Source organism: Ictalurus furcatus, chromosome 7, assembly GCF_023375685.1.
Source record: "Ictalurus furcatus strain D&B chromosome 7, Billie_1.0, whole genome shotgun sequence".
In the NCBI taxonomy this organism is placed as follows: domain Eukaryota; kingdom Metazoa; phylum Chordata; class Actinopteri; order Siluriformes; family Ictaluridae; genus Ictalurus; species Ictalurus furcatus.
Genome location: NC_071261.1, coordinates 3,527,511 through 3,584,483, shown reverse-complemented (window position 1 = coordinate 3,584,483; position 56,973 = coordinate 3,527,511). Strand labels below are relative to the sequence as shown.

Below are 56,973 nucleotides of genomic sequence, written 5' to 3'. Positions count from 1 at the left end.
ATATAAGGGCCTCCCTAGCATGAGCCGCTTGCGAAGTAACCGCTCAGCAGCCTCGTCTCTGTTTGATTACCAAGCCGGTTTCATTATAAGTGTTTTCCCTGGTGCTTGATTTCACGCTCGTCCCTCACTACGCTTTTGCCTACGTCCCTGATATACAGCTTACCTGCTCGGTCCCGAGTCGATTCTCGTCCTGTGTTCAGTCACACGCCATCTCTCCGCTCACCCGCGCTTGTCTCCGTCAGCGCTTCGTAACAGATTACTTCGCCATACTATGGAGGCAGCGGGCGCCTCGGATTGGGAACGTCTCGTCCTGGAACAAAACCGCGCGCTAGCGGTGTACTGGGATGAGATATCCGCGTTGCGTGCCGAAGTCTCGTGACTGAGCGTTTCCGCATCCACCAACGCCACGCCCCCGGCCCTCGCGTCACCACCGCCGACCGCCCCAGCGCATGTTCAGCCGACACCAGCTGCGCACATTCCAGCGCCGGCTGTTCACACTCCTGCCCCGGCTGTTCATGCTCCTGCGCCGCCGGCGCACAACCCGCCTCTGCCCACACCAGAGAGATACGCTGGGGAGCCGGAGCGATGCAAGGGCTTCATGTTACAATGTGCGCTGTTCTTCGAGAGTCACCCAGAGATGCCTGAGGTCCGTAAGTTGACCCATTTTATGGAATTACTCTCCGGAACAGCCTTGGCATGGGCCACGGCTGAGTGGGAGCGAGGAGGGGGTGTCAGACCCTCGTTAGATGACTTCCTTGCCTGGTTCCAGCGCGCCTTTGATCATTCTCCTGATGGCTGGGAGACTGGTGATGAGCTCATGCAACTCAAACAGGGCTCTCGTACTGCAAGAGAGTATGCGCTAGAGTTTCGCACTATCGCTGCCCGAAGTGGCTGGAACGAACCAGCCCTTAAGACCGCGTTCCGCCGTGGCCTCGATCCGGAGTTACTGCATGAGTTGGCCTGTCGGGGTGAACAGCTAACTTTTGATGACCTCGTGGATCTGACCATAAGGCTGGACCGTCTGCGCCGTACCAACCATTCCATATCACACGGTTTACTGAGGGCTGAGCTGGGCGCAGCAAGCGAACCCATGCAGCTCGGAAGGGCACGGTCCCGCGAGGAGGAGAGGGAGAGAAGACGCAATGAGTTCCGGTGCTTCTACTGCGGTGAGGACACCCACGCCGTCCGCCAATGCCCGCACAGGAGGCGCCGAGGGAACGGGGGGTGCACTGACAACCCACCTTGTCATGCCCGGGTGAGTCCTAACCAGTCTTGTATGTCTCACGTATTTTCTGTACCTGTCGTGATAGAACATTCAGGCCGTTCTTTTGGTCTTTCAGCACTCATCGACTCCGGAGCGGCGGAGAACTTCATAGATGAGAAGACGGCGCAGGAGCTCGGCCTTCCCATACGTCCCCTCCTCCGTCCTCGTGAGCTCCAGTCCATTGATGGGTCGCCTATAGGGGGAGGCGTAATATCTCACAGCACACACCCTGTCTGCCTTCAAATTAGCGTCCTTCACCATGAAACTCTGGTCCTTTACCTCACGGTCTCCACCAGACACCCCGTTATACTCGGACTCCCCTGGCTGGAACTGCACAACCCCCAAATCTCCTGGACTGACAAGCAACTCACCCAATGGTCCCCGTATTGCTTGCAGAATTGTTTGAGGGGCCCCACGGTCCCTTTGGCCACCACGACTGTGGAGAGTCCCCTGTCGCCTGCCTCAGTTAAAATTCCCCCCGAGTACCACAACCTCCTTGAGGTGTTCAGCAAGGAGAAGGCCAGTTGTCTCCCACCTCACAGGTCCTACGACTGTGCCATTGACCTCCTCCCCGGGGCCAGCCTACCTCGGGGCCGTGTTTACCCGCTCTCCCAAGCGGAGCAGCTGGCCATGGAGGAGTACATTCAGGAGGCTCTCCGGCAGGGGTACATCCGACCGTCCACCTCCCCTGCGTCTGCCGGGTTCTTCTTTGTGGAGAAGAAAGGAGGGGGCCTCCGACCATGCATTGATTATCGGGCCCTCAACCAAGTGACCGTTAAGTACCGATATCCGCTGCCTCTCGTCCCCTCAGCCTTGGAGCAGTTACAGTCCGCCACCCTCTTCACTAAGCTGGACCTCCGCAGCGCTTATAACTTAATTCATATTAGGGAGGGGGACGAGTGGAAAACGGCCTTCAGCACCACGTCTGGACATTATGAGTACCTGGTCATGCCGTATGGGCTCGCTAACGCCCCCTCCGTGTTCCAGAACTTGATCAACGACGCTCTGAGGGACATGCTAGGACAGTACGTCATCGCCTACATTGACGACATCCTGATTTATTCGACCTCCCTGAAGGAACATGTCCAGCATGTCCGGCACGTACTGCAACGCCTCCTGCAGTACCAGCTGTACGTAAAGGCTGAGAAGTGCGAATTCCACCAGCACACAATCTCTTTCCTGGGGTATATCATTAGCCCAAGGGGAGTTGCCATGGACCAGCATAAGATTCGGGCGGTCGTGGAGTGGCCCACTCCGCGAACCGTCAGGGAGTTGCAGTGTTTCCTTGGCTTTGCAAATTTTTACCGAAGATTCATTAGAGACTTCAGTAAAGTAGCGCAACCCCTGACGTCGCTCCTGAGAGGTAAGCCCAGTCAACTGCTGTGGACCCCAGCTGCCCAGGAGGCCCTGGAGAGACTTAAGCGGGCCTTCACCACAGCTCCCATTCTCAGACACCCGGATCTCTCCAGGCCGTTTGTCGTGGAGGTCGACGGAGGTGGGAGTGGGAGTAATTCTATCGCAAAGGTTTGGCGAGAGTCCCAAGTTACACCCCGTGGCCTTTTTTTCCCGGAAGTTGTCGCCAGCAGAGCGCAACTATGATGTGGGGAACCGTGAACTTCTGGCCATCAAGCTGGCCCTTGAAGAGTGGAGACACTGGTTGGAGGGGGCAGTACACCCATTTGTTATCTTCACGGACCATAAGAATTTGGAATATCTACGAACCACCAAACGGCTCACTCCTCGCCAAGCCCGCTGGTCCTTATTCTTCTCCAGGTTCCAGTTCACCCTGTCTTACCGACCTGGTTCAAAGAATACAAAGGCCGACGCCCTGTCTCGCATTTATGCCCCAGAGCGGCCGACGGAGCAAGAGAGTTACATTGTGCCTCCCTCCTGCATAGTGGGTGCCTTGGAGTTGCCCCTAGCACAGAACTTAGCCCGTATTCCCAGCGCAAGAATCCCAGCAGCCTGTCCTCCTGACAAGCAGTTCGTGCCCAAGCGGTACCGTCTTGAACTCATCACCTGGGCCCACACGGCTTTGGCCACGGGCCACCCGGGGGCCCGCCGCACTTACCCACTGCTGGCCGAGAAGTACTGGTGGCCCAACATGCCCAGAGAGGTTCAGCGCATCGTATCCTCGTGTTCCTCTTGCGCTCAGTCCAAAGGCCCACGTGCGCCCCCGGCTGGGAAGTTGGTGCCCTTACCCATACCTGAACGTCCGTGGTTCCATCTGGCCCTCGATTTCATAACCGACCTGCCAAAGTCGCAGGGGAACTCCGCGATACTGGTGGTCGTAGATCGGTTCTCGAAGTCCCTGCGCTTAATTCCATTACCAGCCATCCCATCTGCCTTCACCACAGTGGAACTCCTGTTTCAACACGTCTTTCGCTACTTTGGCATCCCCGAGGAGATTGTGACTGATAGGGGGCCACAGTTCACATCGCGGGTTTGGGCCAGCTTTATGAGGAAGATGGGGGTCGCCATTAATCTCACGTCCGGTTACCACCCCCAGGCCAACGGACAGGCAGAACGGGCCAACCAGGAAGTCATACGGTTCCTTCGGACTTACTGCTCTGCCAACCCAGGGGACTGGAGTCAGTACCTTCCATGGGCGGAATACGCCCAGAACTCGCTACGGCATTCCGCCACCCAGCTCACCCCGTTCCAGTGTGTCTTGGGTTACCAACCGCCATTATTCCCCTGGAACGCGTCCCACACGGACTCCCCAGCAGTGGATGAGTGGTTCCGCCGAAGTGAACAGGTCTGGGAACGTGCCCATCAACAGCTGGTGCAGGCATCCCACATCGCTAAACGAAAGGCCGACCGGCGCCGGAGGGCTCACCCTAATTATCGACCCGGGGACCGGGTGTGGCTCTCCACAAGAGATCTGAGACCCCTCACGGGCACAAAACTTCAACCGAAGTATATCGGGCCCTTCCGAATACTGAGGCAAATTAATGAAGTCACGTATCGTCTGGACCTTCCGAGACACAGTCGCATCGCCCCGTCTTTCCACGTCTCACTTCTCAAACCGGTGATCTCAGGCCCCCTGGCCACAGCGGTGCCGGAGGATTCCCCACCGGAACCGTTGGAGATAGAAGGCCACCCAGCCTACCGTGTCCGCGACATTCTAGACTCCAGACGGAGGAGAGGGGGCCTTCAGTATCTGGTAGACTGGGAGGGGTATGGACCAGAGGAACAGTGCTGGGTCCCAGCCCGAGACATTCTGGACGCAGGTCTGCGTAAGGACTTCCACGCGGCTCATCCAGACAAACCGGCCCCCCGGAGGGGGGGGAGGCCTCGGAGAACTTCGGCTCCCGGAGTGAGCCCTTTGGGGGGGGGGGCTCTGTTACGACACGGCGAAATCGGCGCGGCAGCTCACAAAGTGTAGTGCCGCCCAGGGACGTGGCGGAGGAGGACTACACTTCCCAGTCATACCCGCGCTCGAGTTCGCCGGAGTTCTGATTACGAACACCTGTACACACCTAAGGTTATATTAGGGCCTCCCTAGCATGAGCCGCTTGCGAAGTAACCGCTCAGCAGCCTCGTCTCTGTTTGATTACCAAGCCGGTTTCATTATAAGTGTTTTCCCTGGTGCTCGATTTCACGCTCGTCCCTCACTACGCTTTTGCCTACGTCCCTGATATACAGCTTACCTGCTCGGTCCCGAGTCGATTCTCGTCCTGTGTTCAGTCACACGCCATCTCTCCGCTCGCCCGCGCTTATCTCCGTCAGCGCTCCGTAACAAACATTCATGGAGTCTCCAGTATCCAAGAAACTTGTAAAGTGGAACAACTGTTTGTAGCAGCTGTAGCACAAGTAATAACAAGAACTAACTTTGTTTGTCACACAGCACTAAACATAAATGGTTGAAAAGTACAGCATATACAGTCTCTTCCAAAACTATTGGAACAGCAAGGCCAATTCATTTGTTTCCACTGTACACCAAAGACATTTGGGTTTGAGATCAAAAGATGGATATGAGCCGAGAGTTTAGGATTTCAGCTTTTCTTTCCAGGTATTTACATTTAGTTGTATAAAACACATAAAACAGAACCTTTTATATCATACCACACAATTTTTAGCGGAGAAAGAGAATAGGAACAGACAAGGCCTGAAGTAAATTAAAGTAAATAATATTTAATACTTAATACTTAATACAATAACTGCATCAAGCCTGCGACTCACTGACATCAAATTGTTGGTTTCTTCTTTTGTGATGCTTTCCAGTCTTTTACCACAGCTTCTTTCAGTTGCTGTTTGTTTTGGAGGGGTTTTTCCTGTCAGACTCCTCGTCAGGAGGTGAAATGTCTGGTGATTGATTTGGCCAGTCTAAAACCTTCCACTTTCCCCCCTGATAAAGTCCTTTGTTGAGTTGGCAGTGTGTTTTAGATCATTGTCTTGCTGCATGATAAAGTTCTTCCTGAATAATTTGGATGTATTACTCTGTAAATTGGAAGATAAAATGTTCCTGTAAACTTCCTGTAATTCATTTTGCTTCTACCATCATGAGTTCCATCATCAATAAAGATTAGTGAGCCTGTTCCAGAAGGAGCCATGAAAGCCCAAGCCATGACACTACCTCCACCATGTTTTACAGCTTGCATGTTTTGGATTATGAGCAGATCCTTTCTTTCTCCACACTTTGGCCTTTCCATCACTTTGGTAGAGGTTAATCTAGGTTCAAGAATTTTTTTGACCCATCTCTGTATTTCTTTGCAAATTCCAATCTGGCTTTCTGATTCTTAATGTTCATGAGTGGTTTGCATCTTGTGGTATGGCTGCTATATTTCTGCTTTCGAAGTCTTCTTCGAACGGTGGATTGTGATACATTCACCCCTGCCCTGTGGAGGTTGTTGGTGATGTCCCTGACTGTTGTATGAAGTCAGCATTCGAGGGGTCATACTAAAATGCTTTGATTCTTATTTATATGATTTTCTGTGAACACTGGAAAGTCTTCTTCCTCTATGGTTATCCTAAAACATGGTCTCCCATCCATCCATCCATCCATCCATCTTCAACCGCTTACTCCTTCTTCAGGGTCATGGGGGAACCTGGAGCCTATCCCAGGAAGCATCGGGCACAAGGCGGGGTACACCCTGGACAGGGTGCCAGTCCACATGGTCTCCCTCGGGGTTCTATTCTGGGTCCTATTCTGTTTTTGCTATACATGCATCCTTTGGGCTCTATCTGCCATCATCATGACATTTCTTATCACAGGTATGCAGATGACACACAGTTATATCTTCCTTTTAAAATTGGGAACAATCAGTCTCTAAAGTCCCTTATGCACCATTTAGAAGATGTTAAAAATTGGTTGACTGACAACTTTCTTAAACTAAATGAAAGTCTGAGATTATTATATTTGGTCCACCAAAACACTCAGAGAAGAGACCCAGTATTCTTGTTCCTTTAGCAATAGCTGAGAAAGTGAGAAATATTTATGAATGAATTGGTCTTGCTGTTCCAGTAGTTTCAGAGGGGAATGTAGTTCATTAATAAACTTAATATTTGTAATTGTTGGTAAATTACTGTGGTATAACAGGAAAGAAACACTCCAGAACAGGAAGTAATTGGAAAATAATCTACTTTGGGATGGTAAGAGTAAACCTGCTTCTCATTGGGCCACATCATACCACCCTGTTGTTCATTAATTTCCTATAACAGCACACCCCCAAGTGTTTTATCTCTGAATTAAGCTGTCATTTCTGTTTCCCTCTGAATCTTTAGTGCTGGCTGGACTCATCCACTGTACACAATCAGGTGATTTATGTACATTTCATTTATTGGAGGTTTTTTAAAAAAATTATTATTTGCTTTAATATGCATGTTAAACTCAGTCTGTTCATTTTATAGATGATTAAGACAAGTGCTTAAAATTTGTAAAAAAAAAAATAAAATAAAAAATAAAATAAAATAATAATAATAATAATAATAATAATAATAATAATAATAATAATAATAATAATAATAACACAAGCATTATAAATTTGAGACCAGTGGCACAGAACACTGAAAATAGTACTCTTGTTTCACTGTCTGTGTCAAGTCAGTTTCTTCATCTTTATGTCTTTAGAGAACTTTAAACTTTACTTAATTAAATATTTCTACAATTTCAGTGAGTTGTGTTGCTTCATCTCTAGCATGTTAACATGGTTTATTTAAATAGTTATAATATAACTGGGTGTTTTGGGGCACAGAATCCCGTGCTATTGATGTAATACCATTAGTTGTGCGTGCAGTGAAGTGTGTGTGTGTGTGTGTGTGTGTGTGTGTGTGTGTGTGTGTGCCTGTAGACATGCAGTAATGAGTAAGGACGTGTACATCAGAATAATTGTTTTCTAGCATTATTTTTTCCTGTTAAAACTAAAAAAAAAAAAAAAAATTCCTGTAAAAAAATTATACTCGGTCAATTATTTCTAGTATTATTGTGTATCTTCTACCTTTAGTTTCTTGTTTGCTTGCTGATACTTTTATTGTTTCTAAAGTTGAATAGTCAAGATGTCACGTCCCGAGACGTAGGAAGATTAGGACAGATGCAAATGCAGTTTAACAGTTTTATTAAAGAGAGACACAGGCAGGTAAATCCAAGTCGTGATCCAAAAACGTAATCCAAAAACATTCAAAGGTCAGGCGATTGGCAAACAGGCATGAAGGGGCAAAGAAGGAATCAAGGTCGCGGTCACGGAATACAGGGTCAAGATACAAAACAAGAAACATAGACTAAGACTAGGAACTGGGAGCGGAAAAACCAGCGTGAACTAAATACACTAATCTAACATGAAACATAACAAAAAGCACATGTCCATAGTAAACAATGTCACAGTTGTCAACATATGAAGAGCGGGCGCTCGCGCACCTTGCTCGTGCACGCGCACCCATATGCTCTCCAGCGCACTGCTTATAGGGGAGACCGTGACACAAGAAAACAGGAAAGCAAACACACTGTAACACAGACATGAATCAATAGTGGGAAAAATCAAAATTATCAGAATATAATTATAGAATTATCATACAGCATTCAATAACGTATAATCCTATACTGTAGAAGCCTGTACCCTCATACGGCATACAATAACCTATAATCCTTTACTGTTCCACATGGACATTCTCACTGTGGTTGCTGGGACTACGGTTGCTGTGATGTACTGCAATTACCACATACAATTTTGCACTCAGGTCTACTATGGTGAACAGTGGACTAGTTCAACAATGATTTTAAACAATGATGTTAAAACCATAATGAACTTTCTTTTACTTTCACACTATCCGTTGTTACTCAGATGAGGACGGGTTCCCTTCTGAGTCTGATTCCTCTCAAGGTTTCTTCCTCGTATCATCTCAGGGAATTTTTCCTTGCCACCTTCGGCACCGGCTCGCTCAATAGGGATTAATTCACACACTTAAAATCTCTATCCTGTGTTTTATATGTTTCTGTAAAGCTGCTTTTGAGACAATGTCCATTGTTAACAGCGCTATACAAATAAAATTGAATTTAATGGAATAATGTATAATCCTATAGTGTAGAAGCCTGTACCTTCATACAGCATGCAATAACATATAATCCTAACCTAAACAATAAATTAATATTAAGTGACTTACATTTTAGACTCAATATTGTCTGTTTTTGTTCTATTTCACCAGCGAAAAGAGATTTCTTATTTATTTTATTTTCACAAGGGATTTTTTTTTTTTTTTTTTTTACACATAATGATTTCAAGTTTAATTTATGATAATGTGTTTGTTCAAACAAAAACTTCTGTTTTCATTCCTTTAAGGGTCACTGTAAATAATAATAATAATAATACTATTAGCAACAACAACAACAACAACAATAATGATAATAATAATAATGGAGTGAAAAGGTGATATTTTCTGAGACGGTTATCCTACCGTTCAAATCTCATACCGCTGCAACCCTACTCTATTCACCCATAAAAATAAATTGATGTAGAGTAGAGAGACATTAGAGACCTGCATCATCACACAGCAGTTATTTTCTGACCCTCACTTCAATCTCAGTGAAGCTTTACATTTAATATCCCTATTTTCATTCTCATCATTTTACTAACTGAAAATTGTAAAATAATTTGAAAGTAGTCATAAGATGTTTAGCGTCATCACAGAGAGAGTAATACTGTTTTACTGTAGAAGTGATTAGTGTAGTAAAGACTTCACTTAGGGGTGTACTCACTTTTGTTGCCAGCGGTTTAGACATTAATGGCTGTGTGTTGAGTTATTTTGAGGGGACAGCAAATTTACACTGTTACACAAGCTGTACACTCACTACTTTACATTGTAGCAAAGTGTCATTTCTTCAGTGTTGTCACATGAAAAGATATAATCAAATATTTACAAAAATGTGAGGGGTGTACTCACTTTTGTGAGATACTGTATGTACAAAGAAATCCAACGTGTTTTAGGGATGATATCTGCGCATGCGCGTGCTTAGCTTCGTATGTTTGGTTTCGTATGTTTGGTTTCGTATGCAAGAGATTTCATATTCCTGTAAATTGGAGAATACGCTATCAAAAAATGAAATAAAAATAAATGTTAATGAACAATGAACAAACAGTTCACAGCAGTAACTTCATTAAACATTTTTTTTTCGCAAAATTTCAAAGTAATATAGTGTTTCAAGAATGTTAACATTATTCAAGCTTCTTTTCTACATATATTCGACGTCGATTATTTTTTCCTCATGATCAAGCCTCTTTTCAACTAACTGTACCTTTCATTTCAACGGCGGGGGTTCGCTTGACTTCGTCGAAAGCACGTTTGTGTTTGCTGGGAAATCATTGCTAGCATACCAGTGTATCTTTTACCTTTAGTTTGTTGTTCCCTTGCTTAAAATTGTGATCTACATTTACTTCATCAGTAGTGATTGTTGTCTGCCAGAGCTTAATCATTTACATGTGAGCAGATATACTGTATCTACACTCTGAATAGTTACCTACATTCTGTATTCAATTTTAAAGTGTTAATACTTGTTTAAATAATAGTGATGGAAATGAATAAATTCATAGAAACAGTAGTGATTTTGTTTTTGTTTCTTACAGAGAGTCCTAAACCTGAGGTGATTATAAAGCCTGATACACAGGTGTTCAGAGGAGAGAGAGTGACTTTCAGGTGTGACATACAGGGAGGAGGAGATACTGAGTGGACATACGACTGGTATAGGGACGATAACATATTCTACCCATCCCTCACAACACAGGAGTTCAGCACCAGTGATTATTACAGTGGTAAATACACCTGCAGAGGGAGGAGGAGAAGTGACTCTCAGATCTCAAAGATGAGTGATCCTGTTACACTCACTGTATCAGGTGAGTCTCTCTCTGTGTGTGTGTGTGTGTGTGTGTGAATGTATCCCATTACTTATATATGTAAAAGTTATCACTAGTTTCAGATTTTGTTCCAGATTTTATCATATGAATAACACAGTCTCATTATAATGATTTTAAAGCTCCTTTTTTCTATTTTCTTTTGATTTTCACTTTCCTATTTTAAAGTAACTGATTCATTTGATTTGTAAAGAATCACTACAACTTATTAGCTATTCTGATTGGTGTGACATTTTTCCTCAACTATTATTTAAATTGTTAGAAAATAATTGATATTTAAGAGAAACACATTCTTCTTCACCTAATAGTCAAGCTGATTCTACTGCCAAAGTTTCACTGCTGTGAAATCAATTCCCCTGTCTCCTGGAACCAGAAACACCAACACACTCAGTGTAACAGTCTCTAATGAAGGAGGAACACAGTACTACTGTAAAGCACGCAGGGGAAACTACGACTCAGAGATCAGTGATCCAGCCACAATTACAGTGGGAGGTACGTCATGTTTTCTACTTTTTCACTACAGACTTAAAGGAAGACGGTGAAAATGAAATTATTTTATTGTTTCAGTAATTGTTTAAAGAAGTATTATAATTGTGTAATTATGTAACTATATTATATGTTTAATTGATTCTGTATGTGTTTAAAATGTTTTGCTATGTTTCTATAGCGAGACCAAAGCCTGTAGTGAAAGTACAGCCAGCTGAGCGTGTGTTCATTGGGGAAACCGTCACTCTCACATGTGAGATACAGACTGGAGAATCCTGGCGTTACCTCTGGTATAGAAATAATGAAGAACTCAGTGATGCTGCAGGAAAGAAAACATACACAATCACTGATATTAAAGAGTTTAATAAAGGTGATTATACATGTAATGGAACAAAGTCATCAGACCCTAAATACACACAGACCAGTGATAGTGTTACACTGACTGTATCAGGTGAGTGTGTTTTATCTCACATATTGTTTATTCCATTAACAGTGAAAAGTGTAGAGGTGTATTTTGTATAGAACACAGTATGTTAGATGCTCTAATGCTGTCAGTGAACTCACTTTAATAAACACTGACTGCAAATCATAGTACCTTATTATAATAAAATTTCTAATAAAAGATGCAGGAATTAAGTGTTTTTGGTTACAAAAAAAAAGAAACTACAGAAAACGTTCTTAGAACATTATTTAGTTCCCACCCCACCAAAAAAATAACCAAACGGGAACCATATGCTAAAGTTAGGGGAACGTTCTGTTTTGCTGAGTATAAGTTGGACACATGCGCTGAATATCCAATCACATCCAATCACATCAGCCAGTTATCCAATCACATGATTTAGTGAGGAATTTATTCAGTAAATGTGTTTCCAGTGTGTGTGTGTGTGTGTGTGTGTGTGTGTGTGTGTGTGTGTGAGAGAGAGAGAGAGAGAGAGAGAGAGAGAGAGAGAGAGAGAGCAGTCTGGCTGCGCTGTTACACACCTACAGTATATGTTAATAATCATAGGACATTATTTTTAAAGCTCACACATCTGATGTGATTTTTCATTTAGTAGTTAATTTAGCATGCTACGCTAATGTAAACAATAAGCTAATATTAAGTGACTTACATTTTAGACTCAATATTGTCTGTTTTTGTTCTATTTCACCAGCGAAAATAATTCCAAACAAAGCCACAGCAGGTCCTGCTCCTTTTTTCCTCCTAATTTCTTTTGTTCGAACTTTTTTAAATAAGAGATTTATTATTTATTTTATTTATTTTCACAAGGGAATTGTTTTATTTGTTTATTTATTTATTTATTTACAAATAATGATTTCAAGTTTGAATTATAATAAAATGTTTGTTCAAGCTAAAAACTCTTGTTTTTTCATTCCTTCAAGGGTCACTGTAAATAATAATAATAATAATAATAATAATAATAATTATAATGTGTAATACAGTGAAACCGTTATATTTTCTGAGACGGTTATCGTACCGTTCAAATCTCATACCGCTGCAACCCTACTCTATTCACCCATAAAAATAAATTGATGTAGAGTAGAGAGAGATTAGAGACCTGCATCATCACACAGCAGTTATTTTCTGACCCTCACTTCAATCTCAGTGAAGCTTTACATTTAATATCCCTATTTTCATTCTCATCATTTTACTAACTGAAAATTGTAAAATAATTTGAAAGTAGTCATAAGATGTTTAGCATCATCACAGAGAGAGTAATACTGTTTTACTGTAGAAGTGATTAGTGTAGTAAACACTTCACATCCTGAACTTGTGTTTCATTTCTAACAGAAAAACCTAAACCTGAACTCACATCAGATCTTAAAGGAGCTGCACTGACAGGAAACTCAGTGACTCTGTCCTGTACAATGACTTTTTTCCAAGTCTCTGTTGGTCGCGGGCGGATTAGCGGATAATGCCCTTTCTGAAGACTCAAGATACTCGAGTCGTTTCTCAGGATCCGCCACTCTTATAACTAACTCAGAGAATTTTATTCCTATCGCGGTAATCGAACGTCAGTGCAAAAGTGATTTTACGTTGGTGCAAGACTTTCTTGCATTCCTTGAACCGATCGCGTTTCTCTCTTGTCGAGTTCGCAAAGTCCGGGAACGAGAAAATATTGTGATTCTTCCAAGAGAGCTTTCCTTTGCTCCTCGCCTGGCGCAACACGAGATCTTTATCGGATGATCTCAGAAACCTGGCCAGGATTGGTCGCGGCCTGTCTCCCTCGCCAGATCTCCGAGCCGGGACTCTGTGGACCCGCTCGAGTTCTAATTTATGGCCTGTTATGTCGAGCAGACTCGGGAAAAGCTCGTCCAGAAATTTCACCATATCTCTGCCTTCTTCGTGCTCAGGAACTCCAATAATCAGCAAATTATTCCTTCGGCTTCGATTTTCCAAATCTTCCAATCTTTCAAATATTGTTTCCAAGTCTCTGTTGGTCGCGGGCGGATTCGCGGATAATTCTCTTTCCGAAGACTCAAGATACTCGAGTCGTTTCTCAGGATCCGCCACTCTTATACTAACTCAGAGAATTTTATTCCTATCGCGGTAATCGAACGTCGTATTACAGCGAGATCTTCCAAGTCAGCAACAACCTTCGTCAGCATCCCCGACATGTTGGACAGTTGGCGCTGGATTTCTTCTCCCGCCGCAGCACCCAAAACGAGTCCGCGGTCCACAGGCTCGTCCGGGCTTCCATCTTGAACACATAAGTGTCTTTTAATGTCTCCAGAGCTCGAGGATTTTAACTTCTTTGCCATGTTTACCTCAAACAGCAAAAGTGTAACTGGGTATACCGAATTTCACCAGATTATATCATGAAAATAATTATAAAAATTAGCAAAGTGCGCAGAGCTGTCTTTCACACGTCTGCCCTTCGCATGGCGTCACGTGACTCCCCACAAATGTGCATAATTGAACAAATGACCAGTCTAGCCAGCCCACAGCAGGGAACTTTCAACTATTAAACACAAACTTGCAAGAGTATAAGTCCTATATAAACATCATACATCATAGCAGAAAGCCAGTGTTAGTGTAGTATAATTATTTAAGACTACGTCTTAATCACATATCCCTGAATCTGTAATAAACACATTGATTAACATACTCCAATGTACAAATACACTTTTCAGTATACTCAATATATTCTCATCCTACACTGTATTCAGTAACTACTAGGAAAGGTTTGTAGTTACTAAATCTGAACTCACTGTTGTTTTCTCAGACTTTAAAGGATTAACACTCACTACGTTTACATGGACAGCAGTAATCTAATTATTGACCTTATTCCAAGTAAGATAATATTGTGATTAAGGTGTTTACGTGAGTCTCTTTTAGAATACTCCTTTCATGTTCCTGTTTTACATGTTATAGAACATAGAGAGATTAACAGCACACGTCATTACGTCACCGCGTCACGCCGTCCGACGTCCCTCCAGAATTTCACGTATCGACATACAGTTGGTCTTCGTTATGGAACCGTATACAGTTTTGGGTGTTTTTATTTTTAATTTTACGAAAGCTTCAAGTGCAGTTAATTATTTGTCATGCTACACGTGCAAATAGACGACTGCTTGAAGCCGTGGGAAACACATGTATTTTGCTCAGTTTATAGCAGGTAAGTATGCGGTTTGGGAGGCAGCCATTCTCTCCTGTTTGCCATTAAACGGTTGAGCACTGCCATGTGTGTACGTGTCCTGTCGCACAATGCGGTGAAAACTCCCACACGATGTTAATAGTATGATTAAGATATCATGTCTGTAATACACGTCGATAATGTGACTAAAACAGGAATACTCCACGTCTTAATTCGGTTTGTGTTTACTTCGAGTATGAATTTAATCAGATTAAGGTAATTAAAAATTGCGGTTTACATGGTAGTTTCTTAATCAGAGTATCATTTTAATTGTGTTAATATTGGATTATTGTTGTCCACGTAAACGGACTGACTGTATGACACTCGTGTATTTTTTTGTTTGTTTTTTATTTTTTTTTTATTTTAAATTTCTTTGAAGATAAGACAAGTACATACTTCCTAAGCATTCTTATATATTGCTGTATTTGACCCGCTCATGTGTAATCTGTTCTGTTCACAACAATATTATATAATGTGTGTGTTTCAGGTGAATCTCCTCCAGTGTCTCTGATCATCAATCCCAGGAGAACTCAACACTTTACTGCTGACTCTCTCTCACTGAGCTGTGAGGACCAGAGTGACTCTACTGGATGGACAGTGAGAGGATACACACACAGTGAGGCAGTGTCTGATTGTTCATCAGTTTCAGGATCTACATGTATCAGCTCCCTCTCTACATCACACACTGAAGTTTACTGGTGTCAGTCTGAATCTGGAGGACGCAGTAATCCTGTCAACGTCACAGTGCACCGTGAGTCTTTTTATCACTAATATTTTAATACATAAACCAGGCCTACTGTAACATTAAAAAAATCTATTTTTATCAATTGTAAAGAAGATAAGTAATACTTTAGTTGTAATAATAACACATGAAAACTAATTTAGTGTCTTGTGATTGACAGCATTGTAATGAAACCTATTTTAATGTCTGAAAGTAATTGAGGAATTTCTGGACATTTTATTTAACACAGTGCCATTAGTTACTTTAAATTAACATTATATTAAACTCTTTAGCTCATGTAGCTCTCTGTTTCCTTCTCTCTGTCTCTGTTTTCCGTCACTCCGTCATGTTTAACATAACTGCATAGTTTTTTAAATTCCATAACCTGAGAAAATGATGAAAGCTTTAACATGATGTATAAGTGATGTTCATAGTTGTTACGTTACTGCTGTGTTCTTTAAGATTTATGATGTTAATTGTACAGGCAGGAGAGCATGTAGCTCTGAATGACTGCACTATTAGCTCCAAAACCATGATATGGTCCATAACTGGATTTAAGATTAATTATAATATTATAGATACAATATAATGAGAATCGAGTAACTTGTAATTCTAAATAACTAAAATCCAAAAAATAATAAAAACACCTAAACCCAAAAACATCGTAGAATATTATTAAATGTATTTTAAATGTTATTTCCTAGAGAGAAAAAAAAAATTAAACAAACTAGTTTCTTTGGAACACATTAGTGCATATACTGGAACTTTAATTAGACTGATTTTTTTCAAAATATCATGTCTCACATCTGTTTTTATATTGTTTTTATTTTTATATTATATCTGTACACTCTCAGAAACTAAAACGATACTAAACTGTACCTTTCCTTGTCATTGGGGTGGTCCCCTCAAGGGTACACCTTTTGTACCGTTATTGTATCTTTTACATACATTCTTTTATCTGTACATACACCTTCCCAGATAAAACACACAGCCCATACTTTCTGATTTCAGTGTCTTCTTTCTCTTTCCTACAGATGGTGATGTGATCCTGGAGAGTCCTGTCCATCCTGTGACTGAGGGACATCCTCTGACCTTACGCTGTTTATATCACAACTCAAGTATCTCAGCTTCTGGTGTTGATTTCTATAAAGATGGTTCAGTCCTGCAGAACAAGACTACAGGAGAGATGACCATCAGTACTGTCTCAAAGTCAGATGAAGGTTTCTACCACTGTAAACACCCAGAGAGAGGAGAGTCACCGAAAAGCTGGGTTTCAGTCAGAGGTGAGAAATAATTTATATATTACTTTAAATAAAGCAACTTTTGCTGTGTTTTCCATTCTTAAAGCATTTAAAAAAATATATCATTAATAATTTTAGTGTACGAGAAACACGTTCCTATTTATCTATTAGTCAAGCTGATTCTACTGTAATGGTTCTACTTATTTATAAAAGGTTTTTAAGTTTCACTGCTGGAGATTCACGGTAAAGAGTTGTAAATTTAATAACTGACTAACATTTCTAAATAGCTACCGATAGGTGCAGGTTGTGGTACATGACTTGATACACTATTTACAAAACATCAAACTAATAATAACAAATACAGTAAACTACGAGTCAGAGTTCAGTGATCCAGCCATGATAGATTCCGTGGTTCATGCCGAATGATACCAATTATGTCATGGTTGAAACTTCCTGTCCGCTATTTTTAAATGTTTTGAAAGCCTATTTTTTTTTTTTAAAACTCCTCCTAGACTGTTTGTCTAGATTTCATCTAGATGCATTCATGACAAAAAGTTATTCACAGAATTGTGATAAACCATACCGTTTTCAAATGATAACCATCATGCCCAGATGCTACCTGAGCAGTTTCAGAACAGCAACACATACTGGACAAAATTTCTAAGTAGTAGCTATTTTAATTATTTTTAAAAGTAATGTTTTTTTATGTTTGAAAGTTTACTTTTCTAACTCCCCTACACTGTTCATCAGACTCTAACAAAAAACATGTCACAAAGCTTCTTTTGCTGCTCATGGCTCTGATAATTGGCTTGACCTTGGTATTGCTGCTTGCAGCTTTATTTATCATTTTTATTTACTATCAGATGGAAAAGCTCCACTGTCGGTACTGAAGCTCCTCAGCAGTGCAGTAGCGGCCTCTCCGTATGTGCTGGTGACCATCATTCTGGCAGTGAAATGTTACAGAGCTCGAAGTAAGACCTCACAGTGTTCTTCATTAGCCTTAAAATTAAACCCTGACATTTAATAAGAGTCTAATTTGAAGTGTTCATGATTGTGTATTTTACAGCTGACCCTGATGAGGACAACAAACCGTACAGAGTGATAGAAGCTGAAGCGTCTGTCTGAGTCTCGGGTTTTTACATTATTTTATCATCTAGCTTTTAAATAACAGCAGCTCCCCGTGCAACAGAGAACACATTCGTGTATGTGCTCTGTCAGTAAGTACAGTTTTAGTGATGAGTGGCTGTGATGTTTCTGTGATTTTGGATGAAAGCTTTAAATTCTAATCATGTGTTATGTTTTTTTGCATTTATTTCACTTTTTAACAGTCCCTCCAGGATTTTGTGATCACAGAAATTAACACAAAAATCAAAGAAACTCCACAATATTCAGATTCAATATTCAACTTGCAATCTTTCAAAATTAGCTCAGATTCTCCGCAGATTTGGGCCAAGACGCATCATGTGACATGCACAATGTGCATTCAGCCAAAGCCCTCTTCCATTCATGTTGAACATGAGTACAGCAAAAAGGTCTCATTTACCAACAAACATCACTGTGAAAGACAGTGAAAAATCCTGTATAGACTGATTTAAGCTTTACTTTGTATTTTTGTTTTAGGTTATAGTTTTTTTTAGGTATAAGACTTCATTTTTTAACTTAGGTGATTCCTAGTCTTAATGTATGTATCTGTATTACTTGTATGCATTTATTTTCATTATTTAAACTTTATTTTGCATTATTGATGTTTTTTAAGCTATATGACTTTTACTTTGTTTAAATTGAATATTATTTTTGATTCTGTAACCAGCATTTACTCAATGTAGCATTTGCTCAGGGATAAATATGCAGTATGGGTTGATGCAGTGTAATATTTGTAATTAAATAGAGTAAGACTAGTAATATTTTATGAAGTAAATACTTGGGCAGATAAGTTTTGTTTAGAATTCTTTTTCTAAAGGGAATGAAGTGTGCTTTTGTTCTGATACATTTTTAATAAAACAATAAAGTCTGTTATAAAAAAAAAGGTTTCAGTTTTTACTAAATAACCATTATATATAATGGTATAATAATAAAATTATTACATCTACATTATTACATATAGATTCAGAAATCCTAAAGGCATTTAATACTATTCTCACATTCAGCACACAGTCAACCACATCACATCAATATACAGATTTTTTATTTTTTACTTGTTTTAAAAAATGGATCTATCTGCACTTGCATCGGACTCCAACTCAATTACTTGACACATGATATTAATTTCTCATTGCCACAATCTAGTAATAATGAAATAGTAATATAATGAAAAATTCACTGAACAGCACTCATAACACTCCCTTACCTTTAAGATGGAAAGCCCACAATGGACATGATGCAATGAAACATCAGGATAGTGAAATTCTGTAAGTAAAAAAATAAAATTATATACATTTATATATACATACACACACATTATTTTCAATAAATATATTTCCAATGAGCCTATTCACATGAAATTCTCCAGACATCAATATTATACAGTGGGGAAAATAAGTATTGGATGCATCAACATTTTTTTCAGTAAATATATTTCCAATCAGGTTGTTCACATGAAATCTTCACCAGACTTTGGTATTAACTCAAGAAATCTGGAAATATAAAGAATTCTCAACATTAAAATCCATGAATAAATTTATGTATAATAAAGTGTAATGACACGGGGAAAAAAGTATTGAACACGCCAAGAAAAAGCAGTTCTCAAAGGCAAGGTAAGGCAAGGAACCAGCTGAAATCCATAATTAATTATACCTCCTATCTGTGCAAATTAATATCAGCTGGTTTAGTAAATTGATGGTCTATAAAAAGGCTTTTCGTTACCAAGGTGTCACACAAGAAACATCTCATGATGGGTAAAAGCAAAGAGCTCTCCCAAGACCTTCGCAACCTTATTGTTGCAAAACATATTGATGGAATCGGATACAGACGCATTTCAAAACTTCTGAATCCTCCATTAAGCACCATTGGGGCCATTATCCGCAAGTGGAAGTAACATCACTCCGTCATCAACTGGCCAGGCACAGGAGCTCCTCGCTAGATTTCTGATCAGGGAGTCAGAAGAATAGTCAGAAGAGTAGCCCAAGAGCCAAGGACCACTCAGAAAGAGCTCCAGAAACACTTAGAGGCACCAGGTGCCATCGTCACAATGAAAACAATAGGCAATGCACGCCACTGCTCTTGCAATTAATTAGCTAGCAAGCTAAAATATTTGTGGACTGTCGCAAGCTATATTATATTATATTATGCTACCTCCTTCTGAGTACATGTTTGATATTTTTTACTCTCCCTCTCTGACCAGCAATGCAAAATAGTCTGCTGGGCAGCAGTCACTCAAGCCCCTGCCCCTTTTGTCTCAAAATGTAATCCTCATTATACATTTCCTGTCAGTCAGTAGTTACCTACATAAAACCAGTTAGTTTTGTTTGTATTTTGTTACTGCTACTTTTCTGTACAGATTGTGTTGTGCTCTGAGTGAATGTGGGGAGAGTCGGGCTTCCAGGTTGCTGCACTGCGTTGATTAAACAAAGCGCGCGCTCAGAACAGTGACTACGTTCACATGGACAGCAGTAATCTAATTATTGACCTTACTCTGAGTAAGATAATAATGTGATTAAGGTGTTTACATGAGTCGCTTTTAGAATACTCCTGTCATGTTCCCGTTTTACATGTTATAGAACATAATTAGATTAACAGCACACGTCATTACGTCACCGCGCCACGCCGTCCGACGTCCCTCCAGAATTTCACGTATCAACATACAGTTGGTCTTCGTTATGGTACCGTGTACAGTTTTGCATGTTTTTATTTATTCTTTTTAGGAACGCTTTAAGTGCAGTTAATTATTTGTCATGCTGTACGTGCTAATAGACAACTGCTTGAAGCGGTGGGTGTGTCCCAAACCACGTACTTACCGTCTATATAGTAGCCGAGATACATGTATTTTTCCCCACTACAGGCCTATAGTAGGAAAGTATGCGATGTGGGACACAACCGAACTCTCTTGTTCACCGTAAAACGTAAAACTGCCGTGTGTGATCGTGTCCTGTCGCAAAATGCGGTGAAAACTCTCACACGACGTTCATAATGTGATTAAGGTGTTTACATGTCACTACTACACGTCCATAATGCGACTATAACAGGAGTACTCCACCTGTCTTAATTAGATTATTGCTTACTTCGATTATGACCTTAATTACATTAAGGTAAGTAAAAATTGCTGTTTACATGGTAGTTTCTTAATCAAAGTATGGTCTTAATCGGATTAAGAGTGGATTATTGTTGTCCATGTAAACGCAGCTATTGTTTATGAAGAGTCAGGTCAGCTGGCACATGCGCAGTGCAATCGGGAAGCCGATTGAACCATTTATGTGATTTAAAGGGGGTTCCGGGGTTCGGTAATTTTAAATACCGGGGTGAAAGAAACAGTAAATTATTATGGCCTATTGTTGTTGGTATTTAGATTTTTATTATTATTTGTTATTTAATTAATGAGCCATAATGAACAGGTGAAGTTGATCGAGAAAGGTTTTAGAGGTAAGTAATAGAGGTACTTTGACATTAACACTTACCAGTGGATGGTTTGATCCAAAAGGAGCAGAGTCATGGACTTTAAAAGGAGTCCAAAGTGCTTGTTAAAGAGAGTATAGTGATACACCAGGATAGTGAACTGAGAAGACCAATGTGGAACGTAGATAAAGCTGATTGAAATTAAGTGTGTGGAATTAGTGAATAATGATATAACAGATGCAGAAGAAATGTATGGAAAAGTGACTATGGCTGTTATACAAGCAGCTGAAGAAACAATTCCAAAAAAGACAGGAACTAAAACGAGCAATTAAAAAGAGAAAGCTTTTAGGCAGCTCAAAGCTCACCATACACTGGAAACTTTGATTAACTATAAAAGGGCGCATGGAGTAGTTAAGATAACAATTAGACCAGCCAAACGCGTATAATGGAGACAATTCTGCAATAAAATTGGAAGAGAAACCCAGCTGTCAGACATATGGAGAACAATTAGGAGTATGTACGGAATAAGAAACAGTGTGGACATGTTACAGGCCTCAAGCATGAGTAATCTGTGAACAGATATTGTGTCCTGTTTTGGACAGGAAAATCAGACACAGGAGATGTTTCTTGTGATCGCTCAGCAAGCTGTTCTCTGTCTTTATTAAACAGAATATATCTTTTTTTTCGTCTTCATTTAAACCATTTCGACAATAATTTTCCTTGTAACATATTACACATTTAGCATCACATTACAGCATGGAGGTTAATATATCAAACCGCTGGAATAACATATTTTACAAATTATATAAATGTACAAATTTGTTCAACAGAAATACTTCACCTATCCCAGTCTTAACTGGTAGTATGACTCACAGTTACTGCTATTACCAGCTCCAAAATCATACACGTCCAGTAGCTTTAATACTGTTAAGCCTACTTGTTTCACACTTTTACTACATTTTCAAATACAAAATATAAAAACAGTACAGAGGCCTACATTATACAAAATACCTCTGTCTCTTTAACCTTACCAACACATTACAACTATATATACACAACTATTAAAATAACCGTACTTTATAAACTTTAGCTTTAACAAATACAGAGAAAGGTGCACATGTCCAGGAGCAATGACCATAAACAAAATAAATGTCAATGTCGGAAGGCCGCCATGTCGCTTACACTTTTTACACGGGAGCTAGCTACACTTCAATTCAAGGTCTCTCAACTGAATAAACCACTGTTTTACACATAAAACGTTGTCAGAACAACATAATTAAGGCTTTAAAAGTCCTTAGAAATGTATTGCAGCAAAATACCACACACTACTGAGCTGTTTTGTACAGGAAAATCACAGAAAGACACAGGAGATGTTGCTTGTGATTGCTCAGCAGGCTGTTCTCTGTCTGAGGAGCGGAAGCATCGCGCAGCCCTACTAGCGCTCACATAAGTGAACACTTCCCCTTGTGGCATAATCAAGCAATTGCACCCTCAAAAATACATTCAAATTGTTCTTTTTATACAGGCCGATACACAAAACACTTAACAATTGTGACAATACATTTGTAGGCGTCACATTTTCATTAGAAGACTATCCTAGCAGAGGCCGGGAACATTTGCAAATAAATATCAATTTACCCCGTGTTTACTTTCTTTAGTGACACAGACAAAAAGGAAAAGACTGTGAGAGAAAAACAAAAAGAGAAGATGATGAAGATGAGAGAGGAAAAGCAGTTACTACCCACTGTGCACAGAATATGATTAGCATTATGTTACTCTGCTGTTTAACAAAAAATCTGACCTGGACTCATTCAAACAATGTAGGCCTAATAACCACAGAGATATGTTCTTTGGTTGGCACCCTGTCCAGGGTGTACCCCGTCTTGTGCCCGATGCTCCCTGGGATAGGCTCCAGGTTTCCCTGTGACCCTGAAAAAGATTAAGCGGTATAGAAGATGGATGGATGGTTGGATATATGTTCTTTGGGAATTACATTGAAGCTTATAGGTTCAATTTACTTTCATAAGTATAGTGTTATAATACAGTATAGTACTATAGATATCACTTTGTATAAAACTCATTTTTCCTACATTAATTTACTGCTGAGACACATTTTTATAATTCAAATCTAAAATGATACAAACTCAAACACAAAGATTAAATGCAGTGTTTTTAATGTTACTAAATTATTTTTATTACACTTCGACAGGAGACACAAATGAGGAGTCATAAAGAACGGGACAGGCAGTGAATTCAGAGGGAGGGAGAGAAGAAAGAGTAGCAGAGGACGGTGAGAGAAATGAACAGAAAGTTTGTAATGTTGAAGGCAGACTGACAAGAAGAGATGAGAAACAGGGAGCAGGTTATGGGGAGCAGAGAGATACAGAAAAAGAGGCTGAGAGAAAGAGCACAGGAGACACAAAAGGAAGCGACTCAGACAGACCACACATGTAGAGCAATCGTGGAGTAGACCAGGCTGAGATGAGAGGTGATAGAGCTGATATCAGTCAGAGAGACACATTTCTACACTGACATGCCCACTGACAGGGTTTTAAAGCTATTATTATCCAATGTCTGAAAATGCACATCTGTCGATCAGGGAATTCAGTATTTTTTCCCTCAACCCCTCTAGCAAACTTAATTTTTGGACCTCTGTATTTTTAAACCCTGTATACGACCATGCTTTCAATTAATAGCAGTTAAGACATGAAACATTATTGTGGTTTGAATTATATTCTAGTTGAGCTGTGTGTCTTTAACCTTTGAGAGACGAGGAAATACTGCCATTCACATTCTCAGTAAAACCAAAATTAAAACAGTCTCACTCTAGTTTCTGTGGTAAACACTAACAGCACTCAATGAGCTGAGCTAATAATAAAAGATGAACATAATGTTAGATCTTATCTCATCTTATAACACATTACTTTGTGCTGCCAATAAATGCATCTAAACACAGAGAACTCAGAATGAAAATAACTTGAAATGTGTCCATATCATCCACAGACTTTAAGTAGAATTAATCAGAAACTGAAGCCCAGTAACATAAAAGCTTTATATACAGTGCTGTGTTCACCTAAACTGGATATTTTATCTGCTAGTCTGTTGAAAAATGTTAACAGTAATCACGACGCAAAAAGGAGGAAAATTCTGAGACTCAGTGGAGGTTCAGTGCCACTGCGACCTTCAGCAGCACCAGGAATCTGTGGAACTGTCACAAATTCCCCCTCATTGCACAGCGTGTGTCCTGCAGTGAGTGCTGCTGTGCTTTTGTTTATGTTTCTTGTGCAGTACGGAGCCTTATTTCCATGTTTCTGTGTAAATCTACACCTTTCTCTCCTTTTTTTCATTTTCATTGGCTTATGGATCTGCATACTTTGATATTCCCTTCCTGAACTTTGACCTCTGCTTTGAACTACAGTATGATGAAGATGATTGGTTTGGCCTCAATAAAGAACATGCTGAGGTCACTCAGTTGTGTTCTGTCTCATCAGCTTTGCACATTACACATACTCACATTAAGTACTTTTTTGATCCCCAAGGAAACTGTTTTGTTTCAGCAGTACAATAAACACAGAAGGACAATAGACACAGAAAATGCACAGATTGTAGTACCCATTCCAGTAAGTAAAGAAAAATAAAAATAAAATATAATAAAATGAGATTTTAAAGTGACTGTAGTCCAGGTGATCATACAGTGACTGTCAGTAAAATGTTGTGGAGGTGTACAACAGCTCTAACAGTAAAACTGATGATTGTTTATGTTAAAGGAAATAAAAGTACACCACGTTCACTGACTGCCTACATGCCGGTCAGTGCTGTCATTAATGTCAGCAGTATTGAAACTTTTTCCCACCACATACACAAACCACAACAGCTCTCTGTCTGTCTCTCTCTCTCTCTCTCTCTCTCTCTCTCTCATGTGATTGGTCTTTAGAAACACAGGAAGTGTTGAGGCTTTAACACAGACAATGCTCATTCAGTCAGTCATCAGTGTGACAGGATGGAGCTCCGTCCACTCTGTGTGTTTCTCTGTGAGTAAACGTTTTCTGTTTATCTTCATTAAAGTGATTGGTAGTGAATAAAGTTTCTAATTAACAGGCTGAGAGTCCTGTCATCAGGTTCTGTGTGATTATTTATCTGTAGTTCAGGATGCTGAATGTAGCGTGAAAACTGAATTCTGAATTTTGTGGTATGTTTACATTCCACCCATTTTATTTTATGAGTAAAATATTAAATAGTCACGGTATTAAATCACCAACTGCATGCTTATCCATTAGTACTCAGTATTTATTTAGAATTTTACAGTTTATAGTTTATTTAACATTTGTTTGGTGATATTCTCGGCTCTCTAACATTTGTAAAGTGAAGAAAGTTGCTCTTGCAGATATACTATAAAACTCTGCAGGTCTTAGCGTCTGGCGGGAGACTGTGCCAAGCAGACAGGAAATCCAGCGACATTTATATTGATCGAGACATGACACTGTGTTCATCAGATCAGAGCAGATGCTGCTTTGAATAAATCTATTTGAGATTAATATAGCATATAGAGTGTGATACCAGCTAACAGTTCATATTATACCACCATGCTGTTGAGTGCTGGTTGCAAGACAAAGCACATGTTTATATTAATGTTGTCACACTTTATCATGTCTTTATAAAGTGACTTATTAACCATGTCATTTAACAGACAATTTCATAATGGTTGATATGGTGATGTTTTTTGTAAGGAGACGGTTATTTAACATTGATGGAGTATTTATTTATCGTTTATGGAACATTTATGGAGTCTTGAGTGTCAGTGCTTTGTAATATTCAGTACGTTTTCCATCATGGGAAAGCCTTTATTCCACTAGAAAGAAATGTAGCGTAATATAGATTGTCCTTTGAAGTTTCAATGTAACATGACAACAGTGATTGCCTGTATATTTTTGTAACCACAATTGTGAAAAAAAACAGATGCTGATGAAGGGGAACAACTGCTATTAGTTGCCATAATGTTAGTGACAACAAGAAATAACTTGTGGTTTGTGCCTTGTGGCTGTCACACAATATTAAACATGACTATAAATGGTAAAAAAGCATGGCATGTTCATTACTAAGATAAACATTGTAACTGTTGCCATGTTGCTGTGGTATAAGAGGAATAAAACACGCTGTTATTGGAAAATAATCAACTTTGGAATGGTAAAAGTAAATCCACTTCACATTGAGCCACATCACACCACCCTGTTGTTGGCTTATTTTCTTACAACAGCAAGCCACGCAAGCGTTATTGTATACTTCATCTGTCATTTCTTCTGTTTCTCTCCCTACTTTTAGTGCTGATGGGACTCATCCACTGCACAACAGCAGGTGATTCTTATAATTTATTTATTTATTTTCCCCTTCAATATACAGTGGCTATAAAAAGTCTACACACCCCTGTTAAAATGGCAGGTTTATGTGATGTAAAAACATGAAACCATGATAAATCATAATGTCAGAACCTTTTTCCTCCTTCATTGTGAAATTACAATGTTTCAGAATTAAGTAAAAACCAATCAGAAACATATTAGGGGGAAAGAGTAACCATAAAAAAACTTTCAATAAGCTAGTTGCATAAGTGTGCACACCCCTAAACTAAAACATTGTTGAAACACCTTTTGAATTTATTACACCACTCACACTCAATCTTTTTGGCTAAGAGTCTATCAGCGTGACACGTCTCCACTTACTTGACGTATATTTCCTCACTCTTTCTTGCAAAAACATTCTATATCCATCAAATTGTAAAGGCATCTCTGGTGCACAGCCTGCTTCAGGTCACCCCACAGATTTTTAGTTGGATTCAGGTCTGGGTTCTGACTACATCATTCAAAAACTTTGATCTTCTCGTTAAGTCATTACTTTGTTGATTTGGATGTATGCTTTGGGTCATTGTCCTGCTGAAAGAGGAAATTTCATTTCATCTTCAGTCTATTAGCAGACACCTGAAAGTTTTGCACTTAAATCGACTGGTATTTGCAGCTATTCATTATTTCCTCTGCCTTGATAAAAGCCCCAGTTCTGACTGAAGAAAAGCAGTCCTAAAGCATGATGCTGCCATCATCACGCTTCACTCTGTGTATGGTGATCTTTTGGTGATGTGCTTTGTTTTTTGCACCAGACATACCTTTTGGAATTGTCAGGTCTGGTCTGAATGTTCTCATCAGACACACATTTTGCCACATAGTTGGACGTGATTTAGTCCAGCTTTGATGTTTTTTTTTGTGTGTGTGTGTGTGTGAAAAAGGGCATCCGTCTAGCCTCCCTACCCCACAGCTCAGACATGTGAAGAATATGAGAGATTGTTGTCACATGCAGAGAGAAATCAGAACTGTTAAGAGGGATCTCCTGTTCATGGTAATGACAGCTGTATGATAATTACATTTGAACATGAGATTGAATGTGATTGGTTCATTCTGAACACAGCCACATCCCCAATTATAAAAGGATGTGTACGCTTATGCCAGGCTATTGTAACTTTATTTTTCATAGTTTTCCCTTAAATGTTTCTGATTGCTTTTTATTTATTTATTTTTTATATGTTGCAATTTCACATTGAGGGTGGAAAAAGTACTGACATGATTTATCTTGATTTAATTTTTATTTACATCACAAAAACCTATTTTAACAGGGGTGTGTAGACTTTTTATATCCACTGTATATGTAAATCTTGGTCTGTTCCATTAACGGATGATGAAGACAAGTGGCTCAAATTAGTAAAATCATATGAATAAATACATGTATTATAAATTAGATAACTTTATTAATCTTTCTGCCTTAAGAACATTAAACTTTACTCAGTGTTTAGATCATCTTTACACATATAGCTTCAGTGAGAACTTACACTATAAGAGCTTTTAATATAAATGCATACACACACAGGCAGGATTGTCTGTTGTGCTTCTTCGTCTCTAGCATTTTTACACATGTGCATGGTTTCTTTGAAGAGATGTCGTAATAGGACTGGGTCTTCTTTGCACTTTATGGCAGTGAACAAAGATGTCTGGTTCATGTCATGCATACAGTGACGTGCGTGTGTGTGTGTGTGTGTGTGCGCGTGCGCGTGCGTGTGCATGTGCATGCATGTAACTGAGGTTTGTTTGGAAGTGTGCCCCCTGTGGTCAAAAGTGGAAAAGATGTGTGTAGTTTTTATTATTGGAGCGGGGATTATTTGCGTATTTGCATATTCATATTCATATGCCATATGTTTTACAGATTTTATTGTTTATGTTACGGTCTTGTTATAAATATTCATATTTGCAATGTTAATCATTTGGAAAGGCACAAAACACATATGAGCATAAAATATTTTATTATTATTATTTTAAATATTTCCAATATTTTAAAGTAATAAATACATGACTAAATAGGAATAGGGGATTAAAGTACACATTATTGTTGCTCCTTATTTATTTATTATTAATCTGATTTTGGCTACTAGTTTGTAATTTGTATGATTTACAAAGTTTGATATAATGCTGATGCATCATGATAGAAAGACCTCTTCCTTATTAGAAAGGACCATCCATCCATCCATCCATCCATCTTCAACCGCTTACTCCTTTCAGGGTCACGGGGAACCTGGAGCCAATCCCAGGGAGCATGGGGCACAAGGCGGGGTACACCCTGGACAGGGTGCCAGTCCATCGCAGGGCACACAATCACACACCCATTCATACACTACGGACACTTTAGACACACCAATCAGCCTACCATGCATGTCTTTGGACTGGGGGAGGAAACCGGAGTACCCGGAGGAAACACCCTCAGCACAGGGAGAACAAGCAAACTCCGCACACACAGAGCTGTGGGCCCCGCGAACCCCGACCCTGGCGGTGTGAGGCAAACGTGCTAACCACGAAGCCACCGTGCGCCCCATTAGAAAGGACCATGTGGCTTAAAGAAAAAAAACAAAAAACAAAAAAAAACATAGGAATTTAGACATATAGCATATTTTAGCTATAAATCTATGTATATACTTGTTAAAAAGTCATGAATATGAAAATCACAAACACACCAAGAAACGTGACTGTATTATTTTTAAAGACTAATTAGACTTTGCCTATTTAGAAGACGTTATGTTGGTTAAATCCATTCCATTCTTGCTACCCACCAATTTATAGCAATACGCCTCTAGAGTTATAGATTTTCTCAGCTTAACATAAGAATATACATGCTCTGTATGTCTACGTAATTAAGAAGGAAGAAGTACGGAATAAAACATGCCCAAGCAAAAAAGTCACAACCAGAATAGCTATAAGAACAGAGATAAAGGCAATGCATACACTGAACGTTACATCACAGTGAGTGAGTATTAAAAGTCCTGTGACCATGTGACCACACAAACATACATACACACACACACACACACACACACACTCACACTAAAGCTCTCACTGCTTGGCTTATGTGCAACTCAGCACACTGGTGGTCTTTCTCTGATACGCTGTGAATAAAGCTACTAGCATGTGCTATTAGCATGTATAAGCCTGGGAAACCCAGTCCCCACTCTGACCACTCCTCTACCAACACCATTTTGTCGAACTGCGTGGGCTGTCTGTATCTGGGTAAAAGGGCATTAGCCACACTGTACAGCTATCTTCATGCTTAAAAGCAAAAAAGAGCACATGCATAACCAGAGATTCTATGAGTAGAGACAAGCCACTGCTTGAAATATGAATGGAACAGCACATAACATTAAACATGGTGGCTGTATTATGCAAGCACCACCGGCAATTGCTTTAAGACTACACAGAAAGCCCAGCTTCCCCTAAAATTTCATTAAAATTCAGCACAGAAATGTTTACCAAAATGTTTACATTATTCAATAATCTTCTTGGAAATCAATATTTTAGTGAATCAAATGATCAAACATCTCACTGCAATATTGGGTTGTTTGTTCATTTAACTGTTTGTTTTTTCTGGTGGACAGTGCAGCATGTGTAAAAATCTCCTTTGAAGCCTGTGACACAGAGATAACAGACACTCAGTGAAACTCGTGCGTCTCTTGATGTTTATTACAGATTTGTATACGAAAAATTTACATTTAACATATTTCTCTTCACTGTATATTAACAAGAAATAGAGATCTTTTGTAAAATGAATGGTTATAGAATGGGCTACACCTGGCTTTGACAGATCTGTAATTTAAATATAATGTGTATTGCTGATCAGGGTTATCACATCGTCACAATCTATGAACTCCATTTCCCAGAACTCAGCACAGCCTACAAACATGACCGCTGTGAACTACAACATCCAGAACTTCTCACACTCTCCTGATTACTGATTACACACCTGGACTCAATCACCTGCACCACCACACTTACATTATATAAGGACTATCAGCACTCACATTCATTGTGAAGTATATAAACAGTTGTGTCCTAATACACCTGATGGGCCCAAGTGATTTTCTAGTGTTTGCTAGTTTGGTTTTTGACCCAGTTTGTGTGGTATTGTTTTCTTGTCTCTGCCTTGCCTCTTACAGTCTGTTTGCACAATGCATGATCTTTGATTCTGCTACTGCCTATCGATTTGGATTTGTTTGCCTGTGTGATAAACTGCTTTATCTGCATTCGTGCTCGCCTCCATTACATGACAAGGGTAGTTTAGGCTATACAGTGGCAAGAAAAAGTATGTGAATCCTTTGGAATTTCATGGTTTTCTGCATAAATTTGTCATATTGGAATGTTGAATGAGTTAGATAGTCGATTACTTTAGAGTCCTTACGATAGAGAACCACAGTCACAGTCCATAGTTTCATGTTTCGTTTCATAGTCTTAGTCTTAGTCTTAGTCTTAGTTCATAGTTCATAGTTCATGTCATGTTCAGTTTCGTTTGTTAAGTTCACGCTGGTTTCTCCGCTACCAGTCCCTCGCTGTTGTTTATGTTTCATGTTTGGTATATCGACCCTGTATCCCGAGACCACAACTTCGATTCCTGCCTTGCCTCGTTTATGCCTGTTTGCCGATCACCTGAACTTTGCATGTTACTGGATTACGTTTTTGGATCACGTTTTGGATTTGTCTGCCTGTCCCTCTTTAAATAAAACTGTTGTTCAACCTGTGCTTGCATCCTACCGTATCTCCGTTGCGTCACGACACGTGACAGAACATTCCGCCGATCATGGATGCAGCACGAGAACGCAGAACCCGGAGGTCCACGCCAATCATCCCCGTCTTGGATTCTATGCAGTTCTCGCAATGGACTTTCATGGACCTTCCCGATCGGTATGATGGCTTCTTTGGTTATCTGGACTATTTTTTGACAGACTGCCAGAGTTACTTCTCAAGTCTGTTTGACCCGAAGCCAAGGGAGAGACAATGGATTAAGTTCATGATGTCCCGATTTTTTGGCCCAGCTCGCAAGTGGGCACAGCAAGTAGCAGCCATGAGACCCCGGGTACAGGAAGACAGTAGGCAGTTTTCGGACTTGTTTCTGAGGGAGTTTGGAGAACCAGGGCAGAGCTACAACTTGGATGAGCTGTTGAAGGGAGTTACTGTGGCGAATAGTGCTGATCTTCCATTCCACATGCATTATGAGCGGATGAGCCACCAAGTTGATGTTAACACGGACAACCAAGTCCCTGAGGTCCAAGTCCAAGTCAAGTCTCAAGCTTCTGAAGTCCAAGTCGAGTCTCAAGCTTCTGAAGTCCAAGTCAAGTCTCAAGCCTCTGAAGTCCAAGTCAAGTCTCAAGCTTCTGAAATCCAACTCCAGTCTCAAGTCCCTGAGGTCCAAGTCAAGTCTCCAGTCTCGGAAGTCCAAGTCAAGTCTCAAGTTCCTGATGTCACGCCCATGTCTACCGACCCGGTCGCCCAAGTTCAGCCCATGCCCGAGTCTGCCGGCCCGGTCGCCCCAGTTCAGCCCACGCCTGAGTCTGCCGACCCGGTCGCCCCAGTTCAGCCCACGCCCGAGTCTGCCGGCCCGGTCGCCCCAGTTCAGCCCACGCCCAAGTCTGCCGACCCGGTTGCCCCAGTTCTGCCAAAGCACGAGTCTGCCGACCTGCACAGCCAAGTTCTGCTCACGCCCGAGTCCACCGACACGCACAGCCAAGTTCTGCTCACGCCCGAGTCCGCCGACACGCACAGCCAAGTTCTGCTCACGCACGAGTCTGCCGACACGGCCACCCAAGCTCTGCCCATGCCCAAGGTTCACCTGGTGACCTCAGAGCCTCAGCCTCCCTGGTCAGCTGTGGATGTCGCTCAGCCTCCCTGGTCAACTGTGGATGTCGCTCAGCCTCCCTGTTCAGCTGAGGTCGTCGCTCAACCTCCCTGTTCAGCTGAGGTCGTCGCTCAGCCTCCCTGTTCAGCTGTGGACGTCGCTCAGTCCTCCTGTTCAGCTGAGGTCGTCGCTCAGTCTTCCTGTTCAGCTGTGGACGTCGCTCAGTCCTCCTGTTCAGCTGAGGTCGTCGCTCAGTCTTCCTGTTCAGCTGTGGACGTCGCTCAGCCTTCCTGCTCCATGGCAAACCTCGTTCCCCCCTCCTGCTTCGAGGAGACCCACACTCCTCTCCCGGGCCGCACGGAGACCCACGCTCCTCTCCCGGGCCGCACGGAGACCCACGCTCCTCTCCCGGGCCTCACGGAGACCCACGCTCCTCTCCCGGGCCTCACGGAGACCCACGCTCTGCCTTCATGCTCCGCCGAGGTCTTCGCTCAGCCTGTCTGCCCGGCGGTAGTTGTTGCTCTGCCTACCTGTTCAGCCGGGGACGTCGCTCCGCCTTCATGCTCCGACGAGAACGTCACCCTGTTTCCCTGCCCAGCTGTGGTCATCGCTCTGCCTTCATGCTCCGCCGAGGACGTCGCTCAGCCTGCCTGCCCCGCCGAGGACGTCGCTCTGCCTTCATGCTCCACCGATGACTTTGCTCAGCCTGCCTGCCCGGCTGTGGTCATTGCTCTGCTTCCCTGCTCTGCCATGTACGTCGCTCTGCCTTGTTGTTTCGCCAAGAACGCCGTGCGGTCTCCAGGCTCTGCTTGGGACATTCTGCCAAGGGGGCCAGGGCCGCCAATGGAGATGGATGTTTCATGGCACTCCGGGAGAAGTCCCCTCGGGGGGGGGGGGTTATGCGACGAGTTCCCCTTTAAGCAGCGCGCTGTGGAGCATGTAAGCATGCGTGCACAGGCAGGTGCGGGAGCACCTGCTTTTCCCTTGTGGACAATCGTGACATTCCGACACGTGCATTTGTTTATGTTTCTGTCATGTCTCCTCCCCATTCTGTCATTGGTTGTAGTCTCATGTGTGTCTGAATCGTCCTCAGCCGTCAGCCATTACGAGGCTGATTATCTCCGCATATATACCTCGCGCCTCCAAAGCACACAACGCGGAATGTTGAATGAGTTAGATAGTCGATTAGTTTAGAGTCCTTACGATAGATAACCACAGTCACAGTCCACAGTTTCATGTTTCGTTTCATAGTCTTAGTCTTAGTCTTAGTCTTAGTTCATAGTTCATGTCATGTGTAGTTTCGTTTGTTAAGTTCATGCTGGTTTCTCCGCTACCAGTCCCTCGCTGTTGTTTATGTTCCATGTTTGGTATATCGACCCTGAATCCCGAGACCACGACTTCGATTCCTGCCTTGCCGCGTTTATGCCTGTTTGCCGATCGCCTGAACCTTGCATGTTACTAGATTACGTTTTTGGATCATGTTTTGGATTTGTCTGCCTGTCTCTCTTTAAATAAAACTGTTGTTCAACCTGCGCTTGCATCCTACCTTATCTCCGTTGCGTCACGAAACGTGACAAGGAGGAATTTTAGCCCATTCTTCCTGGCAGAACTGCTTTAGCTCGGTCATATTCTTTGGACGTCTCATGTGTATGGCTTTCTTCAAGTTATTCCATAGCATCTCTATTGGGTTGAGGTCTGGGCTCTGACTTGGACACTCCAAAAGGCGGATTTTGTTTTTCTGAAGCCATTCTGTTGTGGACTTGCTCCGGTGTTTTTGGTCGTTGTCAAGTTGCATCACCCAACTTCTACACAGTTTCAGCTGACGTACAGACATTCTCACATTATCCTGAAGAATTGTCTTATATACTTGGGAATTCATCTTCCCCTCAATGATTGCAAGCTGGCCAGGCCCTGATGCAGCAAAGCAGGCCCAAATCATGTTTCCTCCAATATACTGTACGGTTGGCATGATGTATTCATGATGATATGCCGTGCCCTTTCTACGCCAGATGTAGTGCTGTGTGGTTTTTCCAAATAGTTCAATCTTAGTTTCATCAGTCCACAAAACATTTTTCCAATACCGCTGTGGAGTGTCAATGTGCTCTTTTGCAAACTTCAGGCGTGCAGCAATGTTCTTTTCAGTAAGCAGTGGCTTCCTTATAAGATTTATTAATTAAGTTCTAGACAAGCAAAGTGCGCAGAGTCGAGGTGTAAGAGCCAGAGTAAGTTTTTTTAAATAAAGAATGGATAATGTGGGGTTGGAGTTTCAGGGGTTAGTTACGTGTTCACGGAAAGGTGGGTCTTTAGCAGTTTTTTGAAGATGGTGACAGATTCTGTAGTCTGGATTGAGATTGGAAGTTCATTCCACCACTGAGGAACAGTTAGTGTGAAGGCTGTGAATACTTATGTACATGTGCTTTTTTTTTTTTTTTTTTTTAATACATTTACAAAGATTTCAAAACAAACTTCTTTCACGTTGTCATTATGGGGTATTGTTTGTAGAATTTTGAGGAAAATAATGAATTTAATCCATTTTGGAATAAGGCTGTAACATAACAAAATGTGGAAAAAGTGAAGCGCTGTGAATACATTCCGGATGCACTGTATAAAAAACAAACAAAAAACCACAAGTTCAACAAAGCATGTATTTCTTGGAAAATGGGAGGTTAGGGTAATGGTGGCTCAGTGTTTAAAGGCCGGGTAACTGACAGACATACAGTGATGAGTAAAGATGTGTATGTCAGAATTATTGTTTTCTAGCACCATGTTTTCTTCTTTTTATTAAGTATAACTGTTAAAATTGTAATCAAATTATACCCATTCAGTTATTTCTAGTATTATTGTGTATCTTTTACCTTTAGTTTCTTGTACCCTTTCTGTCACTCAGTGTTCCTAAAGATGAATATTCAGGAAAACAGGATAACAGACACACTGTAACTCAGACATGAATCAATAGTGAAAAAGATCTAAATGATCAGAACAGTAACTTGATTAATTTTAGCTTTCGGTCAGTTTTCCTAACTGTGATCTACATTTACTTCATTAGTAGTGATTGTTAAAATGACTCAGTCCACCTCTGACAGAACTTAATTATTTACATGTGGCAGATATACTGTATTCCATTTTAAAATCTTACTACTCATTTCAATAATGCTGTTGGGAATTAATTCATACATACTTTTTTTTATTTTATTTTTTTTACAGAAAGTCCTAAAGCTGTGGTGACCATAAAGCCTGATAAACATGTGTTCAGTGGAGAGACTGTGACTCTCAGATGTGAAATACAGGGAGGAGGAGACACTGAGTGGACATACAGCTGGTATAAGAAAGATAACACACTCTACCCATCCCGCACAACACAGGAGTTCAGCTTCAGCTCAGTTAGAAATGATGACAGTGCTGAATACACCTGCAGAGGGAGGAGAAGCAGTGACTCTCAGAGCTCAGAGATCAGTGATGCTGTTACACTCACTGTATCAGGTGAGTGTGAGTTTATTTTATTAACTATTTGTTATAATATGTTATTACTTTGTTTTTTATTATATGTAAAATGTATCAGTAATTTCAGCTTTCAGATTTGTTCCAGATTATTTTCATTGAGCTACACTGTAACTGAGTCTCATTACAATAACTTTACAGCTTCCTTCTGTCTGTTTACTCTTAATTTTCCACTTTTCTACCTTAAAGCCACTTTTCTACCTTCCCTTCAATACTGCTCAAGACAGGAATCATCACTTATTACTCAGTCTGACTGGTGGAATATAATTTTGTCTTTGACTTTATTTCAAAATTGTTAGGAAATAATTGATATGTATAAGAAACAAGTTCTTCACCTAATAGTCAAGCTGATGACCCTGTCATGATTCTTCATGTTTGAAAAAAGATTTGAAGGTTTCACTGTTGTGGCTTCACAGTAAAGATCTGTACGTTTAGTTGAGTGAAGAAGATTTTTAAATAGATACTGATGTGTGCAGTTGGTGATGCAGGTTGCGTCTACACACTTTACCCCCATTTTTCTTTAACATGCACATACAAGAACTAGAACACATCTCAGTCCAACACAGAGTCTCTGTAACACATCAGCTGTACCAAAGAGCACGACCTTCACTGTCTGGAGTCATTCAGCTATAAACATCTGCTTGTTAAAAATAATAAAAAATGTGCACTCTAGCAAGAAAATCACAAAGTCATATAATGATTTTCAATATTGACGACGTTATCAGATTTGTAAATATACTCGGATAAATGCAGGAATATTGGGACAGTTAAACCTATAATTATTTATTTTCTAGCTTGATAAATGTATGTAAAAACATATGTTACTGAAGCCTTGCAGTGGAAGTGCTTGATACAAATTACATGACTTCATTCATGTGACATCATATAAGGGGGCGTGGTCTGATCCAAACAGGAGATTTGACTTATTATTTAATTTAACCTTTATTTAATCAAGTGAAGAATCATTGAGATTAAAAATCTCTTTTCAAGAGAGACCTGGGCAAGACGGCAGCATACAACGTTTCAACATGCAAAACATACAAGCAATTATACAGTAGAGTTAGCATAGCATCATAGCATCCATAAAACTGTTGACCTAAAAGTTTCTTGAGGTAGAAAAATTACACACATTGTATAGTTTTTTAAATGAGGTTCTAAAATTGTTATTTAAGATGCATTTAGACCTGATAAACTGTAACAAAATAAGCAGAGAGTTAGAGCAAATCATGTACAGATATTTATCATTTGATTATTTCCTATGTTTTTAAACATGTGTAGGGATCTACAAGTATTTTAAAAGACGTTTATTTTGACACCGCATCTGAGCGTTCCTTAGCTAATCGGAGCACACAAGTGTAGTTGGCGTGTGATATGAGAGGAAGCTAAACTAAATAAAAAGCTGAGTACTACGACCACATGGGGTTTTGATAAAGTTATAAAAGTTAAGTTACACCTGTGGTCTACTCAAGAGTTACACTGTGTTACTGTGATTCAAAGTTGATGTTCTCCAGTACAGCCGAGACCCTGAGTGACAAACACGGTTATCTGCACATCATTGTGTTGGACTGAGTGACGATCCTGAGAGCAGTTAGTGAGCGAGAGAATGACTGAAAAGTGTTAGCCAGTAGAGTGGCTTGGTTTGTTTTACTGCCAGAATTTATTTGACTCTTTCAATGATCAGTACGTGTTATTGGTGACTCAGGGAGACACAGCTGATGTGTTTATTAATCACAGGGGAAGATTTTATTTTTGGATAACGTGGGTTTTGTCAGCATTAACCATCATAGGCCCGTACTTGAATTGTAATCACGGCGGATCCCACCATAGCTGTCTGGGCTTCTCCAGGACAATTGCCAAAGATATTCATGCCTCAGTGAAGAGACATTACCCCACCATCCTCTAGACCTCCTCCAGCGTCTCATCTCCACGTATCAGATGAGTAATATTAACTCTTGTTTTCTCATGAAAGAAGATTTAGAGACTGGACTTTGGAGAGCTTGATAATTAAATCCAGTTTGGAGTGGATGCAGATTTACTTTAGTTTCTGGATTCATTGACGCAAAGAGACAATATAATAGTTTTTTTTAGAACTTGAAAGTGAATATTTCCCCGTAATTGAATGGACCTGAATTTCCTGCATCAAAAAAGAGTGACAGATTATTTATTATGATTTTTTAGGTTTAACTGGCAGCACTTAAGGGTTATTTATTTCAAATGATTTCTATTTGATTGTATTGGGTTGAGTTGGAGATTTAACCTCACATTTTCCTTTCTGTAAGATAAAAACTAAGAACAATTACTTTTATTAATTTCATACAGCATATAATTATTAATATTAATAAATATTTCAGTTAATTAAGCTTAAGGTACAGTTTTTGTTTATTTTGAGATACTTATTAGGGAGTAGAGGTGCCTCACCTATCCTGTTAGATCTGAGGAGGGCGGGACTTCAGATAATCATACTCATCCTGCATATTACCTTCAGTACTTACTTCATGTGTCTGCCGTGTTAAGTGAAAAATCCGGAAACCCACCTTTCCACATCTCAATCATTACCCACTGCAACACTATAGGTACAAACATACCATGGGGTGGGTGATTAAGATAGACTGGGAAATTTCTGCAGAGATTTCTACTTAGTGTACTATGTTCATAGATGAGGTAGTGAGAGCGTGGTTAGTGTCTCTTTGTGCCTTCAGGAGACCCGTAACCTGCGAGAGAGAAAAGTGAGTGTGAGACAGCTTGAGAGATACGCACAACACACACCCTGACACCTACACAGCGTGAATTTAAACTTGACTGAGTGAAAGCTGTGAGTCCAGTACAGACCAGTTTCTGCTGAGTGTTTTGATTTTGTTGAAAGTGTTTTGATTTTGTTGAAAGTGTTTTGAAAAGTGCAGAGTGAATAAACGTGAGCCTGGAGCTCCGCTAGAATTCTGCTTGTATCCCGGGTTTCGGCACCACTGTAGAACCCGGTGTGGGAGAGTGTAGAGGAAGACCCGGGAGACAGGCACAAAGAAACACACATAAGTAAACTTGGGCAAATCGGACACAGGTGAGAATCATCAGCGTCAATCGGCGTTACCTGCTGATTCGACCCGCCTCCTGTCCGTCCACAGCCAAAGCTTAACCACGCTCCCACTGCCACAATATTATTTTAGCAATGTACATTTATTTGTTTGTTTCTTTGCTGTGAGATGGCAACACTATCCACTTGTATAGATGTTTAGGCAAAACACAAAGTGATAAAAACGGGACCATTTCTAAACCTTCCCAATGTGTCTTCCAGTAAAGATTTTATGTGTAGTTTGCATTTTGTGCTCCACTTTTCTCAAAATAATCTTTACTCTCTACATCCATAAAAATAAGTTGATGGTATATATCATTTCCCCATTGCATAAAACAACAATATAAACACTGTTTGTTACTAAAAGTGTCTTAAGAGCTACAGCTTGGCAAAAGAACAGTTACGATTTGGAGGATCGATACCAGCTACCATTGATGATCACCTTAACTCTAGCAAAGAACGCCACCTTGCCCTCTTTTCATGCTGCCCCCCACCAATGGCCATAGTTCCTTACGAGCATTCATGTCAGCTTTGATCAGAGCTTCCTTAAATCTTAGGTTATGTGTCTTCAAGTATTCACAGCTCTTTGCCTGTTTCCATAGGAGTGTGTGCTCTGCTTGAGAACTGGATGATTGTCGGTCTGGGGTCTCTGTTCAGCTCCTTTGGTACTAAACGATGAACAATGTCTACATCCATTGTCTGTCTGACCTTTTCTTCTGGACTGATAACTTCACATATTTCTATCACACATTGCTTAATATTCTCATCTGCCCTTTCCAGAATTCCAGAAATACTTAGATTCCATCTACATTGATATCGTTCAGCCTTGTTCAGTCTGTCTTCTAATTCCTTTACCTCTCGTTGGTTTCTTGTACATGTCTCTTTCACAGCTTTCATATCAGGTTTTTAATTCATTGATTTCTTTAAAGGCAAAGTCAAGTGAGCGTTTGAACATCAATACTCACAGTATTCTTCTTGACAGTTTCATCCAGACTATCGGCTCTCTTGTTGATCTTATCTCTTGTTGAATGAGTTGATGACTCACTATGTTGTTTTGAATCTCAAATAGTGTAAGTTCCGTTGTTGTCTCTTTCAATTCCATGCTCTTCAGTGGTGTGTCAGGTAGAGGAGTCAACTATTTGCCCTCTGCTCTTGGATAAGAGTGATCCCTCTCAATAACATTTACCATATCCTCCATATGAAACGTTGGCTGGTGCTGAGAGGTTTTCTTTGTTTTGGAGGAGGAATCCCACTTTACCTGTGCTGCAGTAGACTTGTCAAGGATAGTAACAGCCATTTCACTAGATTAGAAACCGAGGTGACACAGCTTGCTCCATGATGCAGTAATGTAAAAAATTAACCAATAGCTTTCAAACATGCTGCAGAACTTTATGTATATTATTTAAAGTATTGTATGACCAAAGTCAATAAACATTCATGGATATTTAGCATCTAAACCTTATAAAGCGCTCAGATTAAAAAACATTCAACTGCTACAGCCACCATCTTGGGCCACCCCCTTTTTGTTTGCATCTAGGCATGAGGAAGATGGTGGCATGGTTCAATTTCCCAAATGGTGGATGAGACTGTGTGCTGGAGCGGTCTTTGAATTCAGTGTAGCAATGGTCCAGTATCCTCTTGCACCTGGTAGGGTAGGTGATGTGTTGGTGGAAGTTTGGCACTGCACATTTGAGGTTGGCATTGTTAAAGGCTCCTGCCACCATGATGAGTCTAGTGTTGAGTGAGAGCCTCATGCAGTTCACATAAGGCAGTGTCCATGACCGCCTGAGGTGGAACATAAAGGGCACTGACTATGATCGAGGTACAGTAGATTCCCGAGGATGGTAGAAAGGGTAACATTTGATGGTCAGGAGCTCCAGGTTGGGTGAGCAGGAGTGTGTGAGTGGAACAATGCTCACGCTGTCACACCCACTGCTGTTTACCATCAGATACACTAGCACAATATCACACTAGCTAAACCATAAGGAAGTTGTTGTGTTGGCACACCGAACACGCTGTGAAACACAGCGCCGAATAAATGCAGCTAGCCTCCCTTGTCCCACCAAGACTCACTAGCTCCTGGAGAGAAAGAAGACATCGATTAACCCAAAGTTACACAGACACTAAACAACAAGACACAGAAAGACAAGTATTATAGACCCTGTGGTGTAAGCTATAACACCCAGGCCCACTGACACCACTACACGAAATAGAGCCGAAATAGGCAGTTGTCAACACCCAAGGAGAACCAGAATTATGGTAAACAGTACAAATGACAATTATGGCCACTATAGCATGGAGACAGTAAGGCTTAACATACACCCTCTCAGTAGTAAAGTGGTTATGTGGAACAAACCTGAAACAGGTTCGAGGCTAGGAAACACTAGTTTTACCACTCTCAGACTACTCACTCTCTTACTATATGTGGTTACAAAACAAACCAGACATGCATCCAAAACTAAAGTAAAACAAAATACATAAAACCATGAAACAGAACAGTACATAAAGCAAAACAATCAAGTGAAACGAAACAGTAAATAAAAACAAAACAATTGTTAAAGCAAAACAGCTGTCAAGGCAAAACAATCCATTAAGCAAAACAGTCATTGAAGCAAAACAGCAGCGGTATCACATGTAGCGTCCCAATGTGAAAAAGGGAGAGGTGCACTTACAATTAGATTGAACAAACACCAGACGCGAAGTTGTATGATTACTTACAGGTACTGCGGCTCGAAATACACACATATCACTCAGCCACTGGCTAAATGTTGCGATCACTTTACGTGATCTCTGGCGCCAGTTCACCACAATGCACGCGCCACCATGCACGCGCCACCAGCGCCGCTCTAAGACTATAAAACCAACAAATTAGCCTTGAGGTATTCACCTCATTATGCCGTAACAAAGCCTGAACGTACCTGAACGGAAGTGGGAACCGGAAATGCCATAGGGAGCGAGGGACTCGGAATCACCAAGACACCTATCTGCTTACCAAAATAAGGGTCCTTAAATAATCGGGTAGCTCTCATCCTGTTGGTCTGCCGAACCTGTATCCCAAGCAGAGCCAATAGGACAGCCAAATCACTAACCCTGCCACACATGCAATAAACATGTTTGTGCACAGTTCCATGTGAATTGTATGTATATCCACTGGGTGGACAGCTTAATACACACACACACACACACACACACACACACACACACACACACAGAAAAAAAATTCTAGGTTGGCCATAGACATGAATGAAAGGCCATGATATACAGTTGCCATCAAAATTATTCAACCCTCATTGCAAATCAAGTTTATTATAAAAATGTACAGACTTTTAGCTGTTTGCAATGAACAAATCAAACACAAGCAATTGAAATAGTTCAACACAATGAATGCTTCCAGTGGTTTCCCCAAAATGCAACTTATAATGATTTCTACAGACTCAAAATTATTCAACCCCCTGAATAGAATCCCTCACAACGTGCACACATACACACACACACACACACACACACACACACACACACACACACATACACACACACACACACAATTGCAAACACTTTATAAAATGTAATTTCTCAAGATTTCAGTGATGTATACAATTACTGACTGCTACCAATATGTAGCTCTGCACAATTTGCCCCTTCTACTCCATCCATTAATGGACACATCATGTTCATCAAGAAACACGCGTCAGTGTCACTGTCCTCTAACTAAGATCTGCTCAGTGGCGTTCCTGAAAAGGAACCTTTACAATAAACACTGTATTTAATTTCTTAATTAGACACAAAGATAAAACTACTGCTTATGTTGTAAATGTAAAAGCGGCTCTTCATCATTTCATATCAACAGAAAAACCCAAACCGACTGTGAGAGTGAATCCTCAGAGCTCCGTCTACACTGGAGACAGAGTTACTCTGACCTGTAATCTGAAGTCTACTGGATGGACTTTTCTCTGGTACCGAGATTATTGGCAATCAATTCCCCTGTCTCCTGGAACCAGAAACACCAACACACTCAGTGTAACAGTCTCTAATGAAGGAGAAACACAGTACTACTGTAAAGCACACAGGGGAAACTACGACTCAGAGATCAGTGATCCAGCCACAATTACAGTGAGAGGTATGTCATGTTTTCTACTTTTTCACTACAGATTTAGAGGAAGATTGTGAAAATGAAATTATTTTATTGTTTCAGTAATTGTTTAAAGAAGTATTATAATTGTGTAATTATGTAACTATATTATATGTTTAATTGATTCTGTATGTGTTTAAAATGTTTTGCTATGTTTCTATAGCGAGACCAAAGCCTGTAGTGAAAGTACAGCCAGCTGAGCGTGTGTTCATTGGGGAAACCGTCACTCTCACATGTGAGATACAGACTGGAGAATCCTGGCGTTACCTCTGGTATAGAAATAATGAAGAACTCAGTGATGCTGCAGGAAAGAAAACACACACAATCACTGATATTAAAGACTCTGATAAAGGTTATTATACATGTGAAGGAACAAAGTCATCAGACCCTAAATACACACAGACCAGTGATGCTGTTACACTGACTGTATCAGGTGAGTGTGTTTTATCTCACATATTGTTTATTCCATTAACAGTGAAAAGTGTAGAGGTGTATTTTGTATAGAACACAGTATGTTAGATGCTCTAATGCTGTCAGTGAACTCACTTTAATAAACACTGACTGCAAATCACAGTAACTTATTATAATAAAATTTCTAATAAAAGATGCAGGAATTAAGTGTTTTTGGTTACAAAAAAAAATGACCTACAGAAAACGTTCTTAGAACATTATTTGGTTCCCAAAATAAAACGGGAACCATATGCTAACCTGAGGGGAACGTTCTGTTTTGCTGATTATAAGTTGGCAGCATGCGCTGAATATCCAATCACATCCAATCACATCAGCCAGTTATCCAATCACAAGATTTAGTGAGGAATTTATTCAGTAAATGTGTTTCCAGTGTGTGTGTGTGTGTGTGTGTGAGAGAGAGAGAGAGAGAGAGAGAGAAGAGAGAGAGAGCAGTCTGGCTGCGCTGTTACACACCTACAGTATATGTTAATAATCATAGGACATTATTTTTAAAGCTCACACAGCTGATGTGATTTTTCATTTAGTAGTTAATTTAACATGCTACGCTAACGTAAACAATAAGCTAATATTAAGTGACTCACATTTTAGACTCAATATTGTCTGTTTTTGTTCTATTTCACCAGCAAAAATCATTCCAAACAAAGCCACAGCAGGTCCTGCTCCTTTTTTCCTCCTAATTTCTTTTGTTCAAACTTTTTTAAATAAGAGATTTCTTATTTATTTTATTTATTTTCACAAGGGAATTGTTTTATTTGTTTATTTATTTATTTATTTATTTATTTACACATAATGATTTCAAGTTTGAATTATAATAAAGTGTTTGTTCAAGCTAAAAACTCTTCTATTTTTCATTCCTTCAAGGGTCACTGTAAATAATAATAATAATAATAATAATAATAATAATAATAATAATAATAGTGTAATACTGTGAAACAGTGATATTTTCTGAGACGGTTATCGTACCGTTCAAATCTCATACCGCTGCAACCCTACTCTATTCACCCATAAAAATAAATTGATGTAGAGTAGAGAGAGATTAGAGACCTGCATCATCACACAGCAGTTATTTTCTGACCCTCACTTCAATCTCAGTGAAGCTTTACATTTAATATCCCTATTTTCATTCTCATCATTTTACTAACTGAAAATTGTAAAATAATTTGAAAGTAGTCATAAGATGTTTAGTGACATCACAGAGAGAGTAACAGAGGAGTTATGTACTGATAACAGGTGTGTGTGTGTGTGTGTTTGTGCGTGTGTTTATGTGTGGTGATGAGTAAGGATGTGTATGGCAGAGTTATTGTTTTCTATCACTATGTGTGCGTGTATATTTATTTATTTATTTATTTATTTATTCATTACTTGTAAAATCAGGAATCAAATCATTGATATCATACCAGTGTATCTTTTACCTTTAGTTTGTTGTTCCCTTGCTGACACTCAGCGTTCCTAAAGATCTTATGAAAAGATAAACAGGATGGCCAACACACTGTAATTCAGACATGAATAAATAGTGTAGATGTTAACACACACACACACACACACACACACACACACACACACACACACAGACTCACCTGATACAGTGAGTGTAACAGGATCACTCGTCTTTGAGATCTGAGAGTCACTTCTCCTCCTCCCTCTGCAGGTGTATTTACCACTGTAATAATCACTGATGCTGATCTCCTGTGTTGTGAGGGATGTGTAGAATGTGTTATCGTCCCTATACCAGTCGTATGTCCACTCAGTGTCTCCTCCTCCCTGTATTTCACACCTGAAAGTCACTCTCTCTCCTCTGAACACCTGTGTATCAGGCTTTATAGTCACCACAGGTTTAGGACTCTCTTTAAGAAACAAAAACAAAATCACTACTGTTTCTATAAATGAATTAATTTCCATCACTATTATTTAAACAAGTATTAACACTTTAAAATTGAATACAGAATGTAGGTAACTATTCAGAGTGTAGATACAGTATATCTGCTCACATGTAAATGATTAAGCTCTGACAGACAGCAATCAGTACTGATGAAGTAAATGTAGATCACAATTTTAAATACAGACTCAGCCCTAAAAATAATCAGGTCACTGTACTTGTTTCCCAACATTCTAAATCCAACAACCGACTTTTAAAAGATGGTGATTGTCAGCGTCTGTCTGTGCAGTGTGACCCACGCTTAAGAGGCTGTAGAATCTGAAAGAATGAGAGAGATTAATAACAGGGGTGTGTTTGTGTGTGTGTGTGTGTGTGTGTGTGTGTGTGTGTGTGTGTGTGTGTGTGCAGACATGCAGTGATGAGTAAGGATGTGTAAATCAGAATTATTGTATTCTAGCACTATTTGTTCTTCTTTTTATTAAATAGACCTGTTAAAACTGTGATTAAATTATACTCAGTCAGTTATTTCTAGTATTATTGTGTATCTTTTACCTTTAGTTTCTTGTTCCCTTGCTGTCACTCAGTGTTCCTAAAGATGAATATTCAGGAAAACAGGATGAAAACACACTGTAACTCAGACATGAATCAGTAGTGAAAAAGATCTAAATCAGGGGTCTCAAACTCAAATTGCCCTGGGGACACTTTTGGTACTGTCATCTCATAGGTGGGTCGCAAGAGCATTAAAGTACTCCAAGAAAGTGCAATATTCTAAAATGTACTTTTTTAAATTACCATTACCAAATATTTTATTAAACAAATTTAGTAGTCGTAAACATAACCATAACAATACCATAACAATAACTTGGTACCAATTTCAACATAAATGTAATAGTTCACACACACACACACACAGATTTTTGTTTTGTTTTAATTCTTGCCAGACGCCTGACAGCGCTTCTTCTCACACAATTGAGATACATTTGCCCAGATTGTAGAGGTTGTAGTCGAAACCCTAAGTACAGCTTCAAGATGGGCGTCAGTAATCCTGGACCTGTACTTGCATTTATTAAAGTTCATTGTTGAGAAACGTTTTTCACACAGATATGTGCTTCCAAAAAGGCACAATAACCGACTGGACATTTTTAACAGTTCTGGGAAGGATGGAGGCAAGTCTCTCAGAAATGGTCCAATGAGATCTGCTTTTCCCTGTGCCTCCCTGAATTTAGTTTTTAGTTCACTGTTACACTGCAAGTCAATAAGTTCCATTTGCAAGACACTTGGGACACTCTGCACATCAACTGAGAACGGGTCTGCAAACATCTGGAATGTGTCACGGTGTGCCTTGAAATCAGCAAAGCGCTCATCGAATTCCTGCAGTAGGTTGTCAATAGCAGATGTATATTTATCACCAGGGAATGATGTGCCCTCCTCCACAAGAGATCTGCATGATGGGAAATGGCTAAGGTTTTTTGCAGAAACTTAACATTTCCACAATCTCAGTTTTATGGAGAAGGCTTTCACATTTTCATAAGCTGCTGTGATGAGCTGATCAGGGCCCTGGAGCTTCAGGTTAAGGATGTTTATCTCATGTGTTATGTCCACTAGGAAGGCAAGATCCATCACCCATTTTGGATCATCAAATTCATGAACATCCATTCAGCCATCTTCCATGAATCTCTTCACCTCTGTTCTTAACTCAAAGAATCTCTTCAGGACATTTCCCCTGCTGAGCCAGCGCACCTCAGTAAAGTACATCACCATATGCTGACTCAATTTCTTACAAAAAGGCCCTGAACTGGCGGTGCTGCAGACCCCTGGATCTGATATAATTAATACATTTCAGGACAACAGACATGACATGTTCATATTTCAGGCACTTGCTGCACAGTGCCTGTTGGTGTATAATGCAGTGCAGAACAACTGCTGGACCTGCTTTTTCCTCTTCTAATTATCTTTGTACCAGCGCAACCAGTCTGTTTTTTTCTGCCTGTCATAGATGGGACTCTGTCAGTTGTAATGCCTACCAGTCGACTCCATGGTAAACGAGCACGCTCAAACGCGTCGCACGGCTCCTGAAAAATATCTTCGGATGTGGTGCGGCCTTGCATTGGACACAAACTTAGCAACTCTTCTGTCACTTCGAACGTCTCATTAATACCCCTTATGAAAATTACGAGCTGAGCATTGTCAGTTTTATCTGTGCTTCCATCAAGAGCCACAGAGTATGCAGTGAAACCTTTAACTTTACCACATAAGTGATCATAAATGTCACTTGATAACTCGCTGATCTGCTGCACCACCGTGTTAGCCGATAGCGCTATATTGTTGAACAAGCTCTTTATTTCTGGACATAAAATAACCGCAACTTTCATCATGCAGTCCTTCAGAAACGGGCCTTCAGTGAAAGCTTTCCGGCTTTGGCGATTAATTCACTCACCACATAACCTGCCTCTACTGCAGTATCAGCTAGCTTTTTGGCTTTATGAAAAATACTTTACTGAGATATAAATCCTCTCTGTAGCTGTGGCTCGTGTTGCCCTCTTATCTCCCCCATACTTCTCGTACTGCTCTCCATGTTTAGTCCAATAATGACACTTGATATTATATTCCTTTAAAACTGCAACTTTTTCGTTGCATATCAGGCAGGTAGCATTTCTATTACACTAAACAAAAAAAATACTGGGTAGTCCATCTTTCTTGAAACAGTCTGTGTTCATCATCCACCTTACGTTTTGATTTTGACAGCAACATCTTTGTTCTTCAGCACCTTGCGTGCATTTTGGCCAATTTTGACCTTTACCATAACAAACGAAATGCATTTAAAAAGAAAAACAGAATTGTGTTTTTATTTTAATTATTTCAAAAGGGTAGTTTGAATTGGCATGGAAGCGCTATAAAATATCATTCGATTTGGCGGGCCAGATTATATTGGTTTTTTTTTTACATCCCGTCACGGGCCGAACTGAGGGGGCCTGAAGTGGCCCCCGGGCCGGGAGATTGAGACCCCTGAAAATGATCAGAACAGTAACTCGATTAATTTTAGGTTTGAGTCAGTTTTCCTAACTGTGATCTACATTTACTTCATTAGTAGTGATTGTTAAAATGACTCAGTCCACCTTTGACAGAACTTAATCATTTACATGTGAGCAGATATACTGTATTCCATTTTAAAATCTTACTACTCATTTCAATAATGCTGTTGGGAATTAATTCATACATACTTTTTTTTTATTTTATTTTTTTTACAGGGAGTCCTAAAGCTGTGGTGACCATAAAGCCTGATAAACATGTGTTCAGTGGAGAGACTGTGACTCTCAGATGTGAAATACAGGGAGGAGGAGACCACTGAGTGGACATACAGCTGGGATAAGAAAGATTACACACTCTACCCATCCCGCACAACACAGGAGTTCAGCTTCAACTCAGTTAGAAATGATGACAGTGGTGAATACACCTGCAGAGGGAGGAGAAGCAGTGACTCTCAGAGATCAGAGATCAGTGATGCTGTTACACTCACTGTATCAGGTGAGTGTGAGTTTATGTTATTAACTATTTGTTATAATATGTTATTACTTTGTTTTTTATTATATGTAAAATGTATCAGTAATTTCAGCTTTCAGATTTGTTCCAGATTATTTTCATTGAGCTACACTGTAACTGAGTCTCATTACAATAACTTTACAGCTTCCTTCTGTCTGTTTACTCTTAATTTTACTCTTTTTTTTTCACATCTTAAAGACTAATTCTCTTCATTACTGGTTAAGACATCCTCAGCGGAACATGGAGGCAGAGCGACGAGCTCGGCCGAGCAGGAAGGCAGAGCGACGACCTCGGTCGAGCAGGAAGGCAGAGCGACGTCCTCGGCCGAGCAGGAAGGCAGAGCGACGTCCTCGGCCGAGCAGGAAGGCAGAGCGACATCCTCTGCTGAACAGGCGGACTGAGCGACGTACTCAGCAGAGTGGGCAGGCTGAACGAGAGCCATAATAGGGGAGGGAGGGTGGGAGATGGTATTAGCCCCGACCACAAACTCCCCCTTGTACCTGGACTCCTCCTCCTGTTGGCGTGGCATGGCGTAGTCCTTCATGAACATAGGCGGTAAGTTGAAGCCCAGGTAATTCCTGGTGACCTGCTGCTTTCGTAGTGCAGCTTGGTAATCTTCCAACTGTTGGCGTAACGTGGCAAAGTACTCCACTAACATTGGTGGCATCCTGACGCCCCAGTTATCCATCCTGGCGATCTGCTGCTTCTGATTGTAGGTCTTTCGTTCTGTCACACTTCGAGGTTGAGCCAGAAGCAGGTGCAGATAATGACGTTTATTTGAAGCAATGTACCGAGAAACAAAGACACTAAGACAACTTGACTAAACACACTGTGGCAAGAAACAAACACCAAGACATAAACAACATGAGTCTTAAACACTACTTGGTAGAATACTGTGGCAAAACTAAACATAGACTAACAAGATCAGGAAACATGGAACACAGGGGTCTAAGACAACGAAAGACAAACAAACCGTGCAGACACGGACTATATATACACAGGAGTGCTCATTAACCAAAACGTGAATCAGGTGCAGGTGGTCATGTGACAACTAGTGCAGTGCAGTGGCTGACGGGAAATGGAGTCCAGAGCTTCTTGATACGTGACACTCATTGCCACAATCTAGTAATAATGAAATAGTAATATAATGAAAAATTCACTGAACAGCACTCATAACACTCCCTTACCTTTAAGATGGAAAGCCCACAATGGACATGATGCAATGAAACATCAGGATAGTGAAATTCTGTAAGTAAAAAAATAAAATTATATACATTTATATATACATACACACACATTATTTTCAATAAATATATTTCCAATGAGCCTATTCACACGAAATTCTCCAGACATCAATATTATACAGTGGGGAAAATAAGTATTGGATGCATCAACATTTTTTTCAGTAAATATATTTCCAATCAGGTTGTTCACATGAAATTTTCACCAGACTTTGGTATTAACTCAAGAAATCTGGAAATATAAAGAATTCTCAACATTAAAATCCATAAATAAATTGATGTATAATAAAGTGGAATGACACGGGGGAAAAAAGTATTGAACACGCCAAGAAAAAGCAGTTCTCAAAGGCAAGGTAAGGCAAGGAACCAGCTGAAATCTGTAAGCAATTATACCTCCTATCTGTGCAAATTAATATCAGCTGGGTTAGTAAATTGATGGTATATAAAAAGGCTTTTCGTTACCAAGGTGTCACACAAGAAACATCTCATGATGGGTAAAAGCAAAGAGCTCTCCCAAGACCTTCGCAACCTTATTGTTGCAAAACATATTGATGGAATCGGATACAGACGCATTTCAAAACTTCTGAATCCTCCATTAAGCACCATTGGGGCCATTATCCGCAAGTGGAAGTAACATCACTCTGTCATCAACTGGCCAGGCACAGGAGCTCCTCGCTAGATTTCTGATCAGGGAGTCAGAAGAATAGTCAGAAGAGTAGCCCAAGAGCCAAGGACCACTCAGAAAGAGCTCCAGAAACACTTAGAGGCACCAGGTGCCATCGTCACAGTGAAAACAATAGGCAATGCACGCCACTGCTCTTGCAATTAATTAGCTAGCAAGCTAAAATATTTGTGGACTGTCGCAAGCTATATTATATTATATTATATTATGCTACCTCCTTCTGAGTACATGTTTGATATTTTTTACTCTCCCTCTCTGACCAGCAATGCAAAATAGTCTGCTGGGCAGCAGTCACTCAAGCCCCTGCCCCTTTTGTCTCAAAATGTAATCCTCATTATACATTTCCTGTCAGTCAGTAGTTACCTACACAAAACCAGTTAGTTTTGTTTGTATTTTGTTACTGCTACTTTTCTGTACAGATTGTGTTGTGCTCTGAGTGAATGTGGGGAGAGTCGGGCTTCCGGGTTGCTGCACTGCGTCGATTAAACAAAGCGCACGCTCAGAACAGTGACTACGTTTACAGGGACAGCAGTAATCTAATTACTGACCTGTTTTGTACAGGAAAATCAGACACAGGAGATGTTGCTTGTGATCGCTCAGCAGGCTGTTCTCTGTCTGAGGAGCAGAAGCATCGCACAGCCCTACTAGCGCTCACATAAGTGAACACTTCCCCTTGTGGCATAATCAAGCAATTGCACACTCAAAAATACATTCAAATTGTTCCTTTTATACAGGCCGATACACAAAACACTTAACAATTGTGACAGTACATTTGTAGGCGTCACATTTTCATTGGAAGATTATCCTAGCAGAGGCCGGGAACATGTGCAAATAAATATCAATTTACCCCATGTTTACTTTCTTTAGTGACACAGGCAAAAAGGAAAAGACTGTGGGAGAAAAACAAAAAGAGAAGATGATGAAGATGAGAGAGGAAAAGCAGTTACTACCCACTGTGCACAGAATATGATTAGCATTATGTTACTCTGCTGTTTAACAAAAAATCTGACCTGGACTCATTCAAACAATGTAGGCCTAATAACCACAGAGATATATGTTCTTTGGTTGGCACCCTGTCCAGGGTGTACCCCGTCTTGTGCCCGATGCTCCCTGGGATAGGCTCCAGGTTTCCCTGTGACCCTGAAAAAGATTAAGTGGTATAGAAGATGGATTGATGGTTGGATATATGTTCTTTGGGAATTACAGTGAAGCCTATAGGTTCAATTTACTTTCATAAGTATAGTGTCATAATACAGTATAGTACTATAGATATCACTTTGTATAAAACACATTTTTCCTACATAAATTTACTGCTGAGACACATTTTTATAATTCAAATCTAAAATGATACAAACTCAAACACAAAGATTAAATGCAGTGTTTTTAATGTTACTAAATTATTTTTATTACACTTCGACAGGAGACACAAATGAGGAGTCATAAAGAATGGGACAGGCAGTGAATTCAGAGGGAGAGAGAGAAGAAAGAGTAGCAGAGGACGGTGAGAGAAATGAACAGAAAGTTTGTAATGTTGAAGGCAGAGAGACAAGAAGAGATGAGGAACAGGGAGCAGGTTATGGGGAGCAGAGAGATACAGAAAAAGAGGCTGAGAGAAAGCGCACAGGAGACACAGAAGGAAGCGAGTCAGACAGACCACACATGCAGAGCAATCGTGGAGTAGACCAGGCTGAGATGAGAGGTGATAGAGCTGATGTCAGTCGAAGAGACACATTTCTACACTGACATGCCCACTGACATGGTTTTAAAGCTATTATTATCCAATGTCTGAAAATGCACATCTGTCGATCAGGGAAATCAGTATTTTTCACCCCCAACCCTTCTAGCAAACTTAATTTTTGGACCTCTGTATTTTTAAACCCTGTATACGACCATGCTTTCAATTAATAGCAGTTAAGACACAAAACATTATTGTGGTTTGAATTATATTCTAGTTGAGCTGTGTGTCTTTAAACTTTGAGAAACAAGGAAATGCTGTCATTCACATTCTCAGTAAAGCCAAAATTAAAACAGTCACACATGCATGTTGTCACTCTAGTTTCTGTGGTAAACACTAACAGCACTCAATGAGCTGAGCTAAGAAAGAAAGAGGAACATAATGTTAGATGTCACTGCAGCCTCTACAGCATCTTATCTCATCTTATAACACATTACTTTGTGCTGCCAATAAATGCATCTAAACACAGAGAACTCAGAATCTACATAACTTGAAATGTGTCCATATCATCCACAGACTTTAAGTAGAATTAATCAGAAACTGAAGCCCAGTAACATAAAAGCTTTAAGTACAGTGCTGTGTTCACTTAAACTGGATATTTTATCCGCTAGTCTGTTGAAAATGGTTAACATTTACATTTACATTTATTCATTTAGCAGGTGCTTTTATCTAAAGCGACTTACAAATTGTCACGATTTCCCCTTGAAGCAGTGTGCTCTAAGCGCGAATGCGCGAGCACCTGCTTTTCCGTTGTTGACAGTAGTGACATTTGGACACGTGTGTTTGTTTATGTTTCTGTCATGTCTCCTCCCTGTTCTGTCATTGGCTGGGATTTTCACGTGTGTCTGAATCGCCCTCAGCTGTGAGCATTTACGACACTGGTCATGTCCGCTTATATACAGCGCGCCTCCCAGCACAAAGCGCAGAATATTAGAATAGATAAGATATAGTATTGTAGATTAGTTTAGAGTCCTCACGATAGATAGCCATAGTCTTAGTTCATGTCATGTTTCATGGTTCATGTTTAGGTTCATGTTTAGGTTCATGTTTAGGTTCGTTAGTTTTGTTCACGCTGATTTCTCCGCTCCCAGTCCCGCACTATAGTTCATGTTTCTTGTTTTGTTTCTTGACCCTGTATTTCCGTGACCGCGACCTTGATTCCTGCCTCGCCCCTTTATGCCTGTTTGCCGATCGCCTGAACTTTGCATGTTACTGGATTATGTTTGTGGATCACGTTTTGGATTTGTCTGCCTGTCTCCCTCTTAAATAAACCTGTTCATACTGCGATTGCATCCTATCTTATCTCCGTTACGTCACGATACGTGACACAAATGAGAAAATACAAGCAAACAGTAACCAAGATGCAAAAAGGAGGAAAATCCTGAGACTCGGTGGAGGTTCAGTGTCACTGTGACCTTCAGCAGCAACAGGATTCTGTGGAACTGTCACAAATTCCCCCTCATTGCACAGCGTGTGTCCTGCAGTGTATGCTACTGTGCTTTTGTTTATGTTTCTTGTGCAGTACGGAGCTTATTTCCATGTTTCTGTGTAAATCTACACCTTTCTCTCTTTTTTTTCATTTTCATTGGATTATGGATCTGCATACTTTGATATTCCCTCCCTGAACTTTGACCTCTGCTTTGAACTACAGTATGATGAAGATGATTGGTTTGGCCTCAATAAAGAACATGCTGAGGTCACTCACTTGTGTTCTGTCTCATCAGCTTTGCACATTACACATACTCACATTAAGTACTTTTTTGATCCCTGAGGAAACTGTTTTGTTTCAGCAGTACAATAAACACAGAAGGACAATAGACACAGAAAATGCACAGATTGTAGTACCCATTCCAGTAAGTAAATAAAAATAAAAATAAAATATAATAAAATGAGATTTTAAAGTGACTGTAGTCCAGGTGATCATAAAGTGACTGTCAGTAAAATTTGTGATGATCCATGAGAAAAAATAATTTAAGAAAATCAACAAGAATACAGTGTGGAGGAATGTGAGAAATGTTGAGTTATTGCAGTGTATACAGGGTGGAGGTGTACAACAGCTCTAACAGTAAAACTGATGATCTGTTTACACCTTATGTTAAAGGAAATAAAAGTACACCACGTTCACTGACTGCCTACATGCTGGTCAGTGCTGTCATTAGTGTCAGCGGTACTGAAACTTTTTACCACCACATACACAAACCACAACAGCTCTCTCTCTCTCTCTCTCTCTCTCTCTCTCTCTCTCTCTCTCTCTCTGTACTTCCTCTTTCACACACACTGTTTTAAGACTCCCACTAGAAAGGAAATAGTTTACACACCCCTCTTAAAATTGCAGGTTTTCGTGATATAAAAAAATAAACCAAGATAAATCATGCTAGATCTATTTCCAACTTTAATGTTATATAGAAAGCAACAATATTAAAAAGAAAGTTGGATTTATAATAAAACTTGCGAGTGTTATCACTGTTTGCAGGACTGCCAGACTGATAAAATATAAAACATTTTGGCTATCTAAAACAAAACTAGGTTAGTTTGGTGTCGCTAGACAAGCGGAGGCACATCTAAACTGTCACCGTATGGGTTTAGCTGCTACAGAGCCATGCAAAGTACGTTATCTGTCCGTATGCTCTGCTCATATCATATTCAGGTAACTTGGAACTCATATAGAGATTTACACACCTTGTTTTCCTTCTCAGCATGGGAGGATGTTAGTGTTTCAGTTTCAACCCCTTTACTGTTTAAAAAAATAATCTGCAATATCCATTTTCTCCTTCCAATAACTAAAACCTGGGCTGTAGCCCCGAAGATTTTTTCTTTAGCCCTGAAGAATTCTTCACATGGAGCAGTTTGTCACTACGTCAAGACGGCAGTGCTGTAATCTTCATTGAATGGAGGCAAGACCAATCAGTTTTCAGGGAAATACATGGAAATACTTGTGTTTTATTTCCTGAAAGGCCTCAATACTGCCAAATGCTAGCTCATACAGTCAGTGTGAGGGGAAAAACGGATATACGCAGATTTATTTATTTATTTGTTTATTTTAACCAGTGCAAGGATTGAAAATGAAACACTCCCATGCTGAGAAGGAACACAAGCTGTATAAATGTCTATATGAGTTCGAAAGTACATGAACATGATATGAGCAGAGCATAAGGACAGATAACAAACTTTCGCCGTGTTCACGCCATGTCGGAATTACCGTAATTACTAGATCACAACCAATAAAACAAACAATAAAAAACATATGCTTTCAATTGAGGTGGATAACCTTTTCATTCTTTAAGAAGACATGCGCATAAACTGTGGTAGAAAAATATTTACAGAATAAATAGCTCAGAAATGCGTTTTTCTGTGGGAACTGGGGCGCGGTTGGTCGCATAACTGGACTAACCAGTGGACCGATCTCCTGTGCACAGCCCTCTCCAAGTCATTCCTCAGATTTTCAATAGGATTTAAGTCTTGGCTCTCAAAACACTGAGCTTCTTCTTCTGAACTATTTCTTTGTTGACATGGATTTATGCTTTGGGTCATTATCATACTGGAAGGTAATTTTTTTTCTTCATCTTCAGCTGTCTAACAGAGGCCTCCACCACAATTATAATGTGAAATGTGAAAAATGGTGAAAACACTTTTTGCTGGTTGTAATGAATTATAATAACAGGCTAATGTATGAATTTCCACCTGCATCACCACTTGCTCTCTCTCTCTCTCTCTCTCTCTCTCTCTCTCTCTCTCTCTCTCGTGTGATTGGTCTTTAGAAACACAGGAAGTGTTGAGGCTTTAACACAGACACTTCTCATTCAGTCAGTCATCAGTGTGACAGGATGGAGCTCCGTCCACTCTGTGTGTTTCTCTGTGAGTAAACGTTTTCTGTTTATCTTCATTAAAGTGATTGGTAGTGAATAAAGTTTCTAATTAACAGGCTGAGAGTCCTGTCATCAGGTTCTGTGTGATTATTTATCTGTAGTTCAGGATGCTGAATGTAGCGTGAAAACTGAATTCTGAATTTTGTGGTATGTTTACATTCCACCCATTTTATTTTATGAGTAAAATATTAAATAGTCATGGTATTAAATCACCAACTGCATGTTTATCCATCCGTACTCAGTATTTATTTAGAATTTTACAGTTTATAGTTTATTTAACATTTGTTTGGTGATATTCTCGGCTCTCTAACATTTGTAAAGTGAAGAAAGTTGCTCTTGCAGATATACTATAAAACTCTGCAGGTCTTAGCGTCTGACGGGAGACTGTGCCAAGCAGACAGGAAATCCAGCGACATTTATATTGATTGAGACATGACACTGTGTT

The 56,973-nt window shown here is 40.3% G+C and overlaps 2 protein-coding genes and 1 long non-coding RNA gene across 3 annotated transcripts; all 3 read left to right on the top strand.

Moving 5' to 3' along the window:
* Positions 1-6,643: 6,643 nt before the first annotated feature.
* LOC128609494 (uncharacterized) lies at positions 6,644-11,003 on the top strand. Its single transcript, XR_008386236.1, has 3 exons — positions 6,644-7,024; positions 10,321-10,587; positions 10,914-11,003. It is a non-coding gene; the product is annotated as an uncharacterized LOC128609494 (long non-coding RNA).
* Positions 11,004-13,705: 2,702 nt separating this feature from the next.
* LOC128610637 (high affinity immunoglobulin gamma Fc receptor I-like) lies at positions 13,706-21,288 on the top strand. The gene is made up of 5 exons (XM_053630058.1): positions 13,706-13,772; positions 15,214-15,477; positions 16,482-16,730; positions 17,552-17,659; positions 17,755-21,288. The coding sequence occupies exons 1-5, from the start codon at positions 13,706-13,708 to the stop codon at positions 17,811-17,813; spliced, it is 747 nt and encodes a 248-aa protein (XP_053486033.1). The 3' UTR covers positions 17,814-21,288.
* Positions 21,289-31,388: 10,100 nt separating this feature from the next.
* On the top strand, positions 31,389-43,621 carry LOC128610636 (carcinoembryonic antigen-related cell adhesion molecule 5-like). The gene is made up of 5 exons (XM_053630057.1): positions 31,389-31,773; positions 32,083-32,276; positions 35,591-35,903; positions 42,836-43,105; positions 43,281-43,621. Exons 1-5 carry the CDS (start codon positions 31,389-31,391, stop codon positions 43,619-43,621), a joined length of 1,503 nt encoding a protein of 500 aa, XP_053486032.1.
* Positions 43,622-56,973: the final 13,352 nt, after the last annotated feature.

Coding starts and splice junctions, on each gene's coding strand:
- LOC128610636 (XM_053630057.1), top strand. CDS start 31,389: ATGGATGCAGCACGAGAACGCAGAACCCGGAGGTCCACGCCAATCATC. Junction 31,774..32,082: donor GGGAGTTACTGTGGCGAATA/GTGCTGATCTTC, acceptor CGGTCGCCCAAG/TTCAGCCCATGCCCGAGTCT. Junction 35,904..42,835: donor TGTTACACTCACTGTATCAG/GTGAGTGTGAGT, acceptor TCATATCAACAG/AAAAACCCAAACCGACTGTG.
- LOC128610637 (XM_053630058.1), top strand. CDS start 13,706: ATGTTGGACAGTTGGCGCTGGATTTCTTCTCCCGCCGCAGCACCCAAA. Junction 13,773..15,213: donor AACGAGTCCGCGGTCCACAG/GCTCGTCCGGGC, acceptor TGTGTGTTTCAG/GTGAATCTCCTCCAGTGTCT. Junction 15,478..16,481: donor TGTCAACGTCACAGTGCACC/GTGAGTCTTTTT, acceptor TCTTTCCTACAG/ATGGTGATGTGATCCTGGAG.